We start from the raw sequence: 72,089 nt of genomic DNA, 5'->3' as shown, positions 1-72,089 counted from the left end.
GGAGTCCTGCTCACAAAGCAGCACATTTTCAGCCCAGAACTATTGACCCCAGCAATAGTCATGCCAAGTCAGCAAGTCTCTTTAGGAGACCAGCCACCCATCTACCTTTTGCACTTCTCAGCTCCATCCAACTTCTGGCTAGCATACTTACATCTATATCCTCCGTGTATGCTTTGCAAAAGGGATCAGTGCTGTATTTGTAATAGGCTAAGGGAAATTGTTCTGGAGAGGGACCTTCCTCCCTTTCCTGTTTATATGATCATTGTGAAGCTAAACACAGGCAGCCTTTTCCTGATCAGCTCCTCCTTCTTTCATGTTATAAAAGAATGAATAGGGACACACTAGTCCGCCTCATCAAATTAAGAATCTTAAGGTTGTTCATTAGACTAAAGTTGTATCTGTTACCCCCCTTTACAAAGAATCTGAATGTCCGAGAGTATACAAATAAGTGGACTCAGGAGTCTACTTTAAGACAGCCTTCCATGCCCTGATTCCCTCTTTCAGTGTTCAGAAACAATTCATAAAGTATACAGAGAGGGGCAGACGTGAGGAACAGGTTTGTTGGTTCTGCAGAGAAAAAGAAGGGAGGGGCCTAAAGAATAATAAGATTATTCCCCCTTGGGTATGGACAGAAGAGAGGCTCCCACAAATGCTAAATCATCTCCTATGCCCAATTCCAGGGGATCCCCAGGATTATGTGGTGTGTCAGCAGGCGAGGCAATTGAGGTGTCGGCTTCAATGGATAGCAAATTTTGCCAATGAAATGAAGGCTTCCTGGACAGAGGCATAAAGGACCCCCCACCCTGAAATGGCTGGCAGGGTATATGATGATCAGTTTCTTAACAAAACAAGGACATCAACAAATATACAGGTTCATGTCCCTTCAAGACCACAGACATAGACAGGAACAAAGACCCCTAAGACGGAGGCAGTAGGAAGTTTCCAGGCAAGAAACGTCAGGACGGGCTACACAGTAAGGCTAGTTAATTCTGGAAGCCATTTTCTGGGCAGTGATTTAACATAGGGGACACAGGAGATGTCCTACCCCCTATGGCTCACTCTGTTCCTTCCCAGATGGGAAACCAGAACTTGGTACCACCAGCCTCACCTCTGGGGTGAACCCTCAAACCCTGAAGAAAGAGAGATTAGTCTTCTTTTGTAACACCGTGTGGCCTCAATATAAATTGGAAGATGGAGAAATCTGGATAGAACAGGGAAGTCTAAATTACCATACCATCTTACAGCTAGATCTGTTTTGCTGGAAACAAGGCAAATGGACAGAAGTTCCTTATGTCCAGGTTTTTATGGCCTTAGGGGAAAATCCAGAATTGTGTAAAAAGTGTGAGATAGACCCCACAGTTCTCACCATCATTACAAACCAAGCAATGGATACCTTACACCCAAACCCTACCATCCTTACAACCCCACCTTTAGATACCAAAGAAATGTCTGTTCCTCCTATTCCTCCCTACTCCAATTCCTTGCCCACAGCACCTTCACCACCCTACCTGTGGGCCCTTCGAGAAGTCGCTGGCCCTAATGGACCAGTCAGGGTGCAAATTCCCTTTTCAGTACAGGACTTAGGAAAGCTAAAAACAAAGCTAGGAAGTTTCTTTTACGACCCTAACCACTATATAGAAAAATTTAAGAACTTAACACTCACCTTTGATTTAGGTTAGAAAAACAATGATAATCTGTAATGAAACACTCACCCAGGGAGAAAGATTAAATCTCATCAAGGGAGCCAGATGATTAGCAGATGGGGTATGTATACAAAACCAACAGGCCTACCCCATGGGCATGGCTGCAGTCCCAGGCATAGACCCTGGATGGGATTATAATACCCAAGGAGGCAGACGGGTGAGAGACCACATGTTAGTGTGCCTGGTTGAGGGAATGAAAGCTTGTGGGATAAAACCTACCAATTTAAATAAGCCGGCCACCATCGGCCAAGGGCCCCAAGAAAACCCCAGTGCCTTCCTAAAAACTCCCAGGCCCGATCCTTCAATGAAAATGGCCTTAAGCTGATGGGTCCCTGGGCTCTAAGAGGCTCCCAGCGAGAACACCGAAAGCATCAACATTGGTGCAGAGGAGCTGAGAGTCACCCTAGATGTAGCGGGAAGGTCAATAACTTTTCTTTTGGACAGAGGAGCCACCTTTTCCATACTAAACTCCTGTCGAGGACCCCTTTCTTCTAACAAAAGTATGGTTCAGGAAGTAGAAGGGAAACCCACGGTAAAATATTTTACTCCATCATTACACTGTCTGTGGGGTGCAACAAGCTTCTCATATCAATTTTTAATCCTCCCAGAATGTTCTGTCACACTTCTAGAGAGGGACATATTAAGTAAGGTAAAAACTCTAGTGATCTTCTCAACAGAAGATCTAACTCTTAACCAAATAATGACCTTACAAATTAACTGAAATGGAACTTTTATAGATAGAGATGAACAGCAAGAGTTAAACCCCCAGGTATGGGCTACTGAGATACCAGGATGGGACACATAACACCACCCCAGTAATGGTAAGGTTAAAGGATCCCAACAAATTTCCAAGAAAAAAACAATACCCCATTAACTTAGAAGCTAGGCAGGGACTGCAAAACATAATTATTACCTTTTTAAAACACAGAATATTAATTCCCTGCAACTCCCCCACACTTGTTCCTTTGTTGGCCCTCACGCATGTATTTCTCTAGACTGAAAAATGGAGTATACTGAGAAATGTCTTTAGAATTCTTCGGTCACCCAACAACACATGCTCCAAGTTTTCCACATACTGCTTCCCTGCAAGTGATCCACATGCCCATTGCTTTTTCTTACATTTTCTGAGCTGTGCTTCCTGAAGTGTCCTCTGCTTGGGTCTTGGTCCTATGGGCTCCTTCTCTTCATTTAGGTTTCAGGCTTTAAGTCACCCCCATAGAGAGTCCTTGACCACCTCCAATCTCAAGCAACCACTCAGTTCATCTCTAAAATAACACCAATTTTTATTATCTTAACAGTAGCTGTCAGCATCTGAGTTTTTTCTTGTTTATTAATTTTTAATAAAAAAAAACTTCATTGGGAGGCAGAGTCAACATGGCTATAGACAGAAACACCATGCTGTCCCTCTGCAGCAAGACCTGAAAAACTAAGTAAAACAGATACAAACGTCAATCCTGGAACTCTAAGCATCAAATGAAGGCATAAAGAACTTGATAAAGCACCAAAAGGAATAAAAAACTGACAGAGCAGAGAATGAGGAGATCTATGGGGTGGAGGTCCCCTACCAGCTAATGCAGTACAAATTTGCCGTCTTGGACTACAGCCACCAAAGAACACAGACAAGGAGTACAGGAAGGCAATTTCATGGAGCTCCCAACAGGAGACAGAGCACCTGGTAACCAGAGATGCATACTTTCCCACCTCACTCCCTCCCCCCAAGCTTCTTCTCTCTATGCAGACTCTGCTGCTTTCCAACAGGGCAGAGAGACACAAGTTCCAGCCATGCAGGTCCACCCTGCCCCCACCAGCCAGCCCCTTCAGCTCCATTTAATTATTTATTTTTGGCTTTTTATGTTTCTTCTCTCTCTCTTCTTTCCTTTCCTTTCTCCTGCACACCTAGCCCCATGCACTGCCTCCACCCTTCTCAACGGACAGGGTTGCACCTCTCAGCTAGAGAGCCACAGGCACACAGCCTTCCCAGGTCTGTACCCTCTCCACTCCTTTAGCACCACATTTTGTTTTTTTTTTCTCTCTCTACCCCTTCCTTTCTTTCCTTTCTCCAGTCCACCTATCCCTGTGCACCATCTCCACCCTTCTCAATGGGCAATGTTGCACCACTTGGCTAGAAAGCTACGGACACATGGCCTCCTTGGTCTGTGCTAGCCTCACTGGCCAACTCCCTCAGCACCATATTTTTTCTTGTTAATTTTGTTCGTGTTTTTTTTGTTGTTGTTTGTTTCTTCTCTCTATCTCCCATCTTTCCTGTCTCCCGCCCTCCTAGCCCCATGTGCTGTTACTGCTCCTTCTCGAAGGGCCTTACCACATGGCTCAGGTAGAGAGCCAATGGCACACATCCTTGCCGGATCTGAGTTACCCCACTGGTCTGCTCCCTCAGCACATTTTTTTAGTTTGGTTGCTTTGTTCTTTTCTTTTTCTCTCTCTCTCTCTCTTCCTTCCTTCCTTTCCTTTCTCCCAACCACGTAACCCTGTGCATTGCCCCCACCCCTTCTCAAAGGGCCATGCTGCAGTGTTCTTCTAGACATCCACTGGCATATGGCCTCCTGGGTCTGAATCATCATCACCAATCAGTTCCCCCAATGTCATTTTCGTTTGTTTGTTTTATTTTTTCTGTTGTTTGCATTTTCTTCTCTCTCTCCATTCCTTCTTTTCCTTTCTCCCAGCAACCTAGCCCTATGTGCCACCCCTTCTCCCCTTATCAATGGGCTGTGCTGCACTGCTCAGCTACAGAGCCTCTGGCACATGGGCTCCCCGGTCTGCACTGCCCAACAGGCTAGGCCTCTCAGTGACATATTTTTTTATCTCCTTCATTTTTCACTTTCTCCTTTTTCCTTCTTCCTCCCATCTAGGCCCTGTGCTGCCTCCTCCCATTCCTGATGGGCTGTGTCACAATGCCTGGAGAGAGATACATAAGTTTGCCAATATTCCCATTCTGTCTTGCCCTCTTGCCCTTAATGGCCAGTTACCTCAGAACCACATTTGTTAATTTTTTTTGTTTCTTCTTTCTCTTTCACTTCCTTACTTTCCTGTCTTTGCCCACCTAGCCCCATGCACTACCCATGCCCCTTTTCAAAGGGCTGAGCAGCACCACTCAGCTAGAAAGTCACCAACACTCACCCTCCCTGGATCTGCTCAGCCCCTACCAGTTGAATCCTATAGCACTGCCATCTTATTTCTTTTTTCTTCATTTTTTTGCTTATCTTTCTCTCCATTTCCTCTTCTTTCTTTCACCCACTTAGCTCTGCACATCACACACCCTCCCTTCCCTCCTGCCTATCTTCACCATGCACCAAGTTCTGCACCCCCAAGTAGCACTGGCATGGACCTCCAAACCCATGGCCTGCCCTGCACTGCACCCTGGCTGAACCCCAACAGCCACAGTTTGTGCTGCAAAGAACAGTCACTGCCACTCTCCCCCACTGAACTTGCCCTGCTTCACAACAGCTGAATGACCAGCCCTGCCACCTGGACAAAGTGTTGAGAAATATAATGCCCACACATTAGCAAGCAAAAAGAAAGCCCAGCCTGCCTGCCCAGACATTACCAAATAAAACAAAAAAGCAAGATGAAACAAACAACTCTACAATCAATAAATAAAGAAAATAATTTCTGAATGTCTCAGAGACAGCAGACAATACCAAAACATAAAAAAAGGACAGGATGGCTCCAGAAAACGACCAAAATAAAACACCAGATAAACTTCTGGTAAAAGAAAGGACACTGGAATGACTTGATAGGGAATTCAAAAGTCTAATATTCAAGGCTCTTCAAGGAATTTGGAAAGAGATGAAGGAAAACGCTGACAAAAATAAGGAAAAAATAGACAAAATGATGGAAAATATGGACAAAATCAGGAAAAACACACACAAAGCAGTGGAAGAATTCAGGAAAGTAACACAGGAACAAAATGACAAAATAGCTCAAAACCATACAAAAAGAACAATTAGAAGTTCAAAGGATAAACAACAAGACGTCAGAAATGAACAGTGCAATAGAAGGTTTTAGGAGCAAACTTGAAACAATGGAAGACAGAATCAGTGAAATTTAAGACAAATCCATGGATACCACTTTGTTTGAGGAAAATCAGAGAAAAGAATGGAGAAAAATGAAGAAACCCTGAGAATAAGGTGGGATACAATTAAAAGCAAAAATTTCCATGTGATCAGAATTCCAGAACTGGGGGAGAAAATGGAAAACACAGAGAGGATCGCTGAAAATTTGCTGACAGAAAACTTCGTTAATTTTGTGAAAGATGAAAAGTCAACCAGCCAGGAAGCTAATGAACCCCATATAGGATAGACCTCAAAAGAAAATCATCAAGACATATCATAATCACCCTCACCAAAACCAAAGATAAAGAAAGAATCCTGAGAGCAGCTCAAGAAAAATGCAAATTCACCTACAAATGGGAAACAATAAGACTAAGCTCTAATTACTTGACAGAAATCATGTAAGGAAGAAGACAATGGGATGACATATATAAAACTTTGAAAGAAAAAAAAAACTGACAACCAAGAATAAAATATTCTGCAAAACTCTCACTCAAATATGATGTCAAAATTTGGACATTTCCAGATAGACAGAAATGAAAGAAACTTGTAGAAACCAAACCAAAATACAAGAATTATTCAAGGGAGTCCTTCAGTTAGAGAACCAACAACAACAGATGACATTCTGAATCTAGGACACAGGACAGCATCAGCCAGATACCAGCCAAGGTAATGAACTCTCAATGATAACACAAAACTAAAATATTTAAAACAGGGAACCAGAGAGATCAATCTGTAAATGCCAACAATGTCAGAGCAATAAAAGAGGGAATAACTACAAAGAAAGCTAACAAACCCACTCATCAAAATAAAGAATAAAAGGACAAAGTCTCAGAAAACTTGAAATCTACAAAAATGAAAGAAAGAAACAAAAGGAATTCAGCAAAAGATAGTAAGGGGAACAAAGAAAACGTCACTACCAAAAATAAAAGAACTACAAAATAGCAGCAATAAACTCACACCTATCAATAATCACACTGAATGAAAATGGCTTAAATGCACCCATAAAGAGAACAATAGTGACAGAATGAATAAAAAAAGGATGCATCAATGCTGTCTACAAAAGACACACCTTAGACACAAAGACATAAATATATTAAAAATCAAATCATGAAAAAAAAAATCAAGCAAACGGCAACCAAACAAGAGCAGGAGTGGCAATACTAATCTCAGATAACATAGATTTTAAAACAAAATCCACCATAAAAAACAAGGAAGAAGATTATATAAGGGTTAAATGGTCAATCCACCATGAAAGCATAACCATAATAAATATTTACACACCCAATGATGGGGCTTCGAAATACATAGAACAAACTAATAGCACTGAAAGGAGAAATTGACAGTTCCACATAACAGTAGGAGTCTTCAACACACCACTCTCAGTAAAGGACAGAACATCGAAAAAGAAACTAAATGAAGATACAGAGGATCTAAAGGCCACAATCAAAATCAACCAACTTGACCTCAGGGACGTGTATAGAACACTCCACCCAACAGCAGCACAGTTCACATTCTTTTCCAGTGCACATGGAATATTCTCTAGGATAGACCACATCTTAGGCCACAAAGCAACCTTCAACAAAATCCAAAACACTGAGATAATATAAAGCATCTTCTCTGAAGACAATGCCGTAAAAGTAGAAATTAATACCAGAAATTGCAAGGAAAACAAATCAAATAAATGGAAACTGAATAACACCTTTGTATAAAAACCAGTGCGTAATAGAAGAAATCAAAGATGGAATGAAAAAATTCCTAAAATCAAATGAGAATGAAAACACAGCATACCAAAACCTTTGGGACACAGCAAAGGCAGTGTTCAGAGGTCAATTTATAGCAATAGATACACACATCAAGAAAGAAGAAAGAAATGAAATCAAAACAGCTACACGATTAGAACAAATAGAAAGAGAACAGCAAAAAAAGCCCACAGCTACCAGAAGAAAGAAAATAATAAAGACTAGAGAAGAAATTAATGAAAAAGAGAATAGAAAGAATCAACAAAACCAAAAGTTGGTTCTTTGAAGGGATCCAGAAAATCGACAAACCATTGGCTAAACTGACAAGAGAAAAACAGGAGAGGAAGCAAATAACCCGAATAAGAAATGAAATGGGGACATTACAACAGACCCAACTGAAATAAAAAAGATCATAACAGAGTACTATGAGAAGCTATACTTCAGCAAATTTGAAAATGTAGAGGAAATGGATGAATTTCTAGAAACACACTACCTACCAAAACTAACTCAAATTGAGTTTGAAAATTTGAACAGGCCCATCACAAGAAAACAGATTTAAAAGATTAAAAAACAAAAAACAAAAAAACCTCCCAACAGCAAAAATAAAATCCCTGGCCCCAAAACCTTCACCACTATGAAACATTCAAAGAAGTGCTCATACCAGTACTACACAAACTATTTCAGAACATAGAAAAGGAAGTGATATTCCCAAATTCATTGTATGAAGCCAGCATAACCATGATACCAAAACCAGGCAAAGACACCACACACACACACACACACACACACACACAAATTACAGACCAATACTCTCATGAATATAGATGCAAAAATTCTCAACAAAATTTTAGCACCATATAAAAAATAGTAATAATACACCCCGACCAAATGGGATTCTTACCACATATGCAAGAATGGTTCAACATTAGAAAATCAATCAACGTAATCCACCACATAAATAAAACTAAAGCATCACATGATCATCTCAATTGATGCAGAAAAGGTATTCCATAAATTCCAATTCCCATTCCTGATAAGAACTCTCAGTAAAATAAGTATAGAAGGTAAATTCCTCAGCATAATAAAGGGCACCTATACAAAATCAACAGACAGCATCATTCTTAATGGAGAGAGGCTGAAATCATTCCTCCTGAGAACATGAACAAGAAAAGGATGCACTTTATCACCACTACTATTTAACATTGTGCTAGAAGTCCTAGCTAGAGGAATAAGGCAAGAAAAAGAAATAAAGGGCAACTAAATTGGTAAGGAAGAAGTAAAACTATATTTGTGTATGATATGATGCTATACATAGAAAACCCAAAAGACTCCACAAGAAAACTACTGGAACTAATAGAAAGATTCAGCAGAATGGCAGGATACAAGATAAACATAAGAAAGTCAGTTGAATGCCTGTACACCAATAAAAAGACCTATGAAAAGGAAATCAGGAAAGCAATACCATTTATAATAGCCCCTAAAAAAAAAAAAATACTTAGGAACAACTCTAATCAGGGACATAAAAAACCTATACAAAGAAAACTAAAAAACACTACTGTAAGAAATCAAAACAGACATATATAAATGGAAAAACATACCATGCTCATGGATAGGTAGACTCAACATTGTGAAAATGTCAATTCTAAAGCAATCTACAAATACAATGCAATCCAGATCCAAATATCAATAGCATTCTTGAATGAGATGGATAAACTAATCATTAATTTTATATGGAAAGAAAAGAGGCCCTGGATAAGTAAAACATTATTAAAGGAGAATAAAGTATGCGTCCTCACAATACCTGACCTCAGAACCTGCCATACAACTATGATAGTCAAAACAGCCTGGTACTGGGACAATGAAAGACACATTGACCAATAGAACAGAATGGAGAAAAGAGATGTAAATCCATCCACCTACGGCCACCTGCTCTTTGACCAAGGCCCAAAGTCCATTAAATGACAAAAAGACAGTCTTTTTAACAAATTGTGCTGGCAAAACTGGATGACCATCTGTAAAAAAAAAAAAAAAGAAAGAAAGAAAAGAAACAGGACCCATACCTCACACCACACACAAAAACTAATTCAAAATAGATCAAAGACCTAAATATAAAACCAAATACTGTAAAGATCGTAGAAGAAAAAATAGAGTCAACACTAGAGCCCCCAATACATGGCATAAATAGGATACAAACCATAACTAACAATACACATACATTAGAATATAAGCTAGATTACCGGGATCTTCTAAAAATTAAGCACTTGAACTCATCAAAAGACAATGAAAAGTCTGAAAAGAGAACCTACAGGTGGAAAAAAAATTTGTCTATGACAAATACAACAAAGGCCTAATCTCTAAAATCTATACGAAAATCAAACATCTCTACAACAAAAAGACAAATAATCCAATTAAAAAATGGGCAAAGGATAGGAACAGATACTTCACCAAAGACAACATTCAGGTGGATAACAGACACATGAGGAAATATTCGCAATCACTAGCCATTAGAGAAATTCAAATCAAAACTATAATGAGAAAACATCTCACCCAATATTACTGACACAAATCAAAAAAACAGAAAATAACAAATGTTGGAGAGGCTGCAGGAAGACTGGAACTCTTGTGCACTGCTGGTGGGAATGCAAAATATTACAATCATTTTGGAAAACCAAATAGTGCTTCCTTAAAAAGCTGGAAATAGAAATACCATACTATTCGGCAATCCCACTCCTAGGGATATATTCTAGAGAAACAAGAGCCATCATAGGAATAGATATATGCACACCCATGTTCATTGCAGCATTATTCACAGTAGCAAAAAGATGGAAACAACCTCAGTGCCCAACAACAGATGAATGGATAAACAATCTATGTTACATACACACAATGGAATACTATGCAATGATAAAAAACAATGATGAATCTTAGAAACATCTTACAACATGGATGAATCTGTACGGCATTATGCTGAGTGAAATAAGTCAGTCACAAAAGGACAAATATTGTATGAGACCACTATTATAAAAAATCATGAAAAGGTTTACACACAGAAAGAGACAATCTTTGATGATTATGAGGGAGGAGTAGGGTGGAGAGGGAAAAACACTAACTAGAGGATAGATAAGTGGTAACTTCGGTGAAGGGAAGTCAGCACAACTTGACCAAGGTAAAGTCATCGAAGCTTCAGAGACATATCCAAACTCCCTGAGGGACCAAATTACTGGGCTGAGGGCTGGGGACCATATTCTCTGAGGACACCTAGCGACCCTTTGGTTAGCAGCCGTAGCACTTAACCACTATGCCACCAGGGTTTCCACACCTAGCTCAATTGTCATAAAATAGTTTATAAAGAAAATGTTGTACATCCTACTCTGGTGAGTAGCGTCGGGAGTCTTAAGAGCTTGTGAGTGACCAGCTAAGATACTCCACTGGTCCCACCCCTTCTGGAGCAAGGGAAAATGAAGAAAACCAGAGATACAAGGGAAAGGTTAGACCAAAGGACTAATGGACAATTACCACAGCCTCCACCTGACTGAAACCAGCACAACGAGATGGTGCCCAGCTACCACCACTGACTACTTTGACAGAGATCACAATAGATGGCCCCGGAGGGAGCTGGAGAAAAATGTAGAACAAAATTCAAACTCACAAATAAAGACCAGACTTACTGGTTTGACAGAGACTAGAGAAACACTGAGAGTGTGGTCCCCGGATACCCTTTTAGCTCAGTACTGAAGTCACTCCTGGTATTCACCCTTCAGCCAAAAATTAGAATGACCCATAAAACAAACAATAATATACATAACTCAGCCATGTATATGAGACAAAATGGAAACACCAGCCCAGGAGCAAGGGCAAGAAGGTAGGAGGGGACAGGTAAGCTGGATGGATTGAAATGTGGAGCTCAAGGTAGAGAAGGGGAGAATATTGACATATTGCAGAGTTGGCAACAAATACACCAGTAGTTATTAACAAGCTGCTTTCTGTCATCTACAAGGTGGTCCCTCCAATATTCAGCCCTGTAATCTACAACCTGAAACAGGCCCTGGAAGAGTTGCTCAAAAAACACATGTTCAAGAGGCTCATGGCTTTTAACACTTCCAAGAATCTGTCAGTGATATAGTGTGTTACAGGTCACAACTAGTTTTCTCATGAATTGTCTTATTTATAACTTTGGAAAGACCTCAGAAGAGAAAGCAATGTACTAAGGAAATAAACACTCAAGAACCTAAGTGACTGTGTCTAAGGTCAGATCAGGATATCACACAGATGTCATATTTTTCATTTTGCTCTTATAAACATCTCTCCCTCTGTGGTATAATTCTCTGGAAGAGCTGGTTCTGTTTTTCAGGATAAGTTTTAATTTTTGATCATTTAATAGCTCATTTTCTCCATTCCATTCACTGAAAATAAAAGAACAAACAAGAATATATTGAGTTGTTTTAATGGGTATAAACCGAAAAAAACTGCTCCCGTCAAGTTGATTTGGACTCATAGCGACCCTATAGGACAGAGTAGAACTGCCCCATAGGATTTCCAAGGAGCAGTTGGTAGATTCGTACTGTCAACCTGTTGGGTAGCAAACAAGCTCTTCACCGCTGTGCCACCAGGGCTGCTTTAATGGCTATACTTGTTGCTGTCCTGTAGATTCCGACTCATAGCCACCCTATAAGACAGAGAGAGCTGCCCCACAGGGTTTCCAAGAAGTACCTGGTGGATTTGAACCGCCGACCTTTTGGTTAGCAGCTGAACTCTTAACTACTATGCTACCAGGGTTTCCTTAATGGCTGTAGTGCCATGAAAAGCATTGGGGCTACTAGGTTGAAATTCAAACATGACTTTCCTGAAGGATCTGTCTAGTGCTTGCTGATGCAGAGCAATAGATAGGCAAAATGACTTAGAAGACTAAGCACCATTATACTGCTGGGCCCATATCCTTAAACAATTCTCAGGAAGACATCTAAAGCAGAGGCAAAGTCCTGGAGGAGGAAAATGCATTCGAACCTAGTTCTCAGTGGTCATTCAGGTAATTCAGGTCATTCAATATTTCCAGAAAGACACCAGGAAGAGGTCTAAAGCTACATGTCTGCAATTCAGAAAGATATTTACCTCTCCTGTGTCACAGTTAATGTGTATATGTGTGTTTATATGAGTTCTGAAAAGAATCAATGAAATATGTTAAAATTCTAGCAGAAATGACTGAATTGCAATGGTCTTTCTTCTTGGGAAGTCTAAGCCATGTGTGGTGAAAACAATTTGCATTTGACTGCTAACCTAAAGTTGGTGGTTTGAATGTATCCATAAGCCCCACAGAAGAAAGGCCTGGTCATTTGCTTCTGTAAAATTAGAGTCAAGAAAGCCCTATGGAGCAGTTCTACTCTATAACACATGGGGTTGCCATGAGTCAGAATTCACTCGACAGCACTGGCTTTGGTTTTGGTTTTAGTTCTTTGGTTTGTTCACTAGTGCCTGCAATATTAACAGTTCTTCTCTACCTTCTATGCAATGAACCTAGGGAGTCTGTGTCTTATCAGAATACTTTTCTGTGTTTTATATTAACCTTTTATGTCATTATTTACCTAAGAAAACAACACAAATGTCCTGAAGGTTTTTTCCAATTATGTTACCAATGATCTATTGAGACTTGGATTAAGTAGATAAGCAGGTATTACTTCTCAGTCACATGTCATCTTATTTTATCATGTCCCCAAATATCCTCTGACAATTCTTTGGGTTTTTACCATACAAAATCAGATTCTAAACATAAAAATAAAATAATATCTTTATGATGTCTCTTACACATAAAATGATCTTTAACTTTTCCCAGAAGGCCCATGAAAAATCTGAAAATCATTTGTTCCTTTCCTTTAGAGAAAGAGACATGTTAAACATAATTAGATTTGTTTGATGTGTACCATTGCCCAAGTTGCAAGAGCAGAATTGTCAAAAGAGAAAAGACTCTTAGCCTGTCCTTGTGTACAATTGTAGTGGTAAAGTGGTATTGACCTAAATATTTCAGAAATTATATGCTTTATTAGAAGTCCCTGGTGATTTTTCAGTACACTCACTGTCTTTAATATGTTTTTACTACTTGGAAAACACACTTGAAAAAGTCCTTGGTTTGTTTGTTTTCTTTAGAAGATTGACAGCTAGTAAATATAAATAAATAAATAAATACTAAAAACCACTGACATCGAGTCCATTCCAACTCATAGTGACCAAATTGTAAATATAGAAGGAATGATATAATTTGAAAAATCCTCATTTTTAATCACCTACGCTGTAACTAGTTCAAGAAAGAATCAGAAATAGATGTTAAGAGTATTATGAGAGTACCTGTAAGAGAATTGGTCTCATAGTGCCAAGATTTCAACCTTGAGTTACTTATTTTATATTTACAATGGAGATAATTGATCATAGCCTCCCTAAAAAAGCAAAGTTAGAAAGAATAGTTGTTAAACCACCTGTCATTATGTGCATTATGTATTGTAAAATACAGAACACATAATATTTGAAATATTCTTTTAAAAAATGTTTAACCTGAGTAAAACAAAACCTCAGAATTGCTGTTGTTAAAAACAAAACCTCAGAATTGCTGTTGTTAGGTCCCCTCAAATCAATTATGACAAATAGCAACCCCATGTACAACAAAATGAAACGTTGCCTGGTCCTGCACCAGTCTCACAATCTTTGTGATGTTTGACCCCATTGTTGTACCACTGTGTCAATCCATTTCATTGAGGGTCTTCTTCCTTTACACTGACCCTCCTTGCTATCCTTGCTTCCAAAGAGCACTCTGGCTGTGTTTATTCCAAGACAGACTTGTTCATTATTCTGGCGGTCCATGGTATACTCAATATTCTTCAATAGCATCATAATTCAAAGGCATCAATTCTTCTTTGATCTTCCTTATACATTGTCCAGCTTTTGCATGCATATGAGGTGACTGAAAACACCATGGCTTGAATCAGACCCATCTTAGTCTTCAATGTAACATCTTTGCTTTTTAAAACTTTAAGGAGAATCAAAAGCAAAGAAATTTCCTGAATAAACTGAATGCTTCGAAGGCCAGTGTAGCAGGGGCAGGGGTTTGGGGACCACGGTTTCAGTGGTCATCTAAATCAATTGGCATAATAAAATCTATTAAGAAAACAATCTGCACCTTACTTTGGAGAGTGGCATCTGGAGTATTAAACGCTAGCAAGCGGCCATCTAAGATGCATCAATTGGTCTCAACCCACCTGGAGCAAAGGAGAATGAAGAACACCAAAGACACAAGGTAATTATGAACCCAAGAGACTGAAAGGGCCACATAAACAAGAGTCTACATCAGCCTGAGACCAGAAAAACTAGATGATGCCCAGCTACAACCAATGACCGCCCTGACAGGGAAAACAACAGAGAGCCCCTGAGGGGGCAGGTGAGAAGTGGGATGCAGACCCCAAATTCTCTTAAAAGACCAGACTTAAGGGCCTGACTGAGACTAGAAGCACCCCGGAGGTCATGGTCCCTAGACCTTCTGTTAGCCCAAGACAGGAACCATTCCCAAAGGCAACTCTTCAGACAGGGGTTGGACTGGACAATGGGATAGAAAATGATACTGGTGTAGAATGAGCTTATTGGATCAAGTAGACACATGAGACTATGTTGGCATCTCCTGTCTGGAGGGTAGATGAGAGGGCAGAAGGGTTCAGATGCTGGCTGAATCAACACAAAAAGAGAGAGTGGAGGGAAGGAGTATGCTGTCTCATTAGGGGGAGAGAAATTAGAAATATATAGCAAGGTGTATATAAATTTTTGTATGAAAGACTGACCTGGTTTGTAAGCTTTCACTTAAGCACAAAAGAAAAGAAATTAAAAAAAAAAAATTTAAGGAGATATTTTGCCATAGATGTGTCCAATGAAATGTGTCATTTGATTTTTGACTGCTACTCCCATTTTTTTTTTCCCCCATGGGTGTTGATCGTGGATCCAAATAAAATGAAATCCTTCACAATTTCAATCTTTTCTCCATTTATCATGATGTTGCTTATTGGTCTGCTTGTGAGGATTTTTGTTTTCTTTATGTTGTGGTGTAATCCATACTGAAGGCTTTGATCTTCATCAGTAAGTACTTCAAATTCTCTTCACTTCCAGCAACCGAGGTTGTGTCATCCGCTTATCACAGGTTGTTAATACATCTTCCTCCAATCCTGATGCTGCATGCAGTGTTGTTCATACAGTCCACTGTCTTAGGCTGGGTTATCTAGAGAAGCAAAACCAGTAAAGCATATAAATTATATATATATACATATATATACATACATACAGATAGATAGATTTATATCAAGGATTATAGAAGCTGAAACATCCCAAGTCTGTGCATCAGGATAGGGGCTTCTCTCAATTCACGCAGCCGCAGGGGCTGGTGAACCCAAGATTGACAGGTTGGAGAGCAGGGCTCCCGCTCTCAGGCTATGAAGATCTATGAATTCCAAGATCTGCAAATAAGCTGATAGCTCAAGTTCCAAGAGCCGGAGGTCAGATGAACAGAAGGCAGTGCAGGATCCAGAATGAGCAAAGGAGCCAGAATGTCTGCTTATATTCGGATGCAGGGCGCACCCCCAAGGAAAATCCCTTTCAACTGATTGGCTACTCACAGCAGATTCAATCCTGGGAGTGATCACATATAAACACTGAGAATCATGGGCCAGTCAAGTTGACAAACAATCTTAACCATCACATCCAGCTTCTCAGATTGTTTGCTCAGCATACAAATTGAATAAGAATGGTGAAAGGATACAAACCTGACACACACCTTCCCTGATTTTAAAACAGGCAGTATCCCCTTGTTTTGTTTGAACTAGTGCCTCTTGGTCTATGTACAAGTTCTGCATGACTAGAATTAAGTGTTCTGAAATTCCCATTCTTTGCAATGCTTTCTGTGATTTGCTATGATCCGCACAGTTGAATGCCTTTGCATAGTCATTAAAACACAGGTAAACATCTTTCTGTTATTCTTTGCTTTCAGCTAAGATCCATCTGACGTCAACATTGATATTCCTTGTTCCACATACTCTTCTGAATCTAGCTTGAATTTTTGTCAGTTCCCTGTCGATACAATGCTGCAACCACTTTTGAATGGTCTTCAGCAACATTTTACTTCTGTGTGATGTTAATGATATTATTTGATAATTTCCACATTCTATTGGATCAGCTTTCTTTGGAATAAGTACAAATTTGGATCTCTTCCAGTCAGTGGGCCAGGTAGCTGTATTCCAAATTTCTTGGCAAAGATAAGTGAGCACCTCCTGTCCTGCATCCATTTGTTGTAACATCTTAATTGATATTCCATCAGTTCCTGGAGCCTTGTTTTTTTTGCCAATGCCTTCAGTGCATTGTGGACCTCTACCTTCAGTACCATCAGTTCTTGATCACGTGCTACCTCCTGCAATGGCTGAACATTGCCTGGTTCTTTTTGGTTCAGTGACTCTGTGTATTCCTTCCATCTTTTTTTTTTTTAATTTAATTTATTTTTATTGTGGTTAAGATATATGGACCAAAACATTCGCCAAGTCAACAACGTCTACATGTATAATTCAGTGATGTAGATAACGTTTTTCATATTATGCAACTGTTCTACCCTTTTTCCAATTTTTCCACCACCATGGACATAGCTCAATGCCCCCTATCTTCTACTTTTTTTTTTAATAATTTTTATTGAGCTTTAAGTGAACGTTTAAAAATCAAGTCAGTTTGTCACATATAAGCTTATATATGCCTTACTGCATACTCCCACTTACTCTCCCCCAATGAGTCAGCCCTTCCAGTCTCTCCTTTCTTGACAATTTTGCCACTTTCTAACCCTCTCTACCCTCCCATCTCGCCTCCAGACAGGAGATGCCAACACAGTCTCAAGTGTCCACCTGATACAAATAGCTCACTCTTCATCAGCATCTCTCTCCTACCCACTGTCCAGTCCCTTCCATGTCTGATGAGTTGTCTTTGGGAATGGTTCCTGTCCTGGGCCAACAGAAGGTTTCAGGACCATGACCACCGGGATTCCTCTAGTCTCAGTCAGACCATTAAGTCTGGTCTTTTAATGAGAATTTGGGGTCTGCATCCCACTGATCTCCTGCTCCCTCAGGGGTTCTCTGATGTGCTCCCTGTTACGGCAGTCATCGGTTGTGGTCAGGCACCATCTAGTTCTTCTGGTCTTAGGATGATGTAAGTCTCTGGTTCCTGTGGCCCTTTCTGTTTCTTGGGCTCATAGTTATCCTGTGACCTTGGTGTTCTTCATTCTCCTTTGATCCAGGTGGATTGAGACCAATTGATGCATCTTAGATGGCCGCTTGTTAACATTTAAGACCCCAGACGCCACATTTCAAAGTGGGATGCAGAATGTTTTCATACTCGAATTATTTTGCCAGTTGACTTAGAAGTGCCCTTAAGCCATAGTCCCCAAACTCCCGCCCTTGCCCCGCTGACCTTTGAAGCATTCAGTTTATCCTGGAAACTTCTTTGCTTTTGGTCCAGTCCAGTTGAGCTGACCTTCTGTGTATTGAGTATTGTCCTTCCCTTCACTTAAAGTAGTTCTTATCTACTAACTAATCAGTAAAGAACCCTCTCCCACCCTCCCTCCCTCCCCTCCTCGTAACCACAAACGTATGTGTTCTCCTCAGTTTATACTATTTCTCAAGATCTTATAATAGTGGTCTTATACAATATTTGTCCTTTTGCCTCTGACTAATTTCGCTCAGCATAATGCCTTCCAGGTTCCTCCATGTTATGAAATGTTTCACAGATTCATCACTGTTCTTTATCGATGCATAGTATTCCATTGTGTGAATATACCACAATTTATTTAACCATTCATCCATTGATGGACACCTTGGCTGCTTCCAGCTTTTTGCTATTGTAAACAGAGCTGCAATAAACATGGGTGTGCATATATCTGTTTGTGTGAAGGCTCTTATTTCTCTAGGGTATATTCCGAGGAGTGGGATTTCTGGGTTGTATGGTAGTTCTATTTCTACCTTTTTAAGAAAACGCCAGATAGATTTCCAAAGTGGTTGTACCATTTGACATTCCCACCAGCAGTGTATAAGAGTTCCAATCTCTCCGCAGCCTCTCCAACATTTATTATTTTGTGTTTTTTGGATTAATGCCAGCCTTGTTGGAGTGAGATGGAATCTCATCGTGGTTTTAATTTGCATTTCTCTAATGGCTAATGATCGAGAGCATTTTCTCATGTATCTGTCAGCTGCCTGAATATCTTCTTTAGTGAAGTGCGTGTTCATATCCTTTGCCCACTTCTTGATTGGGTTGTTTGTCTTTTTGTGGTTGAGTTTTAACGGAATCGTATAGATTTTAGAGATCAGGTGCTGGTCGGAGATGTCATAGCTGAAAATTCTTTCCCAGTCTGTAGGTGGTCGTTTTACTCTTTTGGTGAAGCCTAGAGATGAGCATAGGTGTTTGATTTTAGGAGCTCCCAGTTATTTGGTTTCTCTTCGTCATCTTTGGTAATGTTTTGTATTCTGTTTATGCCTTGTATTAGGGCTCCTAGGGTTGTCCCTATTTTTTCTTCCATGATCTTTATCGTTTTAGTCTTTATGTTTAGGTCTTTGATCCACTTGGAGTTAGTTTTTGTGCATGGTGTGAGGTATGGGTCCTGTTTCATTTTTTTGCAAATGGATATCCAGTTATGCCAGCACCATTTGTTAAAAAGACTATCTTTTCCCCAATTAACTGACACTGGGCCTTTGTCAAATATCAGCTGCTCATATGTGGATGGATTTATATCTGGGTTCTCAATTCTGTTCCGTTGGTCTATGTGCCTGTTGTTGTACCAGTACCAGGCTGTTTTGACTACTGTGGCTGTATAATAGGTTGTAAAATCAGGTAGAGTGAGGCTTCCCACTTTTTTCTTCTTTTTCAGTAATGCTTTACTTACGCAAGGCTTCTTTCCCTTCCATATGAAGTTGGTGATTTGTTTCTCCATCACATTAAAAAATGTCAGTGGAATTTGGATGGGAAGTGCATTGTATGTATAGATGGCTTTTGGTAGAATAGACATTTTTACTATGTTAAATCTTCCTATCCATGAGCAAGGTATGTTTTTCCACTTAGGTAGGTCCTTTTTAGTTTCTTGTAGTAGTACTTTGTAGTTTTCTTTGTATAGGTCTTTTACATCTTTGGTAAGATTTATTCCTAAGTATTTTATCTTCTTGGGGGCTACTGTGAATGGTATTGATTTGGTTATTTCTCTTCGATGTTCTTTTTGTTGATGTAGAGGAATCCAAGTGATTTTTGTATGTTTATCTTATAATCTGAGACTCTGCCAAACTCTTCTATTAGTTTCAGTAGTTTCCTTGAGGATTCCTTAGGGTTTTCTGTGTATAAGATCATGTCATCTGCAAATAGAGATAATTTTACTTCCGCCTTGCCAATCCGGATGCCCTTTATTTCTTTGTCTAGCCTAATTGCTCTGGCTAGGACGTCTAGCACAATGTTGAATAAGAGCGGTGATAAAGGGCATCCTTGTCTGGTTGCCGTTCTCAAGGGAAATGCTTTCAGGCTCGCTCCATTTAGAGTGATGATGGCTGTTGGCTTTGTATAGATGCCCTTTATTATGTTGAGGAATTTTCCTTCAATTCCTATTTTGCTGAGAGTTTTTATCATAAATGGGTGTTGGACTTTGTCAAATGCCTTTTCTGTATCAATTGATAAGATCATGTGGTTTTTGTCTTTTGTTTTATTTGTATGGTGGATTACATTAATGGTTTTTCTAATATTAAACCAGCCTTGCATACCTGGTATAAATCCCACTTGGTTGTGGTGGATTATGTTTTTGATATGTTGTTGAATTCTATTGGCTAGAATTTTGTTGAGGATTTTTGCATCTATGTTCACGAGGGATATAGGTCTGTAATTTTTTTTGTGTGTGATGTCTTTACCTGGTTTTGGTACCAGGGATATGGTGGCTTCATAGAATGAGTTAGGCAGTATTCCATCATTTTCTATGCTTTGAAATACCTTTAGTAGTAGTGGTGTTAACTCTTCTCTGAAAGTTTGGTAGAACTCTGCAGTGAAGCTGTCCAGGCCAGGGCTTTTATTTGTTGGGAGTTTTTTGATTACCATTTCAATCTCTTTTTTTGTTATGGATCTATTTAGTTGTTCTACTTCTGATTGTGTTAGTTTAGGTAGGTAGTGTTTTTCCAGGAGCTCATCCATTTCTTCTAGGTTTGCAAATTTGTTAGAGTACAATTTTTCATAATAATCTGATATGATTCTTTTAATTTCAGTTGGGTCTGTTGTGATGTGGCCCATCTAGTTTCTTATTCGGGTTATTTGTTTCCTTTCCTGTATTTCTGTAGTCAGTCTGGCCAATGGTTTATCAATTTTGTTAATTTTTTCAAAGAACCAGCTTTTGGCTTTGTTAATTCTTTCAATTGTTTTTCTGTTCCCTAATTCATTTAGTTCAGCTCTAATTTTTATTAGTTGTTTTCTTCTGGTGCCTGATGGATTCTTTTGTTGCTCACTTTCTATTTGTTCAAGTTGTAGGGACAGTTCTCTGATATTGGCTCTTTCTTCTTTTTGTATGTGTGCATTTATCGATATAAATTGGCCTCTGAGCACCACTTTTTACTGTGTCCCAGAGGTTTTGATAGGAAGTATTCTCATTCTCGTTGCATTCTATGAATTTCTTTATTCCCTCCTTGATGTCTTCTGTAACCCAGTCTTTTTTTCAGCAGGGTATTGTTCAGTTTCCAAGTATTTGATTTCTTTTCTCTAAATTTTCTGTTATTGATTTCCACTTTTATGGCCTTGTAGTCTGAGAAGATGCTTTGTAATATTTCGATGTTTTGGACTCTGCAAAGGTTTGTTTTATGACCTAATATGTGGTCTATTCTAGAGAATGTTCCGTGTGCACTGGAAAAAAAAGTATACTTTGCAGCAGTTGGGTGGAGAGTTCTGTATAAGTCAATGAGGTCAAGTTGGTTGACTGTAGTAATTAGGTCTTCTGTGTCTCTATTGAGCTTCTTACTGGATGTCCTGTCCTTCTCCAAAAGTGGTGTGTTGAAGTCTCCTACTATAACTGTGGAGGTGTCTATCTCACTTTTCAGTTCTGTTAAAATTTGTTTTATGTAACTTGCAGCCCTGTCATTGGGTGCATAAATATTTAATATGGTTATATCTTCCTGGTCAATTGTCCCCTTTATCATTATGTAGTGTCCTTCTTTATCCTTTGTGGTGGATTTAAGTTTAAAGTCTATTTTGTCAGAAATTAATATTGCTACTCCTCTTCTTTTTTGCTTATTGTTTGCTTGATATATTTTTTTCCATCCTTTGAGTTTTAGTTTGTTTGTGTCTCTAGGTCTAAGGTGTGTCTCTTGTAGGCAGCATATAGACGGATCATGTTTCTTTTTCCAGTCTGGGACTCTCTGTCTCTTTATTGGTGCATTTAGTCCATTTACATTCAGCGTAATTATAGATAAGTATGTGTTTAGTGCTGTCATTTTGATGTTTTTTATGTGTGTTGTTGACAATTTCATTCTTCCACTTACTTTTTGTGCTGAGACGTTTTTCTTTGTAACTTGTGTGTTCCTCATTTTCACAATATTTGACTTTATGTTTGCTGAGTCGTTAACGTTCTTCTTGGTTTTTATTTTGAGTTATGGAGTTGTTATACCTCTTTGTGGTTACCTTAATATTTACCCCTAATTTTTTGAGTAAAAACCTAACTTGTCTTGTCCTATATAGCCTTGTATCTCTCTCCATATGGCAGTTCTATGCCACCTGTATTTTATTCCTCTTTTTGATTATTGTGATCTCTTATATATTGACTTCAATGATTCCCTGTTTTGAGAGTTTTTTTTTTTTAATTAATCTTAATTTGTTTTTCTGATTTCCCTATTTGAGTTGATATCCGGATGCTCTGTTCTGTGACCTTGTGTTGTGCTGGTGTGTGATATTATTGGTTTTCTGACCAATTTCCTTTAGTATTTCTTGTAGCTTTGGTTTGGTTTTTGCAAATTCTCTAAGCTTGTGTTTATCTGTAAATGTCTTAATTTCGCCTTCATATTTCAGAGAGAGTTTTGCTGGATATATGATCCTTGGCTGGCAGTTTTTCTCCTTCAGTGCTCTGTATATGTCATCCCATTCCCTTCTTGCCTGCATGGTTTCTGCTGAGTAGTCTGAACTTATTCTTATTGATTCTCCCTTGTAGGAGACCTTTCTTTTATCCCTGGCTGCTTTTAAAATTTTCTCTTTATCTTTGGTTTTGGCAAGTTTGATGATAATATGTCTTGGTGTTTTTCTTTTTCGATCAATCTTAAATGGGGTTTGATGAGCATCTTGGGTAAATATCCTTTCGTCTTTCATGATGTCAGGGAAGTTTTCTGCCAACAGATCTTCAACTATTCTCTCTGTGTTTTCTGTTGTCCCTGCCTGTTCTGGGACTCCAATCACATGCAAGTTAATCTTTTTGATAGAGTCCCACATGATCCTTAGGGTTTCTTCATTTTTTTTAATTCTTTTATCTGATTTTTTTTTCAGCTATATTGGTGTTAATTCCCTGTTCCTCCAGATCGCCCAGTCTGCATTCTAATTGCTCGAGTCTGCTCCTCTGACTTCCTATTGCGTTGTCTAATTCTGTAATTTTATTTTTAGTCTTTTGGATTTCTGAATGCTGTCTCTCTATAGATTCTTGCAACTTATTAATTTTTCCAGTATGTTCTTGAATAATCTTTTTGGGTTCTTCAACTACTTTATCAGTGTGTTCCTTGGCTTTTTCTGTAGATTGCCTTATTTCATTTCTGAGGTCATCCCTGATGTCTTGAAGCATTCTGTAAATCAGTTTTTTATATGCTGTCTCTGGCAATTCCAGGATTGTATCTTCATTTGGGGAAGATTTTGATTCTTTAGTTTGGGGAGTTGTAGAAGCAGTCATGGTCTGCTTCTTTATGTGGTTTGATATCGACTGCTGTCTCCGAGCCATCACTAAGATATTGTAGTGATTTATTCTATATTTGCTCACTGAGTCTTATCTTGTTTTGCTTTCTTTCAATATACGTAGATGGGCTACTAGATTGTGCTGTCTTGAGTGTTGTAGCCCTTGACTCACTTATGTCCTATTACCAGCTGGTTTGGGCTGTTAACAGTTATATAAGCCTGAGTCCATTCACTATTCTTGAGTAGAATCTGATTTTGGGTCATCAAGTGTTTGATGCAGACTGTCACCTATCCACCTCGAGAAGTAGTGGTGATAGTTGTGTGCACCAGATTCTAGTAGCAGCTGGGGTTCACACTCCAGGGGGAGCAGGATGCTGGCAGGCTTCCCCCAAGTGTCAGTGAGGTAGGTGTGTCTCTATTCCTAAAGCACTTTGGTGGGTGGGCTCTGCAGCTGTACCTTAGGCCCCCAATGCAAGTACCTCTACATATTGGTAGGTGTCACCCTCCTTAGGTTGCTAAGGCAGGAGGCTAGGTGTTCTGGGGGAAGGTTCAGCCCTCAGTTCCCTGTTGCGGGTCGGTGAGGGCTCTGTTGAATATGCAGAGATATCAGACCTGGGAAACTTGTCTTTCCAGTAAATCCGGTAAAAAAAAATGCAGTCAGATCCCTATCCGAAAGCCTTTGCATTATAATAGCCACCTTGTTCCCTGTAGGGATGAAAGCCGGAGACTGTGGATCACATATGCTTGGCTGGAGCTGGTTCTGTGTTTTTAGTCCAATTAGGGAAGGATTTTTGGCCCCTGGGTTTTTTTGTAGTTGCTTCTCTCAGGCCAGGAGAATGGGTTAGGAAAAGACAAAAACAAAACGAAAGAAAGAAAAACCGCAGAGCAGTTTACTCTCTGGCTCAGGAAATTCCAATGTTAATGAAGCCGCCTGGGAAGGGGCGGGGAGGGTTCAGATAAATAGGAGAGAGTAGCACCCCGGAATATAGACAAAGTTACTTATCTTGCTTGGGATGACTATTTTATCTGAGATTCCCGAGGGGCACGTCGACTGTGTGCGCTGGCTGGGTAGAGATTGCCCCTGAGGGTCAGGACTGCGTCCCGTGCTTGCGCTGTCTCAGAAGCCGCGGTTAGTCCCTCCGCTCCCAGTCCAAAGCCTGGCGCCAAGGTTCCCCGGCAGGGATGCCACACTCCCAGCTCCAAAACCAGTCACTGCCTCCCAGTGATTTATCCTCCTGTCAGCCGCGTCACTGCGCTGCCTGCACGCGCTGGCTGGGCTTCCCCTAAGGTCAGTTCAGGGGGGTAGGGCTGCGGCCGTGTTTGCGCCGTCTCAGGATGCAGTGCTCAGCTCCCCTGCGTCCAGTCCAAAGCCCGGCGCCAAGGTTTCCTGCCTGGGACGCTGGCTCCAGGCTACAAAAATAGTCGCTGCTTCCCCGTGGTTGTTCGTTCTCAGTCTCTGTCACTCAGGTCAACTCTTTAAATCTGTGTTTGTTGGTCAGGGTTTGTAGATTGTCATGTATGTGATTGATTCACTTGTTTTTCCGTGTCTTTGTTGCAAGAAGGATCCGAGGTGGTGTCTACCTTGTCAGCCATCTTGGCCCTGCCTCCTCCATCCTCTTTTGATGCTTCCTGTGTCATTCAATATTTTGCCTATAGAATCCTTCAAAATTGCAAATCAAGGCTTGAATTTTTCCTTTGGTTCTTTCAGCTTGAGAAATACTGAGCCTAATAGAGATATCAGCAGTTCTCTAACACATGACCATTAAAATAGTGGTTGCTCAGTGATAGCAAATTAACCTGGGGTAGAGAACCCAGCTCAGTCATGAATGGGGACCAGAATATAACTGAGGAATCATCACATATCAGTGGAAAAGAAAGAACTAGGGAATAAAATGACGTTATGAGAATTAAAACTAGATTTAAAAAAGAAAAACTTCACCTAACAGTGTATACAAAAATAAAATTTAGATGAGATAAAAATATAAATCATGCAATCAGAACATCAAAATATTTCAAAGAAAACAGTTGAATTGTTTTTTTCCATGTTCGAGTAAGAATTGCTTAAACAAAACCCCAAGATAAAAAGTCCCAGAGGAAATTATTAGTAAATGTTACTGCATAAGAGGTTAAACATTTCTATAAAACAAACACAATAAACAATGTTAGAAAATAAAGAACAATTCTCAGAAAATATCTTCAATTATATAATACATAATCAGTCCCCAGAATATAAAACAAATACTATAATTTTTTTAAAAGGACAAATAATGTAATGGAAAATAAAGCACAAAATGATGCAATTTGTAGAAGGCCTCCAAAGGCAAATAACATTGAAATGAAGGTCAAAACCACCAGTAATCAGGAAAACACACATTAACATAAAAAGTAATTATCTCTTTACATTCATTGGATAAATAGAACTTTCAACAGCTGGAAATACCAAATGTTTGCAAGAATGTGCAGAAATGGGAATGACTCTGCGCTACTTGTTCAGAATGTAAATTCATTCAACTCTGTAATTAATACCCTAGGTATGTTCCCTTGAGAATCTGTCACCACTATCTTCAGCAAGAGTGGCAAAGTATAATTATTGCAAAATAAGTTGTGATAACGAAAAACTCTGGGCTAATTCAATGTCCATTGAAAAGGTAGCAATAGTAAATGGTGATGTCATTACTGTTCAGAGGTTAAAAATGAAAGCACAAGATCTATATGTGTCAGTGTTGATAAAAGTTTAAATTATAAAAATATTGTCGCTTCACTTTGAAAATTTTAGGTATGTGAAATTACTGACCCATAAGTGATTGAAGTTGTAAAAGGGTAATGACGGAAAACTAGTAATTATGATATAAACATTCCTTCTCATGGGTGGGTTGATGTGAAGCTGGAGGTAACAGTTGTGGACCATCCTAGCCACTGCAATAAAGAATGCTGAAAACCAGAGGAGTCAACAAAATAAAAGGTAGAACTATTATAGATTTTGCAGCATGGTAGAGTTTAGGTGAAATTTAAATGAAAGAGTGTTTTGATAGCCTGAGAGAAAAGCAAGACTGTGTTTAAAGTGGTCAAATCAGATGTGAACTGTAAACTGGACCAAAAGACTGTTTCTTTAGAAAATACAAAGTAAAGATATATGTGGAATTTTGTGCTTAGAAACTCCTTATCTGAAACTCTTCATTTGGATTGGAAAATAAGGCTGTGTAGAAGTGATATAGTCCTTCCTAGCAAGGGCTGGATATTTCATTCTTCTCCATATAATTTCAAGCAGCAAAGTTTTTGAGAGTCAAAAATTTTAAAGAAGTTTCTCACAGTAATAGAGCAGTAATCACTTAAGGGAATTGTATGATACTTTACAAGGGAAATATGCCCTTGGTTGAAATTATTATTATATTTAATGCTGAAAACTAGAAGATGTAAAAGAGCTGAACCAAAGATTGCAAAGGGTGGCTCAAGAAAACAAAGTAAGTTATTATGATGAAATGTGCTAAGAACTAGAGATGGAAAAACAGAAGGGAAGAACACGCTCAGCATTTTTCAAACTGAAAAAACTAAAGAAAAAATTCAAGCCTCTATGGGAAAAATACTGAATGACGCAGGAAGCATCAAAAGAAGATGGAAGGGATGCACAGAGTCACTGTACCAAAAAAATTGATCAATGTTCAACCATTTCAAGACGTAGCACACGATCAGGAACTGATGGTATTAAAGGAAGAAGTCCAAGCTGCGCTAAAGTCATTGGTGAAAAATAAAGCTCCAGGAATTGACAGAAATACCAACTGAGATGTTTCAACAAACAGATGCAGCACTGGAAGAGCTCATTCATCTTTGCCAAGAAATTTGGAAGACAGCTACCTGGCCAGTCTACTGGAAGAGATCCATATATATATGCCGAGTCCAAAGAAAGGTGAAACAACAGTATGTGAAAATTATCGTACAATATCATTATTAACCCAAGCAATTAAAATTTTGCTGAAGATAATTAAAAAATGATGGCAGTGCTACACTGACAGGGAAAACCAAAAAAAACCAGTGCCGTCTAGTCAATTCCGACTGACAGGGAACTGACAGAAATTCAAGCCTGATTCAGAAGAGGACGTAGTATGAGGGGTGTCATTGCTGATGTCAGATGGATCTTGGCTCAAAGCAGAGAATACCAGAAACATGTTTAAGTGTATTTTACTGGTTATGCAAGGCATTTGACTATGTGGATCATTACAAATTATGGATAACGTTGAGAAGAATGGGAATTCTAGAACTTTTAATTGTGCTCATTCAGAACCTGCATATAGACCAAGAAGCAGATGGGAAAGAACAAGGGGATACTGCCTGATTTATAATCAGGAAAGGCATGTGGCAGGGTTGCATCCGTTCACCATACTTATTCAATCTCTATGCTGAGCAAATAATCTGAGAAGCTGGAATATATGAAGAAGACCACAGCATCAGTATTGGAGGAAGTCTTGTTAACAACCTGCGGTATGCAGATGATACAACCTTCCTTTCTGAAAGCCAAGAGGACTTGATGCACCTAATGGTGAAGATCAAAGCCTTCAACATGCATTGCACCTCAACATAAGTAAAACAAAAATTCTTACAACTGGACTAATAAGTAACATCATGATAAATGGAGAAAACATGGAATTTGTCAAGGATTTAACTTTACTTGGATCACAATCAATGCCCACGGAAGCTGCAGTCAAGCGATCAAATGACATATTGCATTGGACAAATCTTCTGCAAAAGACCTCTTTAAAGTGTGAAAAAGCAAAGACTTCACTTTGAGGACTAAAGTGTGCCTATCCAAGCCATGGTATTTTCAGTTGCCTAATACGCTTTTGAAAGCTGGAAAATGAATAAGAAAGACCAAAGATGAATTGATGCTTTTGAATATGTTATTGGTGAAGAATATTGAATATACCATGGACTGCCAGAAGAACAAATAAATCTGTTTTGAAGAAGTGCAGCTGGAATGCTCCTTGGAAGCAAGGATAGCTAGACTTAGTAAACGTACTTTGGACATGTTATCAGAAGGTACCAGTCCCTGGAAAGAGACATCATCCTTGGTAAATTTGATTGTCACAGAAAAAGAGGAAGACTCTCAAGGAGATAGATTGACACAGTGGCTGCAACAATGGGCTCAAATGTAGTGACAATTGTGAGAATGCGGCATAGGACTGGCTAGTGTTTCATTCTGTTGTAGACAGTGTCACTGTGAGTTGGAAGGAACTCAGCACCTAACAACAGCAACATATTTAAAATTTGCTTTATCTTTGCCTGCTATTTTAATCTGATGGATAGCCAGTTTATATTTTTTATTCCTAGCTAATTTTTAATTTTCATTTCTTTTTTTTAATTTTTAATTTTCATTTCTATCATTTTTTTATATTAAATGATCATATTTTTACTTATGTCATTTGTTTAACTGGATTCTGCTTAGTTTGTTTTAAAGAGCTTTTCAGAAATTTCTTGAAATAGTTAAATGTTTGCAATTGCTAAGAGCTCTCAGAAAGGCAAAAGAACTAGGTTAACATATTTAAAACCCAAAAGAAATTTCCCTTTCCTGTTCCAGTAATTTTGTATTTCTTTAAATCAAATTATTGATGTTTTTGAAACTACGCATTTAGTCAGATCTAACAAAAATCTATAAATAAGGTCATTTCTCTATGCACTAGCCCTAAGTACCCGAGAGAGATATAATGTTTCACCTTCTCCCAGAAGGTTTATCCATAAATTTTCCATCCATTTTTTAATAGCAAATTGTTGTCATTATGGAGCTCATTATAAGAAAGCCTGAGGTGGAGGAAATGTAACATACCAGGAGAGACAGTAGAATAGAACCAGAACTGAGCCAGGATCAGAGTGACAAGACAAAGGGAAACAAGAAAACAAAAGAACAAGTTTCAAAGACCATGGAAGACTGAGTGTTAAAAATAATGAAATAATAAGATAAATAAAAAGAAAAAGAGAGGCAGAGAGAATGATGGAAACAAAAAAAATAACTCTTAAAACAAGAAAATCATGAAAAAAGGTGAAATCAAAGAACAGAGTCTATGGAACTTGCATTTATGGTAGAAAGAGTTGCACCTGGTTGAGTGAATGGGGGTTATTATGTATCTGACATGTTCTATCCAATGATTGATCAAAGGGAACATATGTAATCCTAAATTTATACTATTTGATAGATGCATCATAACAAAAAATACTTTGAATATGCTGTAATTTAGAAACTATATATAGTTGTTTTTGCTAAAATATTGCATATTTGTAAGAAAAAGGCATTATTGAATATACACAAAATTAAATTCTTCCCAAGTGTAAGATATTAAAATTAGTTGTTGTCCTTGTTCAGTAAATTGTTAGAAACCAGATAAATTCCATATAAAATAGATCAAGCTCTACAATAATTTGAAAAATCTAAAGGTTATTTATTTAAAAATAGTAATTCAAACTACTTGTCTTTCTGATTTTCTTATGCATAGTCCCATATATACTACCTTAGAATTAATACTAAAAATACTAAAATAAAGAACAATTTACACAGGTATTAAATGTGTGGCATGATTATCGCATACTGCAAGGAAATATGAGTTCCTGATATCTGACAAACTTAGCAGAGTAATTGAAAGTAAAAAATTTAAATGCCATTTCATAATGTGGTAATAAATACTCTATTCTCAATTTACTGTCATCGCAAATTAATTTTTAAGTTTCAAAAACAGAATATGATAAATCTTATTATTTTATTCACATGACTCTTGGTATTTAAGATAGAAGCTGTTCATATTTGTAGATTATGGAAATAGCTTTGAGCGGTGACTCATATTTGAATATAAAGTATCATTTCCTTGAGCCTGCTAATGTATTCCACAGAGACATACAAAAAATGTCCCTGAAAACAGCCAACTGCTGTCTTCAAAGTTATGTCTCTGTGATCAATAGTCACAGCTTCACTTTGTACAACTTCTTCAGACTCTTTGTGTGTCAATTTTCCTATCTGCAATTCACGTAAGATAAAGATAAAACCAAGTAGGTTTTATAAAAATTCACTAGAGAGTAGATGCAAATGCTTAGAATAATTACTGACAAATAGGCATTCACTATATTTTGACTATTAGCTGTTATTATAACTTGACATTTAAGTGGGTTCTTCTTGACTATTTCTGATCAAAAGAACAAATGTACAGTGCTAAAGGATATTAACAATGAATGTTTGTACTTGTATGAGAAACGCATTGATACATACATTGGTTGACCAAGAATGACACAGATACTGGAAAATTTGTAAAAGCCACGATTTAGCATTAACTGATATGGGACATTCTTTCTTTGCATTCCCTGTTGTATTGTCTCACCCCACAGAGTCAAAGATCACACAACTGAAACATTTTTCTCTATCTGTATAATTAACTATTGATCAAGGTTCTTACACTACCTAAGGGAGCCCTGATGGCACAGTGGTGAAGTGGTTAACTGCTAAGCTAAAAAAAAAGGGGAGGATCAAACCCACCAACCCATATGTAGGAGAAAGATGTGGGAGTCTATTTCAGTAAACATTTACAGCCTTGGAAACCCAAGTTCTACTCTGTCCTATAGGGTCGCTATGAGTCAGAATAGACAGCAATGGGTTAAACAAGCACATCTTGGAAAACTAATGCCATTTATCTGATCTGCAGATTCTTTGTTTAAAAATTAGAAGAATACTAAATCATTGCTGCTGAGAGTGTGATCTCTGACCAGAGACATCTTCTGGAAGCTTATATGAAATGCAGACTCACAGGCCCCACCCCAGACGACTGAATTGGAATCTGCATTTTGAGAACAACCCCAGGTGATCGACATGCTGAATAGTGCTTGAGAAGCTCAGTTCTAGATGATCTTAAAACTCTTTTCTCCATAAATGAGGTATGGCCAATGTATAGGCCTATTTACTTTACAGACACATTTTGTAGTCTATATACACTCACTGATGTGGAATACCTGTAGTAAAAACGGAGATTGATGGAGTACAGGACAGGTGTTTAGTGTAAGAGTATGATTTGTGGGGAGGAAAAGAAAGAATAAAGGAAGGCCGAGAGTGAAGTCACCAAAGTGGAAGCAATGCCTTAAATGCATTGCTCAATATGGAAATATTTCTTGGTGTGAACAATGTGTTCATGTACTGGAGAACTTTGAAAATCGCATTAATGAGTTTAAAAATGAAGCAATCAAGATCTGTAGTCAAATTGTGAAAAGGGGAAAATCATTTTGAACTTTTAAAAAAATTCTTATAGTTTATTTCTGAAGACTGCTTAAAATATTGTGATGAAATGTATGTTACAACTTCTGTCATTTCAACATTTCTCATGTACAGTTCAATGACATCAATTACTGGTCATGTGGTGAAACTATCACAACTATCCATTTCCAAATATTTTCCACCTTTAATAGAAACTCAGTACCCCTTAAGCAGTATCTCCTCACTAATGCATTTGCCTATTTTGAATATTTCATATAAGTAGGACCTTACAATATCTGTTCTTTTGTGCAACTTATTTTACTCACTGTAATATTTTCAAGATTCACCCATGTCTTAGCAGGAATCTGAACTCCATTTTCTCTTTATGGCTGAATAATATTCCATGTGTACGTACCACATTTTATTTATCCATCCATTTGTTGATGGACCCTTGGGTACTTTTGAGTATAAAGTCTTTAAATCAGAAGAGCAATCGGGAAGCTATTACTGTCAAATATGCAGGTGACAGGAACCTATGTTTTGGAGGCAGATTTTTGAACAAAGACAAAATTACATGATTTATTCAAGGACCAGGCAGAAAGAGTCGACTTAGAAAATAGTGAGCCCAGATTGAAAAAGGGTCAGGCCTTGTGGGTTTAGATGTAATCTATGGCTAAAAGGAATGCATGGTAATGCCTAGAACAGGCTGATGGAAGCAGAGGGGCGGATTTGATTCTTGTGTCTTAAATTTTCAATCTTTGCAAAAATAGATAGAATTATTTACACATTAGTTTCATAAACTAGTAATAACAAATGACTCACTGTTGCATTAAATTATCTGATTAACCATGTACTATAAAAAAAAAATACCAGGTACAAATGAGGCATTCACAAATGTTAGACCTCATCCAAATGGCTACATTCAGTTGATACTCTTTCAATAATCCATTTACTTTTATTTTTCTAGGAGCGTGTAATTTCTTTCAAAGTCTTTCAGTCTTTGGTCTCTGTTTCCTGCTTTATTTCAGTAGCACAATGGGCACAGGCAATGAAACTATCTCCCAGGAATTTCTCCTGTTGGGCTTTTCAGGCTCTCAGGCCCGTCAGCTATCTCTCTTCAAGCTTTTTCTGGAGACGTACCTCCTCACAGTCAGTTGTTACGTTGTTGTCTTGATGTTGGTAAGTACCTCCCACCAGCCCCACACCCCCCTGTACTTCTTTCTGAGTAACCTCTCTTTGGAGATTTGGTATACCACAGCTGCAGTCCCTGAGGCCCTGGCCATCCTCCTGGAGAGAAAACAGACCATATCATTCACTGGCTGCCTTTTGCAGATGTACCTTGTTTTCTTGTTAGGCTGCATGGAATACTTCCTCCTGGCAGCCATGGCTTATGACCGTTATCTTGCCATCTGCCATCCTCTACACTATGGTGCCATCACCATGGTGCAGCTGGCCCTGGGTTCCTGGGTCTGTGGATTCCTGGTCATTGCAGTGCCCACAGCCCTCATCACTGGCCTCTCTTTCTGTGGCTCACATGCCATCAATCACTTCTGTGACATTGCCCCCTGAATTGACCTGGCCTGTACCAGCATACAGGCAGTGGAGCCCTTGGCCTTTGTGATAGCTTTTGTGGTCATTCTAAGTTCCTGCTTCATCACTCTGGCCTCCTACGTCTTCATCATTAGCACCATCCTCAGGATCCCCTCAGCCAGCGGCCAGAACAAAGCGTTCTCCACATGCTCCTCTCATCTAACCATAGTGCTCATCAAGTACGGATCCACCATCTTCTTTCATGTCGAAACCTCAATCAAGAATGCTCTTGATCTGACCAAGGCTGTCACTTTCCTGAACGTGGTGGTGACCCCAGTTCTAAACCCCTTCATCTATATGCTCCATAAAAAAAAAAAACAGAGAAGATAAACACTGCTAAAGAAATGGAAGGGAAAATAAACTGTTTCTAACATAACAAATCTCCTGTAAATTGTGTCCATATATATATACAGAGGCTCCGGGTAAGAATATGAGATGACAAAGTAAGCCTTCCATGATACCAAATTTACTGTCATAGAGTTGATTACAACTCATGGGGGACCCTATGTGCAGGAAGGGGAAAAACAAAAACAAAACTGAAAGACATTTCAAAACAAACAAAAAACTGAGTATATTTGCTCTACCGGCTAATATAAAGTAGAAATGGGAGTTTTTGATGTCGGCAAACTTTGTTTTTTAAGCAAAATTTTGTATATTGAATTTAATTTGCCCTTGAGTTCCACTGATAAAATTAGGAGGACGTATGCTGTGAGAAGTATATTTTACTAAATGGACTCTAAATTCTTGCCCTCTTTTTTCCCCTTTTTAACACAAAAGTGAACAATGTTGAGAATAATGATATAAATCAATATGGGATATGAGATAGGAAAAGTTTTCTTGTCTATGTTTATGTCCAGGTGTTTTCTTCCTATGTTTATGTGTACTGCCTAAATGTAATTTTACAAGTACGTGATATAATGTGAATTGATAGGCTTAATTGGTGTACATATGATTTAGTTTTCTTTTTTAAGGTGGGTAAAATATTTTATGTCTTTAAACAGATTTATTATGAACAATATACATCAGAACAATATACATAAAGTGCTCATTCATAAAAATAAAACAAGTTCCTAGGTTTTTATACATTTTAAAACTCATACAGAAATTTCAGCTTAAAACGATTGCTAAGACAGATTTAAATTTTATATATCCAATATGCAGTTTAGTGCACTGGAATTATTAGAAAAAAAAAAAGTAGCTGCACCTCTGCACTGATTACCTTACTTCGCTTCACCCACTGGCAAGTACAGTTGAACAGGAAAGCACCAAATGGTATGATCCAGGTACTGCTGTACAGAACAGCCAAATAACGTTCAGAAAATTCAAAAGCTGCTGGATAGTGTTCTAACAGCTGTCATGAGACAAAAAAAGAGCAAAAATAAGGAAGATTCTTCCTTCAATCTCTGTAAGTGGTTGTGCCCATTTAGGAACTGATCCCCTGCCATGACCTACTCCTTCTGTACCAGACTTGGAATCCAGTAATTGTCCTAAAGTAGAGATGCAGCGAGGAGCCCTGGAGGCTCAGTGGTTAAAGTGCTCAGCTACTAACCTAAAAGTTGGCTGTTCGAACTTACCAGCTCCTTTGAGGGAGAAAGATGTGGCAGTTTGCTTCCATAAAGATTACAGCCTTGAAAACCCTATGGGGCAGTTCTGCACTGGCCTATGAGGTCACTAGCAGTGGACATCAACGTAACAGCAATGAGTTTTTTTTTTTTTTTTTTTGGCTTAAGGATGCAGCAGCATTTGAATAAGAGAAGCTACAAAATAGCTCAAGTCTCTTTCCTCCTCCTTTTGTAAGAATACACTGTGTTTGCTTTCCAGCTTGCACACCGTCAAAAATAAAGAACTCAAAACACCATTAATAGATTATTATGCAGATTTAATAGACAATTTTAAAGTTGGGCAGCATGTCATTTAACCAGTAAATGAGTGCTCCAATTAGTTATGATTCTTAAAGAGCTTATATACAAAAATATCATGAACTTTTGAACAAAATTTCTGATTGGTTGATATTTACATAACTTTCCTAAAGAGTTACAAGACAATCTGTAGATCATTAAGTCTTAGAAGACTACTGAAGTTTTGAGACAGGGTGTGTTCATCAATCTTGTGAACAGAATATGTTCATCAGTCTTGAAAACAAGATATGTTCATTCAAAGACAGGATGTGTTAATCCTGAAAAAATATACGTTTACTGATCTTGAAAATAGCATGTACTTGTTAATTTTGATTGTTTAAAAAGAATAAATTCAAATGAAAGTTAATGAATAATGAAATCAGACTTCTGGTTTCAGTGGGCCTAGTCACCTAGCTGGAGCCCTGGTGGTGTAGCAGTTAAGAGCTGAGCGGTGAACCAAAAGGTTGACAGTTCAAATCCACCAGTCACTTCTCAGAAACCCTATGGGGCAGTTCTACTGTGTCCTTTAGGATTGCTAGGAGTCGGAATCAACTCAACGGCACCTAACAACAACAACAACAGTCACCTAGCTACTAGTAAAGTTAGTTTATAGCATAGCCAAAATATTATTTGTTACAATGCATAGATTTTTAACATTTAACAATATGATCTATAGTGTCATGGGTAAGAGCATCCTTTATGTTTTCTTTTTTTTTTTTATTGTGCTCTAAGTGAAAGTTTACAGCTCAAGTTAGTTTCTCATACAGAAATTTATGCACACATTGTCATGTGACCCTAGTTGCTCTCTCTATAATGTGAAAGCACACTACCATTTTCCATCCTGGATTTCCTGTGTCCTTTCAGCCAGCTCCTGTCCCTTTCTGCCTTCTCATCTTGCCTCTGGACAGGAGATGCCCATTTAGTCTCATGCATCTACTTGAACTAAGAAGCACACTCTTTATGGGTATCATTTTATGTCTTCTAGTCCTGTCTAATCTTTGTCTTAAGAGTTGGCTTCAGGAATGAATTTAGTTCTGGGTTAACAGAGAGCCTGGGGGCCGTGTCTTCTGGGGTACCCCAAGTCTCAGCTCGACCATTAAGTGTGGTCTTTTTACTGGAATTTGAGTTGTGCACCCTACTTTTCTCCTGCTCCATCAGGGACTTTCTGTTGTGTTCCTTGTCAAAGTGGTCATTGACACCATCTAGTTCTTCTGGTCTCAGGCTGATGGAATCCCTGGATTACGTGGCCCTTTTGGTCTCTTGGGCTCATAATTTCCTTGTGTCTTTGGTGTTCTTCATTCTCCTTTGCTCCAGGTGGATTGGAACCAATTGATGCATCTCAGATGGCTGCTCGATAGCTTTTAAGACCCCAGAAGGCACTCACCAAAGTGGAATGCAGGACATTTTCTTAATCAACTTTGTTATGCCAGTTGACCTAGATGTCCCCTGAAACCATGGTCCCCAGACCCCTGCCCCTGCTACTCTGTCCCTCGAAGTGTTTGTATTCAGGAAGCTTCTTAGCTTTTGGTTTAGTCCAGTGGTGCTGACATTCCCTGTATAGTGTGTTGACCTTCCCTTCACCTAAGATAATTCTTGTATACTATCTGATTAGTGAATACCCCTTTCCCTCCTTCCGTTCCCACCCTCATAACCATCAAAGAATATTTTCTTCAGTGTCTAAACCTTTTCTTGAATTCTCGTAGTAGTGATCTCATACAATATTTGTCCTGTTGTGACTGACTAATATCACTCAGCACAATGCCTTCCAGATTCCTCCATGTTATATTTCTCAGATTCATCTTTGCTCTTTATCATTGCATAATTTGTTTATCCATTAGTCCATCGATGGCACCTAAGTTGTTTCCATCTTTTTGCTATTGTGAACAGTGATGCAATGAATATGGGTGTGCATATATCTATTTTTGTGATGGCTCTTATTTCTCTAGGATACATTCCAAGGAGCAGGATTGCTGCCATGTATGGTACATCTATTTCTAGCTTTTTAAGGAAGCACAAAATCGATTTCTAAAGTGGTTGTACCATTTTACATTCCCACCAGCAGTGTATAAGTGTTCCAGTCTCTCCACAACCTCTCCAAGATTATTTTGTGTTTTTTGGATTAATGCCAGCCTTGTTGGAATGAGATGGTATCTCATTGTACTTTTGATCTCCGTTTCTCTAATAGCTAATGATCCTGAGCATTTGCTCATGTATCTGTTAGCTGCCTAAATATCTTCTTTGGTGAAGTACCTGTTTATTCTTTTGCCCATTTTTCAGTTGGATTTTCTTTTTGTTGTTGAGATTTCACAGTATCTTGTAGATTTTAGAGAATAGACCCTGTTGGAATATGTCATAGCCAAAAAAATTTTTCCCAGTCTGTAGGTTGTCTTTTTACTCTTTTGAAGAGCATACGTGTTTGATTTTTAGGAGCTCCCAGTTATCTACTTTCTCTTCTGGTGTTTGGGCATTGTTATGTTTATGCCGTGTATTAAGGCTCCTAGCATTGTCGCTATTTTTTCTTCCATGATCTTTATCGTTTTAGATTTTACATTTAGGTCCTTGATCCATTTTAAGTTAGTTTGTGTGCATGCTGTGAGGTGTGGGTCTTGTTTCATTTTCTTGCAGATGGATATACAGTTGTGATAGCACCATTTGTTAAAGAGACTGTCTTTTCCCTATTTTACTGACTTTGGGCCTCTGTCAAATATCAGCTGCTTATATGTGGATGGATTTGTGTCTGGATTCTCAATTCTGTTCCATTGGTCTATGTATCTGTTGTCGTACCAGTACCAGGCTGTTTTGACTACTGTGGTGGTATAATAGGTGCTAAAATCAAGTAGTGTGAGGCCTCCCACTTTGTTCTTCTTTTTCAGTAATGCTTTACTTATCTGGGGCTTCTTTCCCTTTCATACGAAGTTGGCGATTTGTTTTTCCATCTCATTAAAAAATGTCATTGAAATTTGGGTAGGAATTGCATTGCATCTATGGATTACTTTGGGTGGAATAGACATTTTTACAATGTAGAGTCTTCCTATCCATGAGCAAGGTATGTATTTCCACTTATGCAGGTCTTTTTTGGTTTCTTGCAATATTGTCTTGTAGTTTTCTTTTAGAGGTCTTTTACTTCTCTGGTTAGATTTATTCATAAGTATTTTATCTTCTTGGGGGCTATTGTAAATGGTATTGATTTGGTTGTTTCCTCCTTGATCTTCTCTTTGTTTGTGTAGAGGAATCCAACTGATTTTTGTATGTTTATCTTGTATCCTGATATTCTTCTGAACTCTTCTATTAGTTTCAGTAGTTTTCTTGAGAATTCTTTAGGGTTTTCTGTGCATAAGATCATATCATCTGCAAATAGAGATACTTTTACTTCTTCCTCACTAATTTGGATGCCCTTTATTTCTTTTTCTAGCCTAATTTCTCTGGCTAGGACCTCCAGGACAATGTAGAATAGGAGTGGTGATAAAGGGCATTCATGTTTGGTTCCCATTCTCAAGGTGAATGCTTCCAGACTCTCCATTCAGGGTGATGTTGGCTGTTGTCTTCGTATAAATGCCCTTTATTATGTTGAGGAATTTTCCTTCTATTCATGAATGAGTGTTGAGCTTTGTGAAATTGCTTTTCTGCATCAATTGATAGGATCATGTGGTTCTTGTCTTTTGTTTTATTTATATGATGGATTACATTAATTGTTTTTCTAATGTTGAACCATCCCTGTGTTCCTGGTATGAATCCCACTTGTTTGGTGAATTTTTTTTTTGATACGTTGTTGAATTCTATTGGCTAGAATTTTGTTGAGGATTTTTGCGTCTAAGTTCATGAGGGGTATAGGTCTGTAGTTGTCTTTTTTTGTGGTGTCTTTACCTGGTTTTGGTATCAGGATATGCTGGCCTCATAGAATGAGCTTGGGAGTATTCTATCCTTTACTATGTTCTGAAATACCTTTAGTAGCAATGGTGTTAACTCTTCTCTAAATCTTTGGCAGAATTCTCCAGTGAAGCCATTAGGGCCAGGGCTTTTTTTTGTTGGGAGTTTTTAAATTACCTTTTTAATCTGTTCTTTTGTTATGGGTTTATTTAGTTGTTCTACCTCTGTTTGTCTTAGTTTAGGTAGGTAGTGTGTTTCTAGAAATTTTTCCATTTCTTCTAGGTTTTCAAATTTGTTAGAGTACAATTTTTCATAGTAATCTGATATGATTCTTTTAATTTCAGTTGGGTCTGTTGTGATATTGCCTATCTTATTTCTTATTCAGGTTATTTGCTTCTTCTCCTGTTTCTCTTTTGTCAATTTGGCCAATGGTTTACCGATTTTGTTGTTTTTTGAAGAACTAGCTTTTGGTCTTGTTAACTCTTTCAATTGTTTTTCTGTTCTCTATTTCGTATAATTCTGCACTAATTTTTATTATTTGTTTTCTACTGGTGCATGAGGGTTCCTTTTGTTGTTCTCTTTCTGTTTGTTCAAGTTGTAGGGATTATTCTTTGATTTTGACTCTTTCTTCTTTTGCATGTGTGCATTTATTATTATAAATTGGCCTCTGAGCACTGTTTTCACTGTGTCCCAAAGGTTCTGATAGGAAGTGTTTTCATTCTTATTAGATTCTATGAATGTCTGTATTCTGTCCCTAATTTCTTCTATAACCAGTTGTTTTTGAGTAAGGTGTTGTGCAGTTTCCAAGTATTTGATTTCTTTTCCCTTCGTTTCCTGTTATTCATTTCTACTTTTATGGCTTTATGGTCAGAGAAGATGCTTTGTAAATTTTGATGTTTTGGTTTCTCTTAAGGCTTGCTTTATGACCTAATATGTGGTCTGTTCTATAGAATGTTCCATGTGTGTTGGGAAAGAAAGTATACTTGGCTGCTGTTGGGTGTAGTGTCTTGTATATGTCTATGAGGTCATGTTGTTTGATTGTGGCATTTAGATTTTCCATGTCTTTATTGAGATTTTTTCTGGATATTCTGTCCTTCACAGAAAGTGGTGTGTTGAAATCTCCTTCTATTATTGTAGAGCTGTTTATCTCTCTTTTCAATGCCGTTAAAGTTTGTTTTGTGTATCTTGAAGCCCTGTCGTTGGGTGTGTAAATATTTAATATGGCTATATCTTCCTTATATATTGTCCCTTTAATCGTTATATAGTGTCCCTCCTTACCCTTTGTGGTGGATTTTACTCTAAAGTTTGTTTTGTCAGAAACTAGTATTGGCATTCCTGCTCTTGTTCGCTCTTTATTTGCTTGGTATATTTTTTTTCCATCCTTTGAGTTTTAGTTTTTTTGTGTCTTTAAGTCTAAGGTGTGTCCCTTGCAGGCAGCATATAGACAGATCATGTTATTTTTCCATTCTGCCACTCTCTGTCTCTTTACTGGTGCAGTTAGTCTATTGAGATTCGGTATAATTACGGATCGGTATGATTTTTTATGACTTTAGTGCTGTTATTTGATGTCCTTTTTTGTGTGTTTTTTTTTACTTAATTTTTTGTGCTGAGTGGCTTTTCTTTATACATCGTCTTTTCCTATTTTTCGTTATTGATTTTGTTTTTGCTCAGTATTTATATTTTTCTTTTTTTAATTTTGATATGTAGGATTGTTACTCTCCTTTGTGGTTACCTTAATATTTACCCCTACTTCCTAAGTTTAAACCAAACTTTTATTTCTTTGTGTTGCTTTGACTTCCTCTCCATATGAAAGATCTATGACTAAAATTTTTAGTTCCTCTTTATTAACGTAATGTCATCTTTTACATAATGACATCACTGTTGCCCTGTTTTGAGCATTTTTTTAATCTTGATTTATTTTTGTGATTTCCCTATCTGGGCTAATATCTGGTTGCTCTGTCTTGTGTTCTAGTCTTGGGTTGATATCTGATGTTGATGACATTCTAACCAGAGAACTCCCTTTGGTATTTCTTGTAGTTTTGTTTTGGTTTTTGCAAATTCCCTAAGCTTCTGTTTATCTGGAAATGTCTTAATTCTGCCTTCATATTTGAGAGACAGTTTTGCTTGATATACGACTCTTGGGTGGTAATTTTTTTCCTTTAAGTCTTTATGTATCTCATTCCATTGCCCTCTTGCCTGTATGGCTTCTGCTGAGTAGTCTGATCTTATTGACTCTCCTTTGTAGGTGACTTCTTGTTTATCCCTAGCTGTACTTAAAATTCTCTCTCAGTCTTTGGTTTTGGCAAGTTTGATTATAATGTCTTGGTGATTTTCTTTTGGGATCTTCCTTGTGTGTGGTTTGACGAGCATCTTGGATAGATATCTTCTTATCTTTCACTATATCAGGTAAGTTTTCTGCCAATTAATCTTTACAATTCTCTCTGTATTTTGTGTTTTCCCTCTCTGTTTTGGTACTCCATTCACTGGTAGGTTATTCTTCTTGATAGAGTCCCGGATGATTCTTAGGGTTTCTTCATTTTTTAAAACTCTTTTATCTGATTTTTCTTCGAATGTATTGGTGCCAAGTGTTTTATCTTCCATCTCACTAATTTAATTCTGACTTTTTTTTCCTCAATTCTGCTCCTCTGACTTTCTACTGACCTGCTCTGAAATTTTATCCTTCATCTTCTGAATTTCTGATTGCTGTCTCTCTATGGATTCTTGCAACCTATTAAATTTGTCATTATGCTCTTGAATAACCTTCTTAATGTCCTCCACTGCTTTATCTGTGTGTTTCTTGGCTTGTTCTGTTTTGTCTGATCTCCTTCCTGATCTCTTGAACAGTTGTGTAAATTAATCTTTTGTATTCTGCCTCTGGTGGAAGATTCCTTGATTATTTGCTTTGAGAGGTTGTTGAAGCGATGATCATGATCTGCTTCTTTATGTGATTTGATATTGACTGCTGTCTCCGAGCCATCTATAAGTTATTGTATTAATTTATTTTATGTTTGCTTACTGTACCCTAGCTTCTTGCTTTGTTTTCTTTGGTATGCCCAAATAGGCTGCTTGAGAGAGATACCTTGATTATTTTCACCACTGACACGCTAACATCCTGTGACCAGATGGCTAGAGCTGTTACCAGGTATATAAGCCTAGGAGTCCACTCACTTTTCTTGTATGGATTCAGCTCAGCTGTCCAGGTAGTCAGTTACCAAGTGTGTGGTACAGGCTCTGTCCTACAGTCTTAGAAGGGCAGGAGTGAGTGGTGTAGGCACAGGTATCTGGTTGCATCAGGGGGTCATGCTCTGAGAAAGGCAAGGGGCTGGTAACCATTCCATGAGTATCTTTGAGGAGCAATTGTCCCTAATCCCTAGAGTGCTCAGGTGGGTGCGTTCTACAGCTGAACCTTGGGGACTCAATGCTTTTGGTTTAAGGACTGGGAGGCACCATTTATCCTTGGACCCCTGTTGCAGGTGTCTAGGTGGCGTGTGTGGAGCTACCAGTCCTCAGACCCATAAGTCCGTAGGTGAGGACCCTGTTTAATAGGCAGTAAAAGTAAAAAAAAAATTTTTTTTTTTTTTACTTTTACTAAGCAGTGTCAAATGTCAAAAAACCTGCCTTTCCACTGCAGAGCTGAAATAGTCGAAGTCAGATGTCAGGCACATACACCGTTGCAGACTGCCAATAAGGGCTCAAGCTCCTGAAATGGGCCCACAAAGGTCTGTGCAGGGGTGAAAGGTATTCAGTGTCCATGGATCGTTTGTGCCTGGAGAGGGGCTGCTTCTGCCCTGAGTTCCCAGCTTAGGTGAGTCGGCAGATTATCTTTTCTCCCAATTGTTAGTTTATTCCTTCTCCAAGGCCAGAAGAATAGCTCAGGACATGCAGCAGGACCTATCTCAGGCCCAGGGAAATTGACAGCCACTGAAGGTGGCTTGGGGTCTGGGGACACAGTAAATTAGATGCACTTACTTATCTTTTGCCAATAGCGCTGTTCTTTGATTTGGAATCAGAGTATACTGTGTGGCTTGCTGTCTCTCCCTGAAGATCCCATGTCCTGAATGCCACCAGCTCCGCCTTGGTCATACCAGGGGCTTGTGCCTGAGGGGCGCTGCTTTTTGCCAAGTCAGGTACGGCAACTCCTCACTGCTTCTGAACCATCTCTCCTCCTCCTGGTGCCCAGCCCAATTTCCTAACTGTGCATTTGATGTTCAGAGCTCCTAACTTGTCACATATCTAATCGCTTCACTTGTTTTGGGGGGGCTTTATTGTAAGAGGGATCACCAGGAGCACCTGACTACTCTGCCATCTTGGCCTTCTTTTGGTTTCTTGCAGTAGTGTCTTGTAGTTTTCTTTTTATAGGTCTTTTAAGTCTTTGGTTAGATTTATCCCTAAGTGTTTTATCTTCTTGGGAGCTATTGTAAATGGTATTGATTTGGTGATGTCCTCTTTGACCTTCTCTTTGTTGGTGCAGAGGAATCCAACTGATTTTTGTATGTTTATCTTGTATCCTGATAATTTGCTGAAATCTTCTATTGGTTCCAGTAGTTTTCTTGTGGATTCTTTGTTGTTTTCTGTGGATAAGATCATCATCTGCAAATAGAGATACTTTTACTTCTTCCTTAACAATATGGATTCCATTTATTTCTTTTTTCAGGCCTGATTGCTTTGGCTAGGACATCAAGCACAATGCTGAAAAAGAGTGGTGTTAAAGGGCATCCTTGTCTGGTTCCCATTCTCAAGGGGAATGCTTTCGGACTCTCCTCATTTAGGATGATGTTGGCTGTTGGCTTTGTATAAATGCCTCCTGTTATGTTGAGGAATTTCCCTTCTGTTCCTATTTTGCTGAGAGTTTTTATCATGAATAGGTGTTGGACTTTGTCATGTGTGTTGGAAAAGAACGTATACTTGGCTGCCCTTGGGTGGATTGTCCTGTATGTGTCTATGAGAACAAGTTGGTTGATTGTGGCATTTAGATTTTCTGTAGGTTTATTGAGCTTCTTCCCGGATGTTCTCTCCTTCACCAAAAGTGGTGTGTTGAGGTCTCCTACTATTATTGTGGAGCTGTCTGTTTCTCTTTTTAGTTCTGTTGGAGTTCATTTTATGTATTTTAGTACCTTGTCATTGGGTGCATAAATCTTTTTTTTTGGCTATAACCTCCTGGTGTATTAGCCCTTTAATCATTATATAATGTCCTTCCTTATCCTTTGTGGTCGATTTTGCTGTAAAGTCTATTTTGTCAAAAGATTAACATTTTGTCAAAGATTAATATTGCCACTTCTGCTCATTTTTGATTGTTGTTTGCTTGATATATATATTTTTATCCTTTGAGTTTTACTTTGTTTTTGTTTTTAAGTCTAAGATGTGTCTCTTGTAGGCAGTATGTAGACAGTTTTTTTTTTAATGTATTTTTCTACTGTCTGTCTCTTTATTGGTGCATTTAGTCCATTTACATTCAACCTAATTATTGATAGGGATGAGTTTAGTGTTGTCATTTTGATATACTTTTTGTGTGTCATTAACAGTTTTTTGTTCTGCTTAACTTTCTGTGCTGAGCAGTTTTTCTTTAGGTATTTTCTTTTCATCCATTTCATTGTTGTTGATTTTTTGTTTGCTGAGTTTTTATGGTTTTATTATTGTTTTCATGTGTAGGATTGTTTGTTTCCTTTGCAGTTACCTTAATATTTGCCTCTATTTTTCTAAGTTTAAGCCAACCTTTTATTTCTTTATATCATTTTGACTTCCTCTCCAAATGGAAGATTTATGACTATATTTTTTAGTCCCTCTTTTTTGTTTTAATGTTGTCATCTTTTACATATTGACATCTCTGTTTCCCCATTTTCAGTGTTTTAGCTTTGATTTATTTGTGACTTCCCTATTTGGGTTGGTATCTGGTTTTTCTGTCCTGTGTTCTAGCTGTTGATTGTTTTCTGATATTGATTTTCTGACTGTAGGCTCCTTTTAGTATTTCTTGTAATTTTGGTTTTGCAAATTCCCTAAATTTCTGTTTATCTGGAAATGCCCTAATTTATCCATCATATTTTAGAGACAGTTTTGCTGGATATATATTTTTTGGCTGGCAATTTTTTTCCTTCAAGGCTTCATATATTTCATCCCATTGCCTTCTTGCCTGCATAGTTTCTGCTGAGTAGTCCGAGTTTAGTCTTATTGACTCTCCTTTGTAGATGACTTTTCATTTATCCCTAGAGGCTCTTAAAATTCTCTCTTGATCTTCAGTTTTGGCAATTTTGATTATAATTTGTCTCGGTGACTTTCTTTTGGGATCTACCTTGTGTGGAGTTCAGTGAGCTTCTTGGATAGATATCTTCTCTTCTTTCACAATATCGGGGAAATATTCTGCCAACAAGTCTTCAACAATTCTTTCTGACTGGAGTACCAGAACAGGGTGGGGCGGTATATCCAACTCTGATTTGTAAACATCAGTTCTCAATGAATGACTTTTAGTTTTATTGCGTTACAAATTCTTTGGTCATTTTTCATCTGTTGCAATACATCTTATATCAGGGCCATTCTCACAACAGCACTGACAGTGGCATGTCTCCAATACCACAGTTCCATCCTTTTTCCAAAAAAAGAATGGGAAAAAATGTTTACAAATTGGTCTGCTAAAGGACTTGGCAGTACAAAATATTCTGGAAGGCAAGTGGGTATCACGTAATCCTTGTTAATGGAATAAACTTTCCACCAGGAAGCATCTGTCCTCTTGTTTTTTCTGTGCCAATTTGAGTAGTCTTTTAATAGTGGAGATCTTTGGCTACTGCCACCACCCACTCTACCACCGCTCCCTCCTCTAACTCCTGAGGATATTCCATTTATATTGGTAGCTGATTTTATTTCTCGACAAGATCAAATGCAAAGAGTAACTAGAGGTCTGTAGACTGAGAATAATGAGGTATTGCAAGGCATAACTTTCTGGTGCTTTTAGGGCCTGATTCGTCAAAGCAAATCTGACATTTCTGAAATCATTACAATACCTCTGCTGGGTTAAATTTCAATTTGTTGTTGGGACGTGGACTTTATGGATCCTCTGTCGTCATTTACTGTGACAATTTACTCAATGCATGTTAAAGGGACATGTTTACCAAGAAGAAGTTTTTTTATAATGGAATTCCTGTAATGGCACTGGATCATCCCTAATAAAGGACATTTTGAAATTACTGCATATCAGATTTTTCCCACAAATTATACTGACATGTAACTGTTTCAATGAATTTTCTCACAAAATTGACTTTATTTATGACAACTTCTTCTGGCAAGACACTACCTTCAATTTTTTAAATCTTTGGTTCCAAATTAATCTTATCAACAGTCTGGGTAGTACCAGGAGACAGGACGTGAAGATGGGTCTGTGTGACTGAAAGGAGAACATGGTGCTTCCACCTTGTTGCCCCACCTGGTCACAGTCCTGGACTTACAGCAAGCCAGGCCGATGAAGATGCCAACTTGATTTCATTTTTCATTTTCTTCTTCCCCTTTTCTTCTTGTTCTTCTCTTTTCCTTCTTCTTCTCTTCTTCTTTTTCTCCTCCTCCTTCTTTTTCTGCTTCTCCTCTTCTTTCTTTTCTTTTCTTCCTCCTCCTCTTCTTCTTCTAATTCCTCCTTCTCTTCTTTCTCTTCCTCTCCCTTCTCCTCTTCTCCTTCCCTTCCTCCTCTTTCAACTTTTCTTCCCCTTCATCCTTTTTTCTATTTCCTTTTCAGCTTTCTCCTCTTCTGCTTCCTCCTGTTCCACTTGTTCCCCTTTCTCCTTCTCCTCCTCTTCTTTTAAACTGATAACGTATGAAAGAAAGAGCAATTTTGGTGATAAAATATATTATTACTCAGAATTATCTTCTGCTGGTAAATTGCTGGAAGTGGACAGAAAGTAAATGCTAAAGAATTGTTGAGTCACTAAGCCATTTTGCCAAATTTGTTTCTTAAAAGAATTATATCCATGTACAGAACTTCCTGTCTGGGTAGTCTGTTTCACAACATTTTAATCTATTGAAAGATAATTTCAGCATTAATTTTTTTCATATATTCATCTACAAAAATAAATTGCTAGTATTAAATCAATTTAATAATGGATGCAGCACTGGAAGCTCTCACTCATCTATGCAAAGAAATTTGGAAGACAGCTATCTAGCCAACCCTCTGGAAGAGATCCATATTTATGCCTATTCCAAAGAAAAGTGACTCAACCAAATATGAAAATTATTGAACAATGTCGTTAATATCACATGCAGGTAAAATTTTGCTAAAAATCATTCACATGCCATGCCATCCTCTTCTTCCTCATCTTTCTGCGCCTCTTCTTCCTCTTCCTCCTTTTCTGCTTTCTCCTCTTCTGTCTCCTATTCTGCTTCATACTCTTGTTTTTTTTTTTTCTTCTTCCTGATCTTCCTTTTCTTCTTTTTCTCCTATTCGTATTTTTAGCTGATAAGAAAGAAAGAAAAATTTTGGAGATAAAATATGTTATTATCTTCTGGTGGTAAACTGCTGGAAGTGGAAACAGAAAGGCACTGTTAAAGGATTTTTGAATCCCTAACCCTTTTTGCAAAATTTCTTTCTAACAGAATTATATTTATGTACACAACTTCATGTTTGGGTAACCTATTTCAGAACATATTAACTTATTGAAAGATAATTTTGGCATTAAAAAATTTTTTTTAAATATTCTTCTACAAACATTATTTGGTAGTATTAATCTATTCATATTTCCAACTTTTTTACTTTAGGGGTTTTTACTTCTCAAGAGAGGTTTATTTTTTTAAATAAATATCTAATATGCACATATGCACTTATATTGCAACTCGTATCTTACAACTGAATATACAAATGGATAATGTCTAGATCATATATGACAATAGACCTCTGTCTTACAATCCCTGAAATAATGAGACCTAAATGGTCAGAATTTGGTCAGTAACTGCCAGTTTTACCCCCACTTTCAACTCAGGACCAACCAGAACAAAATCAAATATGTTCTCCAAACTAGTCATATAAGATGGCCTGCTTCGAGTTACCTCCTTCCAGAGTCTCCATGCCAATATCTTCCAATCAGGACATACCTGAAGCTTTCCCTTTATTCTACTAAAAAGCTTCCCAGCTCCACTGCCTACATTAAGTCTTTGTCAAACACAGTGATGGTTGCTGACTCCCTTGCTATGCAAGCTCTGAATAAAAAGTTTAAAAAGTTGGTGGTCACTGGCCAAGCCCAAAACATTCTGAGGTGATTGCTACAGAAGTAGTGATTTGGCTTCCTGGGTTTATTATGTAGGTCCTATTGTACCATAATGGGGCACTGGAGGCACGGTGGTTTAGTGTTTGGCTGCTCACTAAAAGGCTGGCAGTTCGAATTCACCAGCCACTCCTTGGAAGCCTCATGGTGCAGTTCTTCTCGGTCCTATAGAGTTGCTATGAGTTGGAATCAACTCGTTGGAAACAGGTATTTTTTTTTTTTTTAAAGTATTGTACCATACGGCTATTGTCAGCGTAAGGTCTGAGCTGTAAAGCTCAGACTGATGCCTCAGCAGCCAAGACATGTTTAGTAATAGTGATAGTTTCAAGGAGCTGTGAATTGGAGGTGTAATGAACATATGGAGTCACCAGATAAGTGCTGGATTCTCAGGGAGATAGGAGATTTGGAATGGACTACCTGAATAAAGGTCTGAGCTATTTGGGTTAAAAATGTCATCTGCAGTATATAGTTGCTTGAAATTACATAGCCTGAATGGAACATGATTTCAAGCCAAAAATTACCATAAAAGCTTGACCAGGACCACTGAAACACCTTAGAGTAGAAGCGTAGAAATAATTGATTCACAAAGATATTTTAAAATATCAGAGCTCACGGATCTTCTACTGAGGGTTGGATGGTGCGTGTGAAATATCAGCCAAAAAAGTGTTCTAATACTACAAAAGAACATGCGTAAGTACAAAAGCAAAACAAAGAATCATAAAGAAATAACGAGAGGGCAGAAGTAAAGAGAACAAAATAATATGTAAAGGAACTGAAAACCTTCCAGAAAATAGATATACTAAAAAAAACCCAAAAACCAAACCTAGTGCCGTCGAGTCGATTCTGACTCACAGCTACCCTATAGGACAGAGTAGAACTGCCCCATAGAGTTTCCAAGGAGCACCCGGCAGATTCAAACTACTGATCCTTTGCTTAGCAGCCTTAGCACTTAACCACTACGCCAGCAGGGTTTCTGAAAATAGATATAGTACATATTAATATCAAGGTAAAAACAGAGCTGATCAATTCAGGGAACACAGGATTAGTGAAATGACTTGACGGCAGGTAACAACAAACAAAATGTAAGAAATTTTGTAAGAATTCAGCAGAGTAAAATGCAAGAGATTTACACAGAATTCAGCAGATTAAAACGAAGGGGCGTAATTGTGAAAGAGCAGTTAAATGAAATGAAGCATAAAATGTGAATGTCTTCCAGAAGTAGCAAATAGTGAAAATGTGGGCAAATATAAAGTCTGCTTTATTTATTTATTTTTAACAATTGAAAAAAATATGTAGGTATAAAATTTTAAGAAACACACTTAAATTTGAGCAGGATGAATAAAAGCACCCCAACCCTAAAAAAAAAAAAAAAAAATTTTTTTTTTTCTAACCCTAACACCCCTAACCTAAACCACCCATCCTTCTGTACTCTTACACCACAAGGAATAGAATCCTGGGCAGGAGATCTTGGCACAGACTCTTGGGCATACTGCCTTGCCTTCCTACCATGAACTGAATTGTGTCCCCCAGAAATATCTGTCAATTCAGCTACGGCATGATTCCTGGTGTTGTGTGATTGTCCACCATTTTGTCATTTGATGTGATTTTCCTATGTGTTGTAAATCCTATTGCTATGATGTTAATGAGATGGATTAGCAGCAGTTACGTTGATGAGATCTACTAGATTAGATTATGTCTTAAGCTAATCTTTTCTGAGATATAAAGATTCTTTTAAGATACAAAATCTCTTTTCAGATATAAAGCCACTACAGAGACATGCCAAGGTGACACTGCATGGTGACACAAAGTAAAAATCTAAAAATACATATGAAAGAAAATATAGACTACCTGTAGAGAGATACCTACACCTAGACGTACCAGGTGAAACTGCAAAACAAATTAAAAATCTTAAAACATGTATGATAGAAAATAGAAATTCTTTATAGCAGTAATGGGAAATCTACTTCGAAAGATCTATTTAAAATGTGAAAAAGCAAAGATGTCACTTTGATCACTAAGGTACCCCTGATCCAAGTTATGATATTTTTGATCAACGTATAAGCATGGGTGAAAGCCGAACATGGAAAAGGAAGATTGAGGAAGAATTGATGCATTTGAATTGTAGTGTTGGCAACAAATGGAGGTAATGAGAACAGTTACCTTACCAAGCAAAAGACAAATCTGAAAAAACTGGATTGAATCATATGAATTTGCCAATATTGAAATCTTTTTCATCTATGAAAAAAGAAATGAGGGAATGCAGCTGTCAATCTAAAAACCTACATGTAATTTTTGTACAGTAAAATTATTTTAGTCATACACACAGAGTGAGAGACTGAGAAAAATTTTCCATTATCAGACATTTGCTAAAAAAATTTCTAAAGAATGTTGTACCTACATTTCTCTGGCCCTGGATTGAGCCTTTTCACCACAGAGTCCTGCATTTTTTTTAGTAGGAAATAGTACTAGAGGCAAAGGTCTGGACATTGGGCGTGTTCACTGTCCCTGGGGACCTTTGCTTCTTGGCACTTCTAGCAGACAGAGCTAGGAAATGACTATATATATATCTACACACATACATGCAATTATACATGCAGGCAAACATACATGTGTGCATGCACATATGCATGTTTTAGAAATCATGAGTTCAAAATTTTCAAATACAGTCTATCATCACGTGGTTCTTCTCTTGCCTTCCCCAATTTCATTTTGTATGTTCCTTCTTCTTCAATGAGAACACTGGCCCCCCCAAAATAACAACACATTTATTTACTTGCTATATCCTTGTAAAATATCTGAAATCATGTGATAATTGCTTCACCCATGCCATTAAAAAAAAAAAAAAAACAACTAAATATAGCTCAGGATTTATTTGCAATTCTTGGGTACTCTACTTCAACCCCAAAATGATTATATATGATTTATCTATAGGCCCATTACATTTCTTTCTTCTTTTTTACCCATTCAGTGAGTTTATGATATTCACTTAAAGTATAACTGGGTTTATTTGTTTTAGTTTGCTTTCGTTTTAGGACTCTACTTCTCCATTCTCACTCTTAATTATTTTGTTCATGTTTTTTGAGTACATAGAACATTACCATGTTTTCACAAATCAAAGCTATACAAGAAAGTACACTGCAAGAAGGACTATTCCCTCCCCTACACCTTTGACCCTGTCTCCACTCTCCACTCATTGCAGGAAATCTACTTAATTATTTTTTTTGACTTATCAGTGCTGTGTTTCTTTTTGTAGTCATAAGAGCATGTGTTTTCTCTATCTTCCTTTTTTTCTTTCACAAAATGTAATATACTATATGTGCTTTTTGTACTTTGCCTTTTTTGCTTAGAATCATCTCCTGGATTGGGTAAACCCACTGCTGTTGAGTTGATTCTGACTCATAGTGGTTTGGTTTGGTATAGCTATAAAAAAGAAATTTTTTTTTTTTTAATACCCGTTGTTAATTGCTGTCAAGTAGATTCCAACTCATGGTAACCCCATGTGTGACCTGATGTGTACAGAATAGAGCTGCTCTGTAGGGTTTTTAAGGCTGTGACTTTCAGAAGCAGATGGCCAGGCCTGTCTTTTGAGGCACCTCTTGGTGGATTCAAATTGCCAACTTTTTGGCTAGTACTAGAGCTCTTAACGGTTTGTGCCACCCAGGGACTCCACCAATTCCACCTATACCTATATTTGATCTATCTGTCTGTCTGTCTATCTAGCTATCTATCTATCTACCTGTCATCTATCGATCTAACTTTCTATCTACATGTTTTTGAGATTCACCTCTTTCTATATATTTATGTAGTATTTCCATTATGTCAAGGTACCATAGTTTATTCAGTCAATAACATCTGCCTGAACATCGAAGTAGTTTATAAAAGTTAGCAGTTGTACACATATGCAATGAATAATTTAGTGCGTATGTATTTTTGTATCTTGTATTTGTATTTTGTATTACTGAAGACATATATTTATGGTAGAAGCAAAACTGGTGGATTGATGCATATGTAGTTTTCTTAGGTATATTCCAAATTTCCCAAATGGTGTTGCTCCATTTTGCATTACCATAAACAATATATTAGAATGCCTGTTTCCCCATAGCCTCATAAACAGAGTAATTGTCAATATTCTGAATTGTTGCCAATTTCACAGGTGAGAAATGATAACTTTCGTTTTGTTTAATTTGCATTTATCTTATGAATAAAGCTTAGCATTTTTATGGAAGTGCCTGCAATATTTTTTTGTCCATTTTTCTATAGATTTTTGATCATTCTTTAGTCATGTATTTACTGATTTTTTGTATATTCAATATTCCAAGAAAAAACTGTGGAACTCAGTTCTAATCTGTAACACATGTTGTCACCATGAGTTGGAATTCATATCAACAGGTTTTGTTTCTTAACCTTTAGTTATTGAATAGAATGAGGGTAAAAGGCACATGTATTTTAGAAATCACAACTTGAATAACTTTTGCAATAACAAGTTGGATTAAGTCAGTGAGGGAGGAGAGGTTGGTGAAGCCAAGGTAAATTGACTTGGATCTTGAAAAATTACCCCAGTTAGATGGATGACTTTTAAGGATTGTAGCTCAAATTAGTGTCCAATGGGGTGTGACAAAACTTCTCATTCATTTGAATAGATATTGAATATGAAGATGCCTAATTATGTGACTTTTGCAAGACACAAGGAGTGTGTATTAGAATCAACTATCACCTGTCTATTGATTGGTGGATTGCTTCCATCTTGGAGCAATTACAGATATTGCTAGTCCTATTGTACATGCCACTGGTATTTGCTGTGACTATTTCTAGGAGTTGAATTATTGGTTTAAATGGTAGATATCTCTGCAAATTCAATAGCTGATTTCAAACTGTTTTCCAAAGTGCTTGTACCAATTGTCACTCCAACCCGTCACCTGTGACAGTCTCAGTTGGTCTACAGTTTTACATGTAGCAGTATTTTAATTTCACTCATTCTCATCGGCCTCCAGGGAACTTTCATTCTGTTTTTAGTTTGCATTTCTCTGGTGACTAATAAGTAGAACACCTTTATGAATATTTGTTATTCATTTGCATTACCTCTTTCATGAGAGGCCAGTAGAAAGCTTTATATATTCTGAGTATGATAGTTTTATCGGCAGTACGAGTTTCGAGTATTTTCTACCACTGTGACCTTTTTTTAATTCTCCTAATGGTCTGTTTGCAGAAGAGGAGTCCTTAATGTGTGCAACACGTCAATTTTCTCCTTTCTGGTTAGATGTGTTTTTTCTAACTTCCTTAAGTTTTATTTTCCTAACCCCACATTAGAAGATATTTTACTATATTACTTTTTCTTTTTTCCATACAAGCACAATTACTCTGACTGTATAAAATTTAGGAATATTTTGAAACATTTAAACAGCTAAGAATATTTTACACAACGTAACAAAGATTAAAAACAATAACAAAAAAGAAACAAATGCTTGTCAAATGTTAATTCCCCAACGTTAATCTATGAATGAAAGGATAAATTAATAAAAATCCTAATTAAGTTAAGCTGGGGATACAGTTGTCATTGATTTGAAATTTTGCTTTTTTTTAACCAACATTTACTGAAGTAAATATAATGTTATTTGCACAGATTTCTTATCATTCCTGATAGCATATAGAAACATTCTTTAATGTTTCAAACTTATCCACTGGGTCATGTCAAATTTCAAATATCATTTTAATAAGATCAGTTAATTCAGTTAAAATGTAATGGTTGTATAACCTAACTCTAGGTCTAATGAAATGGAAATACAAATTCTTAATAATTTAATATAATTCTTAAGAATTATATTAAAATGCCTTATCATGGGATTTTCTGATGACTGGATGCTACAGAAACTGTATGCAGTGTGAAGATTTTTCACCAACAATTTTCTGATTATAACAAGAGTATGGTCACTTTGTTTTCTGTTAAAACAGCCACATCAGTGTAAGTGTGAGATCCAAGGAATGCACATTTTTTTTTATTAACTTTTATTAAGCTTCAAGTGAACGTTTACAAATCCAATCAGTCTGTCCCATATAAGTTTACATACATCTTTCTCCCTACTCCCACTTGCTCTTCCCCTATTGAGTCAACGCTTTCAGTCTCTCCTTTCGTGACAATTTTGCCAGCTTCCCTCTCTCTCTATCCTCCCATCCCCCCTCCAGATAAGAGTTGCCAACACAATCTCGAGTGTCCACCTGATATAATTAGCTCACTCTTCATCAGCATCTCTCTCCCACCCGCTGACCAGTCCCTTTCATGTCTGATGAGTTGTCTTCGGGGATGGTTCCTGTCCTGTGTCAACAGAAGATCTGGGGAGGACGGCCGCCGGGATTCCTCTAGTCTCAGTCAGACCATTAAGTTTGGTCTTTTTATGAGAATTTGGGGTCTGCATCCCACTGATCTCCTGTTCCCTCAGGGGTTCTCTGTTGTGCTCCCTGTCAGGGCAGTCATCGGTTGTGGCCGGGCACCAACTAGTTCTTCTGGTCTCAGGATGATGTAGGTCTCTGGTTCATGTGGCCCTTTCTGTCTCTTGGGCTCTTAGTTGTCGTGTGGCCTTGGTGTTCTTCATTCTCCTTTGCTCCAGGTGGGTTGAGACCAATTGATGCATCTTAGATGGCCGCTTGTTAGCATTTAAGACCACAGACGCCACATTTCAAAGTGGGATGCAGAATGTTTTAATAACAGAATTATTTTGCCAATTGACTTAGAAGTCCCCTTAGAGCATGGTTCCCAAACCCCTGCCCTTGCTCCGCTGACCTTTGAAGCATTCATTTTATCCCGGAAACTTCTTTGCTTTTGGTCCAGTCTAATTGGGCTGACCTCCCATGTATTGAGTGTTGTCCTTCCCTTCACCTAAAGCAGTTCTTATCTACTAATTAATCAGTAAAAAACCCTCCTCCACCCTCCCTCCCTCCCCACCTCGTAACCACAAAAGTATGTGTTCTTCTCAGTTTATACTATTTCTCAAGATCTTATAATAGTGGTCTTATACAATATTTGTCCTTTTGCCTCTGGCTAATTTTGCTCAGCATAATGCCTTCCAGGTTCCTCCATGTTATGAAATGTTTCACAGATTCGTCGCTGTTCTTTATCGATGCATAGTATTCCATTGTGTGAACATACCACAATTTATTTACCCATTCATCCGTTGATGGACACCTTGGTTGCTTCCAACTTTTTGCTATTGTAAACAGAGTTGCAATAAACATGGGTGTGCATATATCTGTTTGTGTGAAGGCTCTTATTTCTCTAGAGTATATTCCGAGGAGTGGGATTTCTGGGTTGTATGGTAGTTCTATTTCTAACTGTTTAAGATAACGCCAGATAGATTTCCAAAGTGGTTGTACCATTTTACATTCCCACCAGCAGTGTATAAGAGTTCCAATCTCTCCGCAGCCTCTCCAACATTTATTATTTTGTGTTTCTTGGATTAATGCCAGCCTTGTTGGAGTGAGATGGAATCTCATCGTAGTTTTAATTTGCATTTCTCTAATGGCTAATGATCGAGAGCATTTTCTCATATGTCTGTTAGCTGCCTGAATATCTTCTTTAGTGAAGTGTGTGTTCATTTCCTTTGCCCACTTCTTGATTGGGTTGTTTGTCTTTTTGTGGTTGAGTTTTGACAGAATCATGTAGATTTTAGAGATCAGGCACTGGTCGGAGATGTCATAGCTGAAAATTCTTTCCCAGTCTGTAGGTGGTCGTTTTACTCTTTTGGTGAAGTCTTTAGATGAGCATAGGTGTTTGATTTTTAGGAGCTCCCAGTTATCTGGTTTCTCTTCATCATTTTTGGTAATGTTTTGTATATTCTGTTTATGCCTTGTATTAGGGCTCCTAGGGTTGTCCCTATTTTTTCTTCCATGATCTTTATCGTTTTAGTCTTTATGTTTAGGTCTTTGATCCACTTGGAGTTAGTTTTTGTGCTTGGTGTGAGGTATGGGTCCTGTTTCATTTTTTTGCAAATGGATATCCAATTACGTCAGCACCATTTTTTAAAAAGACTATCTATCTTTTCCCCAATTAACTGACACTGGTCCTTTGTCAAATATCAGCTGCTCATACGTGGATGGATTTATATCTGGGTTCTCAATTCTGTTCCATTGGTCTATGTGCCTGTTGTACCAATACCAGGCTGTTTTGACTACTGTGGCTGTATAATACGTTCTGAAATCAGGTAGAGTGAGGCCTCCCACTTTCTTCTTTTTCAGTAATGCTTTGCTTATCCGAGGCTTCTTTCTCTTCCATATGAAGTTGGTGATTTGTTTCTCTATCACCTTAAAAAATGACATTGGAATTTGTATCAGAAGTGCATTGTATGTATAGATGGCTTTTGGTAGAGTAGACATTTTTACTATGTTAAGTCTTCCTATCCATGAGCAAGGTATGTTTTTCCACTTAAGTAGGTCCTTTTTAATTTCTTGTAGTAGAGCTTTGTAGTTTTCTTTGTATAGGTCTTTTACTTCCTTGATAAGATTTATTCCTAAGTATTTTCTCTTCTTGGGGGCTACTGTGAATGGTATTGATTTAGTTATTTCCTCTTCGGTGTTCTTTTTGTTGGTGTAGAGGAATCCAAGTGATTTTTGTATGTTTATCTTATCACCTGAGACTCTGCCAAATTCTTCTATTAGTTTCAGTAGTTTTCTGGAGGATTCCTTGGGGTTTTCTGTGTATAAGATCTAGTCATCTGCAAATAGTGATAACTTTACTTCCTCCTTGCCAATCCGGATGCCCTTTATTTCTTTGTCTAGCCTAATTGCCCTGGCTAGGACTTCAAGTACGATGTTGAATAAGAGCAGTGATAAAGGGCATCCTTGTCTGGTTCCTGTTCTCAAGGGAAATGCTTTCAGGTTCTCTCCATTTAGAATGATGTTGGCTGTTGGCTTTGCATAGGTGCCCTTTATTATGTTGAGGAATTTTCCTTCAATTCCTACTTTGGTGGGAGTTTTTATCATAAAAGGGTGTTGGACTTTGTTAAATGCCTTTTCTGCATCAATTGATAAGATCATGTGGTTTTTATCTTTTGTTTTATTTGTGTGGTGGATTACATTAATGGTTTTTCTGATATTAAACCAGCCTTGCATACCTGGTTTAAATCCCACTTGATCATGGTGAATTATTTTTTTGATATGTTGTTGAATTCTATTGGCTAGAATTTTGTTGAGGATTTTTGCATTTATGTTCATGAGGGATATAGGTCTGTAATTTTCTTTTTTTGTGATGTCTTTACCTGGTTTTGGTATCAGGGAGATGGTGGCTTCATAGAATGAGTTGGGTAGTATTCCGTCATTTTCTGTGCTTTGAAATACCTTTAGTAGTAGTGGTGTTAACTCTTCTCTGAAGGTTTGGTAGAACTCTGCAGTGAAGCCGTCCGGGCCAGGGCTTTTTTTTGTTGGGAGTTTTTTGATTACCGTTTCAATCTCTTCTTTTGTTATGGGTCTATTTAGTTGTTCTACTTCTGAATGTGTTAGTTCAGGTAGGTAGTGTTTTTCCAGGAATTCATCCAGTTCTTCTAGGTTTGCAAATTTGTTAGAGTACAATTTATCATAATAATCTGATATGATTCTTTTAATTTCAGTTGGGTCTGTTGTGATGTGGCCCATCTTGTTTCTTATTCGGGTTATTTGCTTCCTTTCCTATATTTCTTTAGTCAGTCTAGCCAATGGTTTATCAATTTTGTTATTTTTTTTCAAGGAACCAGCTTTTGGCTTTGTTAATTCTTTCAATTGTTTTTCTGTTCTCTAATTCATTTCGTTCAGCTCTAATTTTTATTATTTGTTTTCTTCTGGTGCCTGATGGATTCTTTTGTTACTCACTTTCTATTTGTTCAAGTTGTAGGGACGGTTCTCTGATTTTGGCTCTTTCTTCTTTTTGTATGTGTGCATTTATCGATATAAATTGGCCTCTGAGCACTGCTTTTGCTGTGTCCCAGAGGTTTTGATAGGAAGTATTTTCATTCTCGTTGCATTCTATGAATTTCCTTATTCCCTCCTTGATGTCTTCTATAACCCAGTCTTTTTTCAGGAGGGTATTGTTCAGTTTCCAAGTATTTGATTTCTTTTCCCTAGTTTTTCTGTTATTGATTTCTACTTTTATTGCCTTGTGGTCTGAGAAGATGTTTTGTAATATTTCGATGTTTTGGATTCTGGAAAGGTTTGTTTTATGGCCTAATATGTGGTCTATTCTAGAGACTGTTCCATGTGCGCTAGAAAAAAAGGTATACTTTGCAGCAGTTGGGTGGAAAGTTCTGTATAAGTCAATGAGGTCAAGTTGGTTGATTGTTGTAAGTAGGTCTTCCGTGTCTCTATTGAGCTTCTTACTGGATGTCCTGTCCTTCTCCGAAAGTGGTGTGTTGAAGTCTCCTACTATAATTGTGGAGGTGTCTATCTCACTTTTCAGTTCTGTTAAAATTTGATTTATGTATCTTGCAGCCCTGTCATTGGGTGCATAAATATTTAATATGGTTATGTCTTCCTGATCAATTGTCTCTTTTATCATTATGTAGTGTCCTTCTTTATCCTTTGTGGTGGATTTAAGTCTAAAGTCTATTTTGTCAGAAATTAATATTGCTACTCCTCTTCTTTTTTGCTTATTGTTTGCGTGATGTATTTTTTCCATCCTTTGAGTTTTAGTTTGTTTGTGTCTCTAAGTCTAAGGTGTGTCTCTTGTAGGCAGCATATAGACGGATCGTGTTTCTTTATCCAGTCCGAGACTCTCTGTCTCTTTATTGGTGCATTTAGTCCATTTACATTCAGCGTAATTATAGATAAATAAGTGCTTAGTGTTGTCATTTTGATGCCTTTTTATGTGTGTTGTTGACAATTTCATTTTTCCACATACTTTTTTGTGCTGAGATGTTTTTCTTAGTAAATTGTGAGATCCTCGTTTTCGTAGTGTTTGACTTTATGTTTGTTGAGTCCTTACATTTTTCTTGGCTTTTGTCTTGAGTTATGGAGTTGTTATACCTCTTTGTGGTTACCTTAATATTTACGCCTATTTTTCTAAGTAAAAACCTAACTTGTAATGTTCTATATCGCCTTGTATCACTCTCCATATGGCAGTTCTATGCCACCTATATTTAGTCCCTCTTTTTGATTATTGTGATCTTTTACATTTTGACTTCAGTCATTCCCTGTTATGAGCATTTTTTAAATTAATCTTAATTTGTTTTTGTGATTTCCCTATTTGAGTTGATATCAGGATGTTCTGTTTTGTGACCTCGTGTTGTGCTGGTATCTGATATTATTGGTTTTCTGACCAATTTCCTTTAGTATTTCTTGTAGCTTTGGTTTGGTTTTTGCAAATTCTCTAAACTTGTGTTTATCTGTAAATATCTTAATTTCTCCTTCATATTTCAGAGAGAGTTTTGCTGGATATATGATCCTTGGCTTGCAGTTTTTCTCCTTCAGTGTTCTGTATATGTCATCCCATTCCCTTCTTGCCTTCATGGTTTCTGCTGAGTAGTCTGAACTTATTCTTATTGATTCTCCCTTGAAGGTGACCTTTCTTTTCTCCCTGGCTGCTTTTAAAATTTTCTCTTTATCTTTGGTTTTGGCAAGTTTGATGATAATATGTCTTGGTGTTTTTCTTTTTGGATCAATCTTAAATGGGGTTCGATGAGCGTCTTGGATAGATATCCTTTCATCTTTCATGATGTCAGAGAAGTTTTCTGTCAGCAGATCTTCAACTATTTTCTCTGTGTTTTCTGTCCTTCCTCCTTGTTCTGGTACTCCAATCACACTCAAGTTATCCTTCTTGATAGAGTCCCACATGATTCTTAGGGTTTCTTCATTTTTTTTCAATTCTTTTATCTGTTTTTTTTCCAACTATGTTGGTGTTAATTCCCTGGTCCTCCAGATTTCCCAGTCTGCGTTCTAATTGCTCGAGTCTCCTCCTCTGACTTCCTATTGCGTTGTCTAATTCTGTAATTTTATTGTTAATCTTTTGGATTACTACATGTTGTCTTTCTATGGATTCTTGCAACTTATTAATTTTTCCACTATGTTCTTGAATAATCTTTTTGAGTTCTTCAACAGTTTTATCAGTGTGTTCCTTGGCTTTTTCTGCAGTTTGCTTTATTTTGTTTCTGATGTCTTGAAGCATTCTGTAAATTAGTTTTTCATATTCTGTATCTGATAATTCCAGGATTGTATCTTCATTTGGGAAAGATTTTCATTCTTTTGTTTGGGCGGTTGTAAAAGCTGTCATGGTCTGCTTCTTTATGTGGTTTGATATGGACTTCTGTCTCTGAACCATTACTGGGAAACTTGTTTTTCCAGAAATTCCACTAAAAAAAAAATGCAGTCAGATCCCTGTCAGAACTGCCTTTGGATTATAACCACCACCTTGTTCCCTGTAAGGATGAAAGTCTGAGATTTGGATCATATATGCTTGGCTGTAGCTGGTTCTGTGTTTTTAGTCCAGTTAGGGATGGATTTTTGGTCCCTGGTTTTTTTGTGGCTCCTTCTCTCAGGCCGGAAGAGTGGGTTAGGAAAAGACCAAAAGAAAAAAAAAGGGGGGGGGGGCGGGGAAGCAAAGCCGCTGCAGAGCCAGAGCTATTCTCCCTCTGGCTCAGGAAATTCCAATGTTAATGAAGCCGACTGGGGAGCATGAGGGAGGGATCAGAGAGACAGGAGAGTAGCAGCTCAGAATATAGCCAGAGTTGCTTGTCTTGCTTGGAAGGACTATTATATCTGAGATTCCCGAGGGGCGTGTCGCCTATGTGTGTTGGCTTTGTGGAGATTGCCCCCTGGGGTCTGGCCCGCTGAAGCCGTGGTCAGATCCTCCGCTGCCAGTCCAAATCTTAGCATCAAGGTTCCCCTGCTGGGATGCTGTACTCCCGGCTCCAAAATCAGTCGCTGCCTCCCGGGATTTCTCGTCCCGCCAGCCGCATCGCCGTGCCACCCCTGCAGACTGGCTGGGCCCCCTCCAGGGGTTAGTTCAGGGGAGTAAGGCTGCGCCCCGTGCTTACGCCTTGACGGAGCCCAGTCAAATACCCGGCGCCAGGGTTCCCCAGCTGGGATGCAGCACTCCTGGCTCCAAAACCAGTCACTGCCTCCCGGGGAGTTCTCCCACCAGCCGCGGACCAGCTGGGCCCCCTCCCGGGTTCAGTTCAGAGGGGTAGGGCTGTGCCCCTTGCTTGCGCTGTCACAAGATTTATGAGTTCAGCTCCCCTGGGCCCAGATGCCCGGCGCCAATGTTACCTGACTGGGACGCTGGCTCCAGGCTCCGAAAACAGTTGCTGCTTCCCCGTATTTGTTCGTTTTCCATCTCTAAATCTGTGTTTGTTGTTCAGGGTTCATAGATTTTTATGTATGTGATCGATTCACTTGTTTTTCCGAGTCTTTGTTGCAAGAGGGATCCGGGGTAGCGTCTACCTAGTCCGCCATCTTGGCCCCGCCTCCCTGTTTATATTTTGAACAAGTACTTTTTATTTATCTGATATGAATTTATAATCTGTTCTTTTTATTTACTTAATTTTTTTCTAGATGGTTATCCTATATTATAAAATGAGAAAATATTATTCTAAGTTTCTTTCTGTTTGTACTTTAATTTATTGCATTTCATTTCTCAATTGTCCTAAATTTTATGGGATATCTATGGAATGAAGTATCTTCCAATGTTCTCTAATAGTTAAGCTATTTATCCTAGTGTCATTTACCAAGTAGTCATTTATTTTCTCAATAAAATGTGATTTTGTTTTTGTTATATATGAAATTCTGTGTGGGAGAATAATTACTTTCTGCTGTTCAGAGCTGTTTCTTCTTGTTTCATGTTCCAGTTGAAATTCAGTGCCACAAGATCAAATAATTGTAACATTTATATTTGTTATCAATTTCAACTGTGTCAAACGTATACAATGGGAAATTATTGTTTTCCCTAGAATATTCAAAGTATCATTTTAATATGTTTATCAGATTTTGTAGTTTTATTCATAAAGTCTCCATATTTTCATGTAATAAACATTTACATTTTTGTTCAGAAATCCCACAATTTCTTTTATTGTGTTTGCTGCTATAACAACTGTTTCAGGAAAACGTGGAAAGAGAAACTGATAGCTCAGTTAATCCAGAAACAAGAACAGTCAGCCAGTAAAATTATTACTTATCTCTCAACTACTAGAAAAATTGTACTGGGTAGCCCAAGAAGCAATACCAAAGGATACTCTGTCACAGATTTGCATGGGAAAAGCCATTCATGACACTTAAATCCCTGCCACCCTTGAAGGATTTGCTATAGACACTTTTTTAACTGAAGTAAGGAAGCTAATAGAAAATAAACTTAAAACCACCCAGAATATTTGAAATCACAGGAATCACTGGCATATGCAAGTCCCAAATGATGTCCTATTTATCTCTACACTCACAGTGCATGGATTCACCCCAGTGGCTAAGTAAAACCATTTCGTGCATTGGAATCGACCCCAAGCAACAAGTTAACCTCAAAGAACAAGAGCTAGGAAGTTACCCAGACAGCCTACGTAAAGTGTCTAGGAGATTAAAAAAAAAAGAATAAATAAATAAATGAGGGAATAAATCTTTAACTAAGACATTTGTATGAAAACAGGCATTTTAGAAGGAGGTAATATGAGCATCAGTAAATAAATATCGTATTCATTGAATTAGATGTGCAGCTCATGGTATGAAACACAGAAAATTGGTTATCTAGAAGAAAGATCAGAGAATATTACATAAAATTTAATACAAGACAGTCGCATGAGTTTTTTGTTTGTTTATTTAAAGCATCTATGAGGTATGGAAGTTAGAAAGTGAAATTCCAGCATTTATCTATCAGTAGTGCCCAAGAGAAGAGGGAGGTGGGATACTGCCTGCAAAGCAAGCACAACTTTCCTCTGTGGAAATGAAATAACTTTCTATCTGGTCCCGCAAATGCTCACTGCTGTCTCTCAGCCTATTCTCAGGAACTGTCCTGCTAAGAAGCATCCCGTCAACACATTCCTATTAAACTAATGTCTTAGGTCATTAAAGCAGGCTGATTAGAGCCAGTCGCTAGCTACTTCCCTTTCGCGATTTGTGCTCAAGCATCACTGGTATCTTCATGCTTCCTTGAGTACAGTGCAGAAGTTGTTGCTTTCTCGGCCCTTCCAAACCAAGGCACCCTCTAATATTGACCGTGCCCTAGGGTTGCAGCTGGGCACTGGATTTTTGACTTCACCTTACTGAACTTTAGCATGGTATTGCCTCATCTTAATTTTGAGTTTGTTAAAAGCAAAATCACATATTTATTCCATCTGCTTTTCCCCATTTTCTTGCTGAATGTTACATATTCTCCCAAATTGATTTGATTAAACCATTCAAATTAAATAAGCTTAACCCTACACATTTCTGAATGCAAAAATTTTCTCATAATTCATATTAACTTTCAAATTATTTTTAAAAATTTACCTTACCAAAAGAGTTTACTTGGCACAAAAGAAGCAACCATTACAACTGAAAATAATACTAAAAGACTGCATTTAAGAATGCAGAAAGAGGTCGGGAGCCAAGATGGCAGAACAGACAGACGCTTTGTCGAGCCCTCTTTACAACAAAGACCTAAAAAAACAAGTGAAACGAGTATATTTGTGACAAACTGGGAGCCCTGAGCATCAAAGGCAAGCTTAGACAATAAACTGAGGGGCAGGGGAAGGAAGAGACCGTTCAGAAGCAGAGAGGAGTTACCAGACCTGAATCACAGGGAGCCCTCAGGCACCATTCCCAGAGTGGCAGCAGCAGAAGCCGCGGTGGCTGTGGTGGGCTGGTCCTAGCATTCGGCCGCAGTTTCCTCAGGGAGAAGCAGCAGCCACACAGCCCACTCACACCTCCGGAACCTGAGCAGAAGGGCGCTCTCGGCAAAAGCTAAGTACTTGCGTATATTTTACCGTGCCACCCCCCACCCCCAATGCAGCTTTAGCAGCTGAATCCTTAGGCCTGAGATAGACCCTGGTGAGCATCTGGAGCCATCCTCCCGGCCTTGGGGAAGGAAAAAAAATTGCAACTAGGGGGAAAAGATAATTTGCTAGCTCCATTAACTGGGGGAGCTCAGGACAGAAGTGGCTCCTGTCCAAGCATAAACCGTCCATGGACCTTGAGCACCTTTCCCTTCTGCATGGACCTGTGTGGGCCTATTTGGGGAGAATAGGCCCTTGTTGGCAAACTCCAACCATTTCAGCTGTGCGGTGGAGACGTGGGTGTTTGACATTTGACGTTGCTTTGACTATTAAACAGGGTCCTCACCTACCCACAACAGGGACCTAAAGACTGGTGGCTCCACTTGGGTCACCCAGCCACCTGTGACAGGGGTTCAGGGATAACTGGTACCTCCCAGTCCTTACAACAAAAACTTTGGGTGCCCATGGTCCCTCTGCAGAGCCCCCCCCCAACAGCACACTCTAGGGAACAGAGACACATTTTCCCCAGAGACACTTGGGGGTCGGTTCTCAGCCCCCTGCCTTGTTCAGAGCGTGGCCCCCTGCTGCAATCAGATATGGGATATACGCCAATCACCCCTGCCCCTCTAAGCCTGTAGGACAGAGCCTGCACCACATACTTGATGTCAGCTACCTGGAAACCTCAGCTGAATTCATACAAGAAAACTGAATGGACTCCTAGACTGATATACCTGATAATAGCTCTAGCCAGCTGGGGACAGGACACCAGAGCTCCAAAGGTGAAAATAATCAAGCTAGCTGACTCAAGCAACCCATAGGGGTATACCAAAACAAAACAAAGCAAGCAGCTATGACACAGTAAGCAAGCATAAACTAATACAATAACTTATAGATGGCTCAGAGACAACAGTCAATATCAAGTCACATACAGAAACAGGCCATGATCACCTCAACAGACTCTCAGAACAAAGAATTGAGGGATCTTTTAGATGAAAGTGCATTTCTGGAATTACCAGATGCAGAATAAAGAAGTTTAATATACAGAACCCTTGAAGACTTCAGGGAGGAAATGAGGCAATACGCAGAACAAGCCAAGGAACGCAGAGATAAAGCAACTGAAGAAATTAGAAAGATTATTCAGGAACATAATGAAAAGCTTAATAAGCTGGAAAAATCCATAGACAGACAGCAATCAGAAATTCAAAAGATTAACAATAAAATTACAGAATTAGATAACTCAATAGAAAGTCAGAGGAGCAGAATTGAGCAAGTAGAAGCTAGAATTTCTGAGCTCGAAGATAAATCACTTGGCACTAATATATTTGAAGAAAAATCAGATAAAAGAATTAAAAAAAATGAAGAAATCTTAAGAATCATATGGGACTCTATCAAGAGAACTAACCTACAAGTGATTGGAGTACCAGAACAGGGAGGGATAACAGAAAATACAGAGAAAATTGTTGAGGATTTGTTGGTAGAAAACTTCCCTGATACTGTGAAAGATGAGAAGATATCTATCCAAGATGCTCATCGAACTCCACATAAGGTAGATCCTAAAAGAAAGTCACCAAGACATATTATAATCAAGCTTGCCAAAACCAAAGATAAAGAGACAATTATAAGAGCAATGAAAGATAAAAGAAAAGTCACCTACGAGAGAGCCAATAAGAACAAGCTCGGACTACTCGGCAGAAACCATGCAGGCAAGAAGGTAATGGGATGACATATTTAAAAAATTGAAGGAAAAAAAATTTCCTGCCAGGAATCATATATCCATCAAAACTGTCTCTTTAATATGAAGGTGAAATTAAGACATTTCCAGATAAACACAAGTTGAGGGAATTCTTAAAAACCAAACCAAAACTACAAGAAATACTAAAGGGAGTTCTTTGGTTAGAAAATCAATAATATCAGGTATTGACCCAAGAGTAGAACACTGGGCAGAGCAACCAGAAGTCAACCCAGACAGGGAAAAAAAAAAAAAAAAGCAAGACAAAAAAAAAAAAAAAGCCCAACACAAGGTAACAGCGAAGTTATTATATAAAAGAAGATGACATTAAAATAATAAATAGGGACTAAGAAATTTAATCATATACCTTCCATATGGAGAGGAAGCTACAGTGATAAAAAGAAATAAAAGTTAGTTACAAATTTAGAAAAATAGGGGTAAATAATAAGGTAACTACAAAGGAGACAAATTATGCTACTCATCAAAATAAAATACAAGGGAAAAATACAGACTCAACAGAAACAAAATCAACAACAACAAATATGACGAAAGGACAATATATAAGGAAAATCTACTCAGCACATGAAATCAAGTGGGAAAAAGAAACTGTCAACACACAAAAAAAGACATCAAAATGATAGCACTAAATTCATACCTATCCATAATTACCCTGAATGTAAAAGACTAAATGCACCAATAAAGAGACAGAGAGTGGCAGAATGGGTTAAAAAACAAGATCCGTCTGTATGCTGCCTACAAGAGACACACCTTAGACTTAAAGACACAAACAAACTAACACTCAAAGGATGGAAAAAAGTAAACCAAGCAAACAACAGTCAAAAAAGAACAAGAGTGGCAATATTAATTTCTGACAAAATAGACTTTAAAGTTAAATCCATCAGAAAGGATAAGGAAGGACACTATATAATGATTAAAGGAACAATACACCAAGAAGATATAACGATATTAAATATTTATGCACCCAGTGACAGGGCTGCAAGATACATAAAACAAACTCTATCAGCATTGAAAAGTGAGATAGACAGCTCCACAACAATAGTAGGAGACTTCAACATACCACTTTCAGTGAAGGACAGGACATCCAGAAAGAAGCTCAATAAAGACACAGGAGATCTAAATGCCACAATCAACCAACGCAACCTCATAGACATATACGGAACACTCCACCCAACAGCAACCAAGGATACTTTCTTTTCTAGTGCACATGGAACATTCTCTAGAATAGACCACATATTAGGTCCTAAAGCAAGCCTTAGCAGAATCCAAAACATTGAAATATTACAAAGCATCTTCTCTGACCATAAGGCCATAAAAGTGGAAATCAATAACAGGAAAAGCAGGGCAAAGAAATCAAACACTTGGAAACTGAACAATACCCTGCTCAAAAAAGACTGGATTATAGAAGACATTAGAGATGGAAAAAAGAAATTCATATAATCCAATGAGAATGTAAACGCTTCCTATCAGAACCTTTGGGACACAACAAAAGCGATGCTCAGAGGCCAATTTACATCATTAAATGCACACATCCAAAAAGAAGAAAGGGCCAAAATCAAAGAACTATCCCTACAACTTGAACAAATAGAAAGAGAGCAACAAAAGAAACTCACAGGCACCAGAAGAAAACAAATAATAAAAATTAGAGCAGAACTAAATGAAGTAGAAAACAGAAAAACAATTGAAAGAATTAACAAGACCAAAAGCTGGTTTTTTGAAAAACTCAACAAAATTGATAAACCATTGGCCAAACTGACAAAAGAAAAGCAGGAGAGGAAGCAAATAACCCAAATAAGAAATGAGATGGGCGATATTACAACAGACCCAACTGAAAGTAAAAGAATCATATCAGATTACTATGAAAAACTATAGTCAAACAAATTTGGAAACCTAGAAGAAATGGATGAATTCCTAGAAACACGCTACCTACCTAAACTAACACAAACAGAGGTAGAACAACTAAATAGACCCATAACAAAAGAAGAGATTGAAAAGGTAATCAAAAAACTCCCAACAAAAAAAAGCCCCGGCCCGGATGGCTTCACTGCAGAGTTCTACCAAACTTTCAGAGAAGAGTTAACACCACTACTACTAAAGGTATTTCAGAGCATAGAAAAGGATGGAATACTACCAAACTCATTCTATGAAGCCACCATATCCCTGATACCAAAACCAGGTAAAGACACCACAAGAAAAGAAAATTATAGACCTATATCCCTCATGAATGTAGATGCAAAAATCCTCAACAAAATTCTAGCCAATAGAATTCAACAACATATCAAAAAAATAATTCACCATGACCAAGTGGGATTCATACCAGGTATGCAGGGATGGTTCAACTTTAGAAAAACAATTAATGTAATCCACCACATAAGTAAAACAAAAGACAAGAATCACATGATTTTATCAATTGATGCAGAAAAGGCATTTGACAAAGTTCAACACTCATTCGTGATAAAAAAAACTCTCAGCAAAATAGGAATAGAAGGAAAATTTCTCAACATAATAAAGGGCATTTATTCAAAGCCAACAGCCAACATCACCTTAAATGGAGAGAGCCTGAAAACATTCCCATTGAGATCAGGAAGCAGACAAGGACGTCCTTTATCACCTCTCTTATTCAACACTGTGCTGGAAGTCCTAGCCAGAGCAATGAGGCTAGATAAAGAAATAAAGGCATCCAGATTGGCAAGGAAGAAGTAAAAGTATCTCTATTTGCAGATGACATGATCTTATACACAGAAAACTCTAAGGAATCCTGAAGAAAACTACTGAAACTAATAGAAGACTTCAGCAGAGTATCGGGATGCAAAATAAACATTCAAAAATCAGTTGGATTCCTCTACACCAACAAAAAGAACATCGAAGAGGAAATCACTAAATCAATACCATTCACAGTAGCCCCCAAGAAGATAAAATACTGAGGAATAAATCTTACCAAAGATGTATAAGACCTACACAAAGAAAACTTGATAGAGCCCACATGATTCTTAGGGTTTCTTCATTTTTTAAAATTCTTTTATCTGTTTTTTCTTCGACTGTTTTGTTGTCAATTGCCTTATCCTCCAGTTCCCCCGCTCTGCATTCCAATTGCTCGATTCTGCTCCTCTGACTTCCTATTGATTTGTCTAATTCTGTAATTTTACTGTTAATCTTTTGGATTTCTGAATGCTGTCTCTCTATGGATTCTTGTGGCTTATCAATTTTTCCACTATGTTCTTGAATAATCTTTTTGATTTCTTCAACTGCTTTATCAGTGTGTTCCTTGGCTTTTTCTGTAGATTGCCTTATTTCATTTCTGAGGTCATCCCTGATGTCTTGAAGCATTCTGGAAATTAGTTTTTTACATTCTGCATCTGGCAATTCCAGGATTATATCTTCATTTGGGAAAGATTTTGATTCTTTAATTTGGGGATTTGTAGAAGCAATCATGGTCTGCTTCTTTATGTGATTTGATATTGACTGCTGTCTCCTAGCCATATCTAAGATATTGTAATGATTTATTTTATACTTGCTCACTGAGTCTTATCTTGTTTTGTTTTCTTTCAATATACGCAGATGGGCTACTAGATTGCGCTGCCTTGATTATTGTAGCCCTTGACTCACTTATGTCCTATTACCAGCTGGTTTGGGCTGTTACCAGATATATAAGCCTAAGAGTCCATTTACTATTCTTGAGTAAAATCTGATTTTGGGTCACCAAGTGTGTGGTGTAGATTGTCACCTATTCACTTAGAGGAGTAGTGGTGATACTTGTGTGTTCCAGCTTCTAGTAGCAGCAGGGGTCACACTCCAGGGGGAGCAGGATGCTGACAGGCTTCCCCCAAGTGCCAGTGAGGTAGGTGTGTCTCTATTCCTAAAGCACTTTGGTGGGTGGGCTCTGCAGCTGTACCTTAGGCACCTGATGCAAGTACCTCTACAGACTGATTGGTAGGTGTCACCATCCTTAGATCCCTAAGGCAGGAGGCTAGGTGGTCAGGGGGAGGATTCAGCCCTCAGTTCCCTGTTGTGGGTCAGTGAGGGCTCTGTTGAATACGCAGAGATATCAGACCTGGGAAACTTATCTTTCCAGTAATCCGCTAAAACAATTACAGTCGGATCCCTATCAGAAATGCCTTTGCATTATAATAGCCACCTTGTTCCCTGTAGAGATGAAAGCCCAAGACTGTGGATCACATATGCTTGGCTGGAGCTGGTCTGTATTTTTATTCCAATTTCGGGAAGTCAGGGAAGGATTTTTGGTCCCTGGGTTTTTTGTAGCTACTTCTCTCAGGCCAGGAGAATGGGTTAGGAAAAGACAAAAAACAAAAACAAAAAAAACCCTGAGAGCACTTCACTCTCTGGCCCAGGAAATTCCAATGTTAATGAAGCTGCCTGTGAAGGGGAGGGGAAGGGTCAGATAGATAGGAGAGAGTAGAACCCAGGAATATAGACAAAGTTACTTATCTTGCTTGGTGATGACTGTTTTATCTGAGATTCCCGAGGGGTGGGTAGCCTGTGTGCTGTTGGCTGGGTGGAGATTGTCCCTGAGGGTCAGGCCTGCATCCTGTGCTTGTGCTGTCTCAGAAGCTGTGGTCAGTTCCTCCACTCCCAGTCCAAAACCCAGCGCCAAGGTTCCCCAGCTGGGACGCCACACTCCACACTCTAAAACCAGTCGCTACCTCCTGGTGACTTCTCCTCCTGTCAGCCACGTGGCTGCGCTGCCTGCGTGTACTGGCTGGGCTTTCCCTGAGGTCACTTCTGGGGGCTAGGGCTGCATCCTGTGCTTGTGCCTTCTCAGGAAGCCGTGCTCAGCTCCCCTGTGCCCAGTCCAAAGCCCGGTGCCAAGGTTTTCTGACTGGGACGCTGGGTCCGGGCTCCAAAAACAGTCTCTGCTTCCCCGTGGATGCTCTTTCTCTCGTTAGCCACGTCAGTGTGCAGCCTGCTTGTGCTGGCTGAGTCTCTGTCACTCAGGTCAACTCTTTAGATCTGTGTTTGATGGTCAGCGTTCGTAGATTGTCATGTATGTGATCGGTTCACTTGTTTTTCCGATTCTTTTTTGCAAGAGGGATCTGAGGTAGCTTCTACCTAGTCAGCCATCTTGGCCCCGCCCATGATCTGTACATTTAATGCAATTCCAATCCAAATCCCAAAGACATTCTTTAATGAGATGGAAAAACAAATCACCAATTTCATATGGAAGGGAAAGAGGCCCCATAAAAATAAGGCACTACTGAAAAAAGAAGAACAAAGTGAGAGGCCTTACTTTATCTGATTTTAGAACCTATTATACCGTCACAGTAGTCAAAACAGCCTGGTACTGGTACTACAAGAGATACATGTACCAATGGAACAGAATTTAGAATCCAGACATAAATCCATCCACATATGAGCAGTTGATATTTGACAAAGGCCCCAAAACAGTTAGATGGGGAAAAGACAGTCCTTTTAACAAATGGTGCTGGCATAACTGGATATCCACCTGCAAAAAAATGAAACAAGACCCATACCTCACTCCATGCACAAAATCTAACTCAAAATGGATCAAAGACCTAAATATAAAACCTACAACGATAAAGATCATGGAAGAAAAAATAGGGACAACATTAGGAGTCCTAATGCCTGGCGTAAACAGTATACAAAACATTATAAAGAGTGTAGAAGAAAAACTAGATAACTGGGAGCTCCTAAAAATCAAACACTGATGCTCATCCAAAGACTTCACCAAAAAAGACTACCTACAGACCGGGAAAAAGTTTTTACCTATGACGTTTCTGATCTGTGCCTGATCTCTAAAATATATGATACTGCAAAAACTCAATTGCAAAAAGACAAATAACCCAATTAAAAAATGGGCAAAAGATATGAATAAATACTTCACTAAAGAAGACATTCAGGTAGCTAACAGATATATGAGGACATGTTCACGATCATTAGCCATTAGAGAATTGCAGATCAAAATTACAATGAGATTTCATCTCACTCCAACAAGGCTAGCATGAATCCAAAAATCACGAAATAATAAATGTTGGAGAGGCTGTGGAGAGATTAGAACACTTCTACACTGCTGGTGGGAATGTCAAATGGAACAACCACTTTGGAAATCGATTTGGCACTTCCTTAAAAAAAGTTAGAAATAGAACTACCATATGATCCAGCAATCCCACTCCTTGGAATACATCATAGACAAATAAGAGCCTTTACACGAAC

The 72,089-nt window shown here is 38.2% G+C and overlaps 3 pseudogenes; 1 reads left to right on the top strand and 2 right to left on the bottom strand.

The window, feature by feature from the left end:
• LOC100659289 (olfactory receptor 6F1-like) overlaps positions 1 to 1,802 on the bottom strand; it is a 4,419-nt pseudogene extending 2,617 nt beyond the window's left edge.
• Positions 1,803 to 32,605: 30,803 nt separating this feature from the next.
• Positions 32,606 to 34,079, top strand: LOC100672759 (olfactory receptor 6F1-like; annotated as a pseudogene).
• LOC100659577 (myotubularin-related protein 10-like) lies at positions 33,742 to 46,764 on the bottom strand (annotated as a pseudogene).
• Positions 46,765 to 72,089: the final 25,325 nt, after the last annotated feature.

The sequence above is a fragment of the Loxodonta africana genome, chromosome 2 (assembly GCF_030014295.1).
Source record: "Loxodonta africana isolate mLoxAfr1 chromosome 2, mLoxAfr1.hap2, whole genome shotgun sequence".
NCBI lineage: Eukaryota > Metazoa > Chordata > Mammalia > Proboscidea > Elephantidae > Loxodonta > Loxodonta africana.
Note: the sequence above shows the minus strand (reverse complement) of the source record. Positions and strands in the feature narration are given on the sequence as shown.